The sequence below is a fragment of the Helianthus annuus genome, chromosome 17, assembly GCF_002127325.2.
Source record: "Helianthus annuus cultivar XRQ/B chromosome 17, HanXRQr2.0-SUNRISE, whole genome shotgun sequence".
NCBI lineage: Eukaryota > Viridiplantae > Streptophyta > Magnoliopsida > Asterales > Asteraceae > Helianthus > Helianthus annuus.
In genome coordinates, this window is record NC_035449.2 from 13432257 (window position 1) to 13504345 (window position 72089).

Consider the following 72089-nt stretch of genomic DNA (forward strand, 5'->3'; position numbering starts at 1 on the left):
GTCATCCGTGTTAATGCACATGTGCATAGTTATGCACATATGATATTTTGCCAGATTAGGTTAATAAGGTCAATCATGTTGATGCAAATGTGTATAATTATGCATATGTGCATAATTTGTCAGGATAGGTTAATAAGGTCATTCATGTTGATGCACGTGTGCATAGTTATGCCATGCACATGTGCATAGTTTGCGAGAATTTGTCAACTTGCACGTTTATATGTAAACATGACGCTTAATGGTCGATTCAGATCTTTTATATGTGAATATGAGGCTTAAATCTTAGTTTCATATATGCATTAGTGAAAATGGTGTGATGTATATAATTTTTTAGGGATTAGGGGCGACTGTTGTGATATCACGATCTGTAATGTGGTATTTATGTGTTTTTTGTATGTAGTTTTGTTATTGATTAATGTTAAATATGATTGGTGGTAATACGGAATTCAATTTGTTAAGGGTTAGGGTTTTTTATTGAATCAAACCTGTAGATAAGGTCAGTCATGTTAATGCACATGTGCATAGTTGTGCACATATGCATATTTTTCCATATTAGTTTAACAAGGTCAGACATATTGATGAAAATGCGTATAATTATGCACATGTGCATAATTTGATAGAATAGGTTAATAAGGTCAATTGCGCACAAAACTCGTTTCCCAGATATATTTAGAATGGAACAAGATAAATGATGCCTGGTGGCGGACCGGTACAATCAAGATAATAGAAACTTAATGGGGGTTTGGAATTGGTCGAGAAGCCCAAGCTCGGCCGAAGAATTACTGGAATGGCACGAGTTGATCGGGCTCCTCGATAATGTCACTTTTTCTGATGGCAAAGATGGTTGGGAATGGTTGGGAGGTAATGACTCTGGTTTTTCGGTCAAGACTGTCAAGAACTTCCTGTATAGCGACTCCGATTTCAGCAGCAGGCATGTTGTGAAATGGTCGAAATGGGTCCCAAAAAATGAAATATTTTTTGTTTGGAGGGCGGTTTTAGATCGTATTCCCACGCTGACTGCACTCCGGGATCGGAACTGTTGGGGTAGATATGTGAAATGTTGTCTGTGTGAAGATGGTGATGAAACAGCTGAACACCTTCTTTGTTCGTGCAGGGTAGCGTCGACTGTCTGTTATCACATCAGTCAGTGGTGCAAGGTGAGTCCTTGTATTCTGTTTTCGGCTAAAGATATCGTAATTGCCTCTGAGTTTTGCAATCTGGATAGAGAAGTGAAAGAAGATTTACATGGCATTATGTTCGTGACAAGTTGGTTTATATGGTTAGCCAGGAACAATAAAAGGTTCTCGGAGACTCAAGTTAAACCGGAGAGATTATCCGTAATATTAAGTCCGTCGGTTTATGGTATAAGAATCCGTCTAAAAATAGGTCTGTGAGTTGGGAAAAATGGTGTAGTTTCGATATAAGGTAGCTGCTAGTTTTCGGTCTTTAGGTTCTTGTGTTGAGTTGTTGTTTTTCGTTTTGCTATAGTGCTTGGTTCGGCTGCCTCTGTTTTGGAGGTTGGCTTCTGTGAATAACATTTACATTAAAAAAAAACTTATACACATGTGCATAGTTTGTCATAATAGTTTTGTTACTAATTAATGTTAAAGATGATTGGTAGTATTACGAAATTTGATTTGGTATGGGTTAAGTTTTTTTTATTGAAACAAACCTATTGATAAGGTCAGTCATGCTAATGCACATGTGCATATTTTGTCAGATTAAGTTAATATGAATGTATTACGACATATGCACACGTGCATTATTACCTTAAAACATAAACATTGTACATATTGTATGTAATATGTTTACTTCACATGTGTATACATGAAATAATTGATGTAATATATGTAATGTATGCAGGAAAAAATTATTCGAAACTGCTCATGGATTGACAACAAGGACGTATTTGATTAATAGGTTGACGGATGAAAAATACCAGGGAAAATGATGGACGAAGAGGCATTGAAACAGGAGGAGTGTTGGAAGATAGTTATGAAATGGAAAGAAGATCAGAAGGTGTGAGGTTGTGAAATATTGCGAATGTTATGTAGGTAGTTTGTGGATATGCAATTTATAAAGACAATTTCTTTTTTGTTTTCTTGATGTCTTTTGATTGTAATATGTGGGTAGTTTTTACGATAACAGTTGAAATAAGAAGTTTAACGTATATGATGTTTTATATGGTGGTTGATGGGTTAAAACTCTATTTGATTGTTCAGGTATATTGGTATGTTTGTTAATATTTGATGTATTATGTTGTTTGGTATAGAAAATGTTGGTATCGCACATGTGCAAAGTTTGATATAGCGTATCATATTACGTATGCGGTACCCTATTACGTATGGGGTACCACATTGCATATGATGATGTATATGTAAAGGAAAACGGATTACATGTAGTTAAGATTATGTATGCATAATGTATGCACATGTGCATTGGTCAAAACAATAACAATATGTAGTGAAACATTAAACATGTATGCACATGTGCATTGTTTGAAACAATTACCATGTGGGGTGAAACAGTAAACATGTATACACATGTTCATTTTTCAAAACAATAACTATGTTGGTAATATATGTTAGGTGGTCAATAATGAAATTACACACGCTTATGTATAATAAGTAATTGATATCAAAGTATCATGATCACAATCATAAACTATGAATACGTATACAGACAGTGCAAAATGATTATAAACAAAATGAATAATGCTTAGAAACTGTTTGTAATTATATATAGGATAATCAAGATTCGTTGACTGTTTTATGACGTCCGGATGAATGTCTACACGTCTAGATGAATGTCTACGAGGTTGCTCAGGTTCATATATATATGTAGGGTCTTTAGCATCATCATCAACATCTTCATCAGTATGATTGGAATCAACGTCATCCTAACTGTTAATTGTACTTTTAATAATAGGGATGTATTCAGCATCAACAACGGGTATCCAATATGGTGTGCCATTAGGTGTAGAAGTCGTAATTGTTCCTGTATAAATAAAAAGAAAAACATATAAGATTGTGATTAATATGGTATATGGTGTGATTAATATGGTATATGGTATATGGTGTGTATACGCACGATGTATAAATGTTTAACAGTTGTTTTTGGCGATGAGTATGGGGTGTTGGTAATGTGATGCACATGTGCATAATTATGTACTGATGGTTAACAGTTATTTGTGATGATTATGGATTGTTGGCACATGTGCATGTTCATGTTAATGATGGTTAACAGTTTACGGATGACGAGTATGGGTGTTATCAACATGATGCACATGTGCATGATCGTGACGAGTATGGGTGTTATCAACATAATGCACATGTGCATGATCGTTATATTGATCAAGCAGATAAACAAAAAAAAATGAACAATTTATATAAACAATGATACAGGAATATAGAGTAACCAAGCAAATGTTAAATAAACAATGATATAGTAACATAGAGTAGTAAAGCATGTAAAAACTAGAAAAGCAAACAATGAACAATGATAAATAAACACTGTTATAGGAACATAGAGTTATCAAGCATGTAAAAAGTATTTAGGTATACCACCTTTAGTCTCGTATCGTATAAATTGTAATTGTTGGTATAAATTGCAATTGTTGTTGGTCCTGATTTGTGGGTGATGTAGCAGTCGATGTTGAAGTATTGTCATCAGAAATTGAGTATTCAACGGAAATTGAGTATTCAGCGGAAATTGAGTGTTCGGATACAACGACATTTTTTGATGTGGACATTACAACGACATTTTCTAATGTAGACATAGATTCAATAGTATGGATATAATAAATAGGTCTTTTTATAAGCTGAAGTTGACCTAGCTTTGTTAATGTCATTATCAGATTGACGAGGAGGGTATATATGTGATGAATCGGAGGATGCCATCTGTATTACAAAGGGGTTACAAGTGAATTTATGTTTATTTGTATATGGATGAAAAAAACAATATAATCGGACAAAAAAAGGATGTAATTTGTTGTAATTACCAGATAAATGATGTATTCAACTGAGTAATCGTATAAGTCAAAACACGTAATGAGGATGTGTTCAACAGGTTCTTGCTCGTATCCGCAACCCGAGCACAAGGTGTTGCTGATCTGAATTCCCCTTTTTTTTCCAGATCCGTCTTTGTCGGTAACCTGCCTTCGACGCCTTTCCATGCTAACATATTGGCTTTAGGTGTAGCCCAGCCGTTCCAGGTCATTACAAAGCCACTCGACGGGTCCCTGCTTGTGACACACAAATACTCTCTAACGGTTTTAACATTGAAAGTCGGCTTATTTTTCCGAGTGCCAACCCCACCAATATTGACCCGTCTTCATTCTGGTGTCTCTCAGCAACACTAAAAGCTACATAAACTCCACCAATGCCTCCGTGGTTGTCGGGTTGTTCTTCCATTGCCAATCCCACACAGTCACCTCCCCTATTTTTTTTAGTTGTCCGCCACACAAGCCCCTTTGTTTACTGCCATCCTGTACATAATTGGATAGTCATCCATAAGGCACTTGTTCAGAATCCATACACCAACGACATAATCTAATTTTCAACATAATGCACATGTGCATATATTTTAATACAATATCATTTACAATCAACATAATGCACATGTGCATATAATTTAATACAACATCATTTACAGTAAATATAATGCACATGTGCATATCATTTAATATAATATCATTTACAAAGTATATACATCATTTACAATCAACATAATACCTTTGGTCACAAATCGAATGAACTGCAACTCTTGATGTTCTGTATTTGTAGATCTATTGTTACAGTTAACTGTATTATCAGCAGATGGACCAACAATGTCACCAACAATGTCAGCATCAGATGTATGAGGGATGTATGAGGAGGATTATCAGAGAATGTATGAGGAGGAACATCAGATGTGTGAGAATCGACACTTGATGAATCAGAGGATGCCATGTAGATATGAGGAGGATAATCAGAGAACGTATGAGGAGGAACATCATATGTGTGAAAATCGACACTTGATGAATCAGAGGATGCCATGTAGAGGGTGTAAATGGTGGGTTGTCGTTGTGAATGCCGCTGGAAACACTGTGACTGCATACCGCCGCCGTGAACTCCGGTGAGTTATGTGAATGCCGTCGGCCACCGTCGTCGATGTATACAAAGTTCTGATCTGATGAATGAAACCCTAACTGTGGATCTCATGAATGAAACGCTAACTGTGGATCAGAACAGAGTTGTGAAACAGAGGGGGCATGTTTTTATAATAAATATCACATAATTACAATTTTGCCATGTGTTCACACTGGTTCTCGCAATAAAGGGTGGTTCCTAACGGATCTTTCTCCTATATATATATATATATATATATATATATATATATATATTCATATAACTTAATTATGTATTACACTAGTTGATGCCTCACCCGCGTTGCGGGGCGATGGTCGAATAATTCTCAATCAATTAAAAAAAAACTACTATAATTTTGCTAGAAAAAAAAAACAAAAACGATGATAAGACCGTAATTTTGGGCTCAGGGGAAAACTGTAATTTTTCAGGACTAATGCGCCAGTGTTAGGCAACTCCTTGACACGAAAAAAAAATTAAATCGAGTAAAACAATTAAAACAAAAAACCTTTATAGTTTTGCTAAAGAAAACTCAAACGATGGGAAAAACGTAATTTTTAACTGAGGGCGAAATCAAAATTTTTAATTTGGGGATAAATCGTAGATTAAATGGACCAACGGGGGAGTGCCTGGAAGCTGCCGGCATGACTGTAATTTTACACTGGGGTTAAAATTGTAATTTCACCAGGAAAACAAACAAAAACAATGGGCAAAATGTAAATTTAAGTTGACAACAAAATCGTAACTTGGCTGTGAGAAAAAAAAACTAATGGCAAAATTATAAATTTATACGGGGCAAAATCGTAATTTTGAACTGAGGGCAAAATTGGAATTTTTAGCTAGGAGGAAAAGCGTAAATTTATTTTTAAGTGGGGGTAAAAACATAATTTTGAACCGATGGGAAACTTGTAATTTTAAGGGAAAAACTAATGGCAAAACCGAAAATTGAAACGGGGCAAAATCGTAATTTTTACTAGGGGTAAAATTGAAATATTTAGCTGGGAGCATAAGCGTAAATTTATTTTTAAGTGAGGGTAAAAACATAATTTTAAACTGATGGCAAAATCGTAATTTTAAAGCGGGATAAAATCGTAAATTTGTTAGGCCAATAGAGGAGTGTCAGGCAGCTGTCTGTCACTATTACTTTGCCGCCCATTTAGCCCAATAAAGGGCCTCACCTATTCCCGCCGACACGCCGACACTTATGTTTGTAGTTGTTGAAAATTATTAGGTAAGCAGATTCATCCTATTACCATTAAATATAGTATGAATTCGGGAAAAGAGGGAGAGATCAATATTATTTTCAAGAGAAGCATGTTCGCATACTCGGCTTTAAAGAGATTTGATTCCTTGTTCTTGACATGCGTTTAGCTTAACATCCCAAAAGAATTAGACTATTGTGGATACTTATATCAATTTTGGTTAAAGGTTTGATTTTTTTTCCAAAGGTCCATTGAGGATAAGGCTTGGAAGTTGGAAAGGCCCAAATTTGGTATATTACGATAAATTGGCACTTAACCTTTTAAAGAAGTAATAGCTCCCCACCCGTCGCCCTCATTCTCATTCCATACTTTCCATTGTATAGGTGTTTTAGAGGGAGAAAGAACTTTAGAGAGAAACTCTCATTTCGAGTTCTCACTCGCGAATCCTTCATAATTATTACAAAGGAAGCATCGAGGGGTGTGATTAACAAGTACGCGCATTGTTGAGCCTTGACTGAGCAAAAAGGGAGAGTTTGGAGTTGTTTTGCTTCAGTCTCAATTTAAACCGATCCAGGGTAAAGTTTTACTATAAAGTTTGGGATTTCTTGATCGGTTATGCATGGAAACATGTTAAACATGTATTTCGAACCCTTTAGGTGTATAACATTGGTAACTTAAATTGTTTTCAGACCTGCAACATCAAAGCCGCCAAAACAACTCCGATTAGGGTTTTCAACGAGGAAGAAGGTACATTTCACAACCTTGAGCCCTACGAAAAGTACAACATTTCGATGGCCCATTTCACACGTCACATCTCGTTGATACATTTTGTTCACAATTTATCATGAATAGTTAGATTTTGTTAGATACATTTCTCGAAGCCATGCCCACAAAATGTTGTTTCATGAATGGTATAGCGGAAAGTTTAGGTGGAGTGTAAACTCTGCTTGTGCGAAAAGAAACATTTCGTGTGACATAACCCTAGGAGAAAAGCGCTTGACAGTTGACTCATTTCGCATGTGAACATGGAACATTTAACTAGGGTGATCAGGCATTCCGTTAAGGGTGAAGATAAAAAAGATACTTGTAAACATAGTTCTTCTTTCTAGGTGAGTTTCTAGACCCCTCTTTAAATACTGTTTTGGAGAAGTGTGCATACTCATTAAAGTGTTTTAAAATATAAAATTTGATTTTTAAAGAGTGGTAGTTTGCTAAAGTAATCCGAAATAACATATGTTTTCTAAAGTAAGACATAGTTTATAAAAAAAGAAAATAGTTTTGACTTTTAGCCTTAAAGGTGTCCAGAATCATTTCAAGTGGCATGTCTAACATCTCTCTAAATGCGAGACGGACACGTGTAAAGTTTTCATCAAACTAAATTTTAAAGATAAATATGTAAAATGTAGAGTATGCTTGTATATATAGTTAGTGTTATATGAGACTTAACGCGTCTAAAGTTAACGCTAGTGTCTAAAGTTAACATCAAAGTCTCAGTTGCATCTAAAGTTAGTGCTAAATGCTTAAGCGCCTAAAGTTAACGCTTTAAGCAGGATAGGGGCAATGCCTTTGTGCCAGTGGTTGTACAATTGCATCGAGTTAGATAACGTATGCTATAGTTTGATATGTGATGTTGTGTATTATTTCTGATGTTTGTTAAAGTTTGTAGCTGCCTTATTAAACTAGAACTCACTGAGCGTCACAAACTTTTAATATATGTTATAGTTTGATATGTTATGATATGTGATGTGTACACTATGTGATGTCGTGCTATCTATATGCAATGTTGTGTATTATTTCTTATGTTTGTTAAAGTTTATAGTTACCTTATTAAACTAGAACTCACTCAGTGTCGTTGACTTTTAGTATGTACATCAGGCTAAAGCTAGATAGTTCAAAACCCTCTAGCTTTAGCTTTGATAAAGGCTCCTACTGGCATCCCATTTATAGCTATTTGTGCTTAGTTTTGTTTAAAGACAATTGTTTGTTGCGACTTTATGCTTGTTTTCAGATGGTTGGTTTAAGTTTTTCTGCCACACAGTTATGATATTTGTGGTTTAAGAACTATACACTAAAGAAGAGTAAATCCAACATATGAGACCTCTGGGTTTTAGGCATTTCAATGTGTATGGATATACATAGAGATTTTTTTATTAGTTTCTATTACAGAAAATCTCAAATATGAGTGCAAATTCACAGAAGTGTTATCTGTAAACTTCAAATGGGTGGTATCGTGGTAAGTCTTTGAGTCTCTTTAACAGGGTTGTCAAGTCTTAATACAATTTCCATTGATTTTTTACATTTACCCCTCTTGAAGGTCATTTGTCTAGCACAAGTCACGTTTTACTTTTTTCCCATTCGTTAGTAAAGTATTTGTTAGGTTCTATGTGTTTTTCGGTAACGGGTATTCACGATTGTCAATTCAACCAAAAAGAGATTATTTAAATATAAATATAATATATTAAAATACATGTTTCTTTAAACTATTAACTAACATACTCCTAAATACTTTTGTAACCGGTCGTGCAGTGCAGGATTTGGTACCTTTCATCTTTTGAATATTAGAAAGACACCTTACCACAACACCACGTCCCTTGTGAATGACACGTTAGACCCTGGGGTATGGTGGGGCGGGGGTTTGGGGCATGGGTTGACATGTGCTGGGGGGGGGGGGGGCTTCGCTGGGCTGACCCACATTAAAGACGGTATGGTGGGGCAGGGGTTTGGGGCGTGGCTAGCCCAAACGGCTATTTATATTTTTAAAACAAAAAAAAATTAAATTTTTTAATAATGTTTTTTAAATAAAGAAAATTACATAAAAAAATCCTAGTGCTTGTAATATTTTTTCTTTATCTCTTCTCTCGTCTCCAACATTAGTTCCAACTCTTCACCTGATAGATGATCGATGGGCTGGGCTAGAAATTTCATATCATCTCGTCTTTGTTTCAGGGCATCCCTAGCTTCTTTGTTCTTCCGAATTTCGGCCCTTTTTGTTGGAATAGGTTGAATGTATCTAACTTGCTTGCAATGTCTTCCAACTTATCGCTGTATACTCCCCTACGCGAGCCCGAACTCCCAACTGAAGGCGATGTCGTACTTGCTCTTGATTTTTGAGCGCGCCTTTTTGGGCATCTTTTCCGTATTCAGGCCGGTTTGGCGAATCATCCACAAAGTCCTCATACTCTTAATCTCGTGCATCCGATTGGGCTTGGGACGAGGATGTCCTTGACCTTTTGGAAGACGTGTTAGTTTCTCTACCACTAGGGATTTCGCCCACTTGGGATGGAACTTACAAATGTCCCAAAAATGCATGAAACGGAAGTCGCTCCCCACATTCGTTTTGTATGTAACCAATGCATTTGTCACAAAGTCGGCTTCGGTTTCACCACTTTTTGGGTTTTGTTTTGCCTTATGTAAAAAACCACTAAATTTGGTGAGTTGCCCGCTTCACCGAGGATAAGCTATCATTTTCACGATAAAACTCCCTTTCCATTTATTCATGGAATGCTTTACTAATCGCTTCCCACAAATAGTTTCTATGTTGAGAATTTCCTATTTTAATCAAAACAAAATTTAATATATTACAAAGTTATATAAAAAAACATAAATATTAAAATAAGGGTCACAAAATATTTAAAAATACCTAAAGTTGGATGTTGAGATTGTTGAAGCCAAGCCCTCGCCAATGCAACTTCTTCACTAAGCACCCATCTTTGTTGTTTTCGTTTGGCGCTTTCAAGTGCTTTTTCGGTCTCGTTTTTTTTCTTGTGACTTCTCTTCTTGATGGATTTGGACGCGGAAGGACCATCGATGGGGGGTTGAGTTTCGGGGACCATTTCAGTTTGGGAAAGGTTGATGGACGTTTGTGAAAGGTTGTTGGGCATTTGTGGAAACGGGCTAGGTATAGAATCGTCGGTGTGAGGGAAGTTAGTATCACACGATTCGAGAGAAACGATGCATAACCCGCCATATCGGGCATAATGGAGTGTATTACAAAGGGAGCAATTGGACGATTGGGTGGTGGGCTAGGATTTTCTTGTAATGCCCACGGGTTGTTCGGGTCAAAACCACGATTATGAGGATTCATTTTTTATATTGTGGTTGGATGAGTATTTTTTTAAAAAAAAAGATAGAGATGATTATAGAAGAGGTGGAGTTGTTGTGGTAAAAAAAAATTCAATTTTTTTTACACATAGCCGTAGGACAACGGCTAGCCCAAACGGCTAGTATCTTGGCTATTCACATCCCGCCATGTCACGTTGATAGCCCCGCCCAACGGCCGGTCTTAAACTCTCGCCCAGGGGGCCACGCCCAAACCCAAGCACACTCGGGGTGGTAGCTTAGGCGTTTTCAGCCAACCCACGCCCCAACCCCCGCCCCATTTTTTTTTGAACGACAAATTTGGACCACTGACGGACCACTGGGGTATCTCTTAGCCTATGATTTAGGATCGGTTATTATGTACATTCATTGTGAATATTTGTTACCTAGAATAGGAGATTGTACTCTAGTATATATTGTAATGTTTATACAGAGAATAGACAAGCGTTTACATTCAACCTCTTACATGGTATCAGGCCAACCCTAGGCCTGCCTCCACCCTAAAATCGCCGACCACTGCCCTCTTCCCTGCGATCTTCCCCTCTCTGTCTTCACTGTCCTCTTTCATCCCCTTCTTTAACCTTCTTCCCTGCAGTTCCCATGGACACCAAACTCTACCCAGCAGTTATTGTCACCAACATTAAATCATTCATCCCCATCACCCTTGAATCTGACTCCGCACAGTACTCAACATGGTCGGAGTTCTTCCACATCCACTGTCGAGCGTTTCTTGTTTCCGATCACCTTGAACCTCCTGCCACTACCACTTCTAATACCACCAAAACCACTGATACTGAGAAAACATCAGCCCCAAAAACTGCTCTTGATTCGTGGGAGAGGCTGGATGCCATAGTCCTTCAATGGATCTATGGCACCAACTCCCCGGACCTCGTTCAAACCATTATGAAGAAAGGCTCCACTGTCTATGCTGCGTGGGCTGCCCTCGAGGCCCTGTTCCAAGACAATAAAGCTGTTCGCGCCCTCTATCTGAAACAAAAGTTCAACTTTACCCGCCTTGGAAATTTTTCTAACATGGCCACGTATTGTCAGGAACTCAAAGTAATTGCTGACCAACTCAACAATGTTGAAGCCCCTGTTGTTGACCAATCTCTTGTGTTGCAAAAACTGGCCGGTCTTACCGATTCCTATGAAGTTGTGGCCACTGTTCTTGGCAACACAAAACCCCTGCCATCCTTCAACGAGGTCCGTTCACAACTTTTCATGAATGAAACCCGCAAAGGCAATCAAGCCATCACTTCTGTCAACTCAGCCGGCTCGGCTCTACACACCACCTCTCGACCTGCTGCCTCCAACCCTCCTCACCAAACAATACCACTCACCCTACCGAATATCGTGCCAAAACAGGAAACAACCATGTCCGCGGACGAGGTCGTGGCAGACCCTCTTGGAACCGCAATCGCAACCCAAATCAGGCTCAACAATTCTCGGCCCAATTCCCCTGGCCATACAGCCAACCAGCATGGCCCAATGCCCTTCCACAAAACTCACAGGGCCTACTTGAGCTTCGCCCCCTGCCCCTACCCGACTACCCAACAGCCCAACTCTAACACTTCGGGTCAGGGAATTTTAGGCCCACTCCCCAACACCGCCAATGCTGCCTACACCCCTACTGACATCGCACAGGCCATGTACACGTTGAGCTTAAACCCGCCAGATTGGAACTCTGTGATGGACACTGGCGCTACGGGCCATTATCTGCAACCGTCAGGTACATCTCAATCTCATTTAAATAAGAGTAAAAATCAATATATCATTGTCGGTGACGGAAATACCATCCCGGTCACAGGCCAAGGCAATCTTACCTTACCACCACCCTACCCACCTTTTAAACTAAATAATGTTCTTTATTCACCAAAACTTCTCAAAAACCTAATCTCCGTTCGTCGGCTATGCACTGACAACTCTCTTTCTATAGAATTTGACCCATTTGGTTTTCTTGTGAAGGATCTCAAGACCCGGATCCCTATCCTCCGGTGCAACAGCAGCGGGGACTTGTACCCACTTTTGCAGCCTCCTGCTTCGCAACGGACCACACCAAGCACCTTTGTTGCCCTCACCCAACGCCTATGGCACCAACGCCTAGGCCATCCAGGATCTAGTCTTTTAAGTTCTTTGAAAAATTCTAGTTTGATTTCTTTTGATAAACTAGCTAATAAAACAATTTGTCATTCATGTGTTTTGGGGAAAAGTGTTCGTTTACCTTTTACATCTTCTACATCTCATACTGTTGCACCATTTGATATTGTACACAGTGATCTCTGGACATCGCCAGTGTTAAGCACTAGCGGTCACAGATATTATATACTATTTTTGGATGATTATACTAATTTTTTATGGACCTACCCGATCTCAAATAAGTCCCAAGTATACTCTATTTTCTCAACCTTTGCCACCCAAATTACCACCCAATTTGAACGCCCAATTAAAACATTTCAGTGTGACAATGGTACCAAATATATTAACCACAATTTTAAACAATATTGTGCACAAAATGGAATGTTGTTTCGTCTCTCTTGTCCTCACACATCTTCCCAAAACGGTAAGGCGGAACGAAAAATCCGCTCTATCAACAACATCATCCGCACCTTACTTACTCACGCTCACCTCCCACCCTCCTTTTGGCATCATGCTCTTGACATGGCCACATACTTACATAATATCATCCCCGCTAAAACTCGCAACAACCTTACTCCCACTGAAATTTTATACCGTTCCATTCCCTCATACGAACATCTTCGGGTCTTCGGCTCTCTTTGCTACCCCCCTTATCCCATCCACCACCACTCACAAGCTTGAACCCCGGTCGCACCCCTGTGTATTTCTCGGATACCCCATACAACACCGGGGGTATAAATGTTACAATCTCCACACCAATCCAATAACTATATCTCGTCATGTTATATTTGACGAAACCATCTTTCCCTTTCGATACGTTTTCTCCACACCCCCCAAATATGATTTCCTCTCCGCTCCCTTCACCCAAATGTTTGGTCTCACATATCCACCACCCCCCTCCCAACCGAATACCCACCAAACAACATCGCCGCCCACATCCCCCTTCGAACCGCCAACCTCCCCAACTTCCACTGCCGGCCCACTTTCTCCAGGCCCAACTTCTTCACACCCCTCTCCTTTGACCCAACAAACCCCACCTTCACCTCCTCCCACACCTAGGATGCCTACCCAAATACCACTGTCCACTCCACCAGCCCCACCATCTCCACACCACAGCCAAACCCATGCCCCTCCAACACGCTCCATGCGCACTCGTGCCATGGATGGCATTCATAAACCCAAGCAACATTTTGACCTTCACACCACTACCATTGTACCCATTCCCAAAAACCCAACCTTTGCCTTGTCCTCACCAGAATGGTATAACGCCATGACAACTGAATATAAGGCTCTTATTCAAAATGAGACTTGGGAACTTGTTCCTAGACACCCGTAGATGAATGTAATCCGTAGTATGTGGTTATTTAAACACAAATTTAATTCTGATGGTTCTATGGAACGATACAAGGCTTGGTTAGTTTGTGATGGCAGGTTACAACAAGTAGGGATCGATTGTGGTGAAACTTTTAGCCCCGTGGTAAAGCCTGCTACAATTCGCACAGTACTCACTGTTGCTCTCACCAAGGCATGGCCAGTTCATCAACTTGATGTCACCAATGCCTTCCTACACGACACCCTCAATGAAACGGTTTACATGTATCAACCCATGGGATTTCACAACAAGCAATTTCCGAATCATGTTTGTGGCCTCAAGAAGTCCTTATACGGTTTAAAACAGGCACCTAGAGCATAGTACCAATGGTTTACAGACTATGTCCTACGCATGGGTTTTATTCAGAGCAAAAATGACAATTCTCTCTTCATTTTACACCATCAGCAACACACTGCCTACCTTCTTCTTTTTGTTGACGATATACTACTTGTTACGTCTTCGGTTCAACTTCGTCAACAACTTATGGCTAGTCTCTCTAGTGAATTCGCTGTGAAAGATCTCGGTCCTTTGAGCTACTTCTTGGGAATTACTGTTACCCGGCACAAAGATTCAATGTTTCTCTCTCAACAGGCATATGCTCATGATATTATCCACCGTGCAGGTATGCGCTCATGTAAACCAGTGGATACACCTGTTGACACCCAACCCAAATTATCGGCCACATCAGGTGACCCGTTTGACGATCCATCACTGTACCGTAGCTTGGCAGGTGCTCTTCAGTACCTCACTTTCACCAGACCTGATCTGAGCTACGCAGTCCAGCAGATTTGTATGCACATGCATGCGCCAATGAACTCCCACTGGCAGGCTCTCAAACGAATCATTCGATACTTACAGGGCACGACATCATATGGCCTCACACTTGAACCATCTTCTTCCGTGACTATGACTGCTTACACAGACGCTGATTGGGCTGGCTGCCCTGACACACGCCGCTCAACCTCCGGATACTGCGTTTATTTTGGACCCACTCTTCTCTCTTGGTCCTCTAAACGTCAACCTACGGTCTCTCGGTCAAGTGCTGAAGCTGGGGGGTTGCTAATGTCGTTTCAGAAATATGTTGGCTTCGCAACCTGCTTCTCGAGCTCCGTCACCCGCCTACGAAAGCCACCCTTATCTACTGTGACAATGTCAGTGCTGTTTATCTATTAGGCAATCCAGTTCAACATCAACGCACCAAGCACATCGAATTGGATATTCACTTTGTTCGTGAACAGGTTCAACGTGGTTTAGTTCGTGTGCATCATGTCTCATCTCGCCATTAGATAGCCGATATCTTCACCAAAGGCCTCCCTCGTAATCTATTTGAAGATTTCCGATCCAATCTCAGCATCCGTAAACCTCCTGCTTCGACTGCGGGGGTATCTTAGCCTATGATTTAGGACTAGTTATTATGTACATTCATTGTGTATAGTTGTTGCCTAGAATAGGATATTGTACTCTAGTATATATTGTAATGTTTATACAGAGAATAGACAAGCGATTACATTCAACCTCTTACAGTATCATCGTGCCACCAGCGGAACCACCCGATCATATCTATCTCCACTAGGCATAATGCCTATCAGTGGCGGAGCTTGTACAAAAATTTCGAGGGGGCGTAAAGTGATGGGACCCAAATTTTTTTTTCCTATTGTTATGTTTCGGGTCGGGTATTCGATTCAGGTCGGGTCAAATAATAATAGTTCCAAATAAAACTAAAAAAATTCATTCATTCAATGGACCTGTTTTTGCACATAGAAAAACTAAATATTGTATAACAAACAAAAGACACACACACACACACACACACACACATATATATATATATATAATGATTCGAGATAAATGGAACTTAGACGAAGAATTACAACTCAGCCCGACGACCTTTAAGATTTTTGAATTCATCAATTATGTCTCCAATCAAACTTATCAGTAATTTTTTTTTGTATGTAAATCATCAAGCTATTTGTGAGATATTAGGTTTATTGTGTGGTGGGTAATCTATGGTTAAACAAATAAAACAAGAGTTAAAATATATTTACCAAACTAACCACCATTTAGGAAAAATAATCGATGGGGCGATCCTATATAATTTTAAAAATTTCGGACAAAAAATCGTACCATGTACACTTCTAACCGAAAAATTGGGGTGGGCGGGTGCACCCCCGGGCCCCCATTATCCTTCGCCACTGATGCATATACACCAATTCAGGAGGAAACCCAATAAATATGGGAAAACCCCCTTGTGGGAATCGAACCCAGGACCTATTGGTCCCAAAGCCTTATCCTACCTCTAAGATGCCACTAGGCTATAAAGCCATGGACAACATCCCCGCCCCATACTCCATAGTCTTAGTATACATAGAGAAGCAAAAAAGTGATATTAGTCAAAATTTAATGATGATGACAGTTTGTTAAAAGCAATTAACTACAATTGTTAACATGTTAATCAGGATTCCAGTATCCGCATGGACGACAACCTTTTTTTAAACTTCCAACCACTAAAAGCATTAACACGACAAGATGACTATATAACCATGTACGACATCTAAAAACGTTACCTTTTAGAATATACTCAGAATATTTATTTAAATAAACAACGATTTGTTAAATACAAATATTGACGGTGTATTTTCATCCACTTTATGATTTGAAAATTATTAAGGAGATGCTTAACATTAGAAGGAAACTAGTTTTTGCCCCGCCCGCGTTGCGGGGCAAGAAGCCGAATATTTCTCTCTTATAATATGTATGTCTGTACAGAGGGCAAAATCGTAATTATATTTTGAACTGGAGGTGAAATCATGATTTTAAAGTGAGAGCAAAATCATAATTTTGAGCTAGGGGAAAACATAATTTTATTTTTAACTGTGGGAAAAAACGTAATTTGGAGCCTAGGGCAGAATCGTAATTTTGAACTAAAGGAAAAAACAACATTTTATTTTTAATTGGGGCAAAAACGTAATTTTAAGCGGAGTGCGAAACCGTAATTTTAAACTGGGAACAAAATTAAAAAGGAGTTTTTGAACCGAGGGCAAAAGCGTATTTTGAGCTAAGGCAAAAGTATAATTTTATTTTGAGCTGGGAGCAAAAACGTAATTTTAAACGAAGGACGAAAGCGTAATTTTAAATTGGGAAAAAAATTTAAAAAAAATGAGTTGGTCCAATAGGGAAGTGACAAGGAGCTAATAATTTTGAGCTAGGGGGAGAACATAATTTTATTTTGAACTGGAGGCAAAAACGTAATTTTGAGCTGAGGGCAGAATCGTAATTTTGAGGCAGAGGGAAAAACAAAATTTTATTTTGAACTGGGGGCAAAAGCGTAATTTTTAACGGAGGGCGAAACCGTAATTTTAAACTGGGAACAAAATAAAAATTGAGTTTTTGAATCGAGGGTAAAAGCGTAATTTTGAGCTAAGGGCAAAATTAAAATTTTATTTTGAGATGGGGGCGAAAACGTAATTTTACCTAGGGGCAAAATTATAATTTTATTTTTTTGGTGGGGCAAAACCGTAAATTTAAACGAAGGACGAAAGCGTAATTTTAAATTGAGAATAAAACTAAATTAAAAAGGGTTGGTCCAATAGGAAAGTGCCAGGCAAGCTGCCTGGCACTATTCCTTTTATCACTTCTAAATGTATATGTGGCGTAATTTTAAATTGAGAATAAAACTAAATTAAAAAGGGTTGGTCCAATAGGAAAGTGCCAGGCAAGCTGCCTGGCACTATTCCTTTTATCACTTCTAAATGTATATGTGGATAATTGGGAATAGAAGTTGAAGGGAGAGACGATTGATGATAAAAGACCATATACAAGAGATGATTATTGTACGAAGTGTAGGAGACAAACTTAACATTTATCTCCTTATATCAATGGCTCAAAACTAGACGGTGACATTTTTCGTAATTATGATGTTTAAACAATTGAAGAAACAAACAGAGGGTATGGGTATTCTGGTCCTACCTTACTTAAACTCCTTTCCCCCTTAATTTTCAAACGGCTATAACTTTTTCATATGTTAATATTTAAAAAAAAATACACCGTATTAACGAGCATTTAAGTCTCTTAATTCGAGCAACATATTGCTATTGTTTTCTTAAAAAAAACAAGGTTTTGAATACCCATTAAGTGATTACGTGATTTTGAATACCGATTACTAGGGGTGAGCAGAAAACCGAAATAACCGAACCGAAACAAAAACCGACGGTTTGGTTTTCGGGTTTTTTAATAACCGAAAATTTCGGTTCGGTTTTCGGATAACCATTTTCAATAATCGAAAAAACCGAACCGAACCGATAAGTTACAATACATATATTTTTATGTTTAAGTGTTTAACCCAATGCTAGTAGATATTATTAATTTTATTCTTGAATGTTAAGTCTTTATAATAAAAGCATTATATGTATATTTATAATTGAAATGATTTATTTATTATCTATAATAAATAACAAATATTAAAATAAAAATTAAATGATCTTCAAATTGTTATAAAAAAATGTCTTAATAAAAATTTTGGAGAAACATAAAAATAGATTAGAAGGTTAGATTTACGTAAGCAATATTAATTAAAGATGTAACTATTATTCCATATATAAATTAGTAACCTTTTGATGCATTAGCACTTGTAACTTGTGCTTGGGGAATTTTCCAAAAAAAAACTTAATTTTCCACTTTCAACCTAAAAGTTTTATCTTTTACATTTTAACCCCTTTTTTTTTTACTTTTAACTCTAAGTTTTCCATCTTTTATAATTTAACACAACACTTTGTTATTTACAACTTTGGTCCCCCATACTTTTTATCTTTTGCAAGTTTTTCGTTTTACGTTTCGTTCTAAATTTTGCGAGTTAACATGTCGTAGCGTGCATGTGAGGTTCAACGTTTTTGCTCTATTTTTTTCATATTTGACAGACCCGTCGCAACGCGTCCATTTTTCCCCTTTTGTAAAGTTCATCGCAACGGGCGGGTCGTAGATAAACTAAGTTATTATTTTCTACATTTTACGTTTCTACTTAATTTCTTCGCATTAAGACACTATAACGGGTGTGCATGGTTCAACGATTTTAGTCTACTTTTCGTTCTGTGTAATTTTTACCATTTTATCTATTTTATTTTTACGATCTTGAGAGTTGATGTCGTTGTGGCATTGGTACTACTTGGCACGGTTTTACGAACGTTTTTAACCTATTAATTTTTTTACTAATATTTTCTTTCGGTTTACCCCTATTCTTCCTTTACTTAAAAACTAATTTTTGTGTGCATATTTTATGTACCGGTATTTATTCTATATTCCGACGTAAACTTTTTTATAGACGAGTCAGGTCAAATATAATACGTTTTCGTTTAAAGAAACCATTTTTACGTGCATATTTATACGCACGTTTTGGTATAAATTCAAGTTGTTCTACGTTTTGAGGTAAACTTTTTTGGGAAATGATTTAGTTCAAATATAATATGTTTTCGTGTTTATTTTATGTATGTTTCGTAAAGTTTGTTTCGAACCGAGTGGAGTCAAATTATGGTTCGAAAGCTCTAATTAATCCCTTTCGATTACATGTGCATATTTTCCTTCATACATGTTACGTTTTTTGTGTATGAGTTGGGTCACATATAATACGTTATGATTGTTCGATATGAATTCCATTTACTTTACGTTTGATCCAATCACAATGCTTATACAGGTTACACTAAGTTCAACTGGATACGTCGAAATATGTGTTTTCATATGGTTAATGCATCATATAACGTTTGGCTAATCCATTCAATATTTACGATGTACCCGCGCCGCAACGCGGGCGGGTCTTAACCCTAGTTATATCTTAAATGTAAACATATAAAAACAATTCTTATATTTTAAATTATATTTTTTTTTGAATCATACATAATTTTATTCCAAAAAACCGAAATAACCGAAAAACCGAACCGAACCGACATAAAAACCAAAAAACGGAAACCGAAAAAACCGAAACCTAACGGTTTTAAAAAACCAAAAACCGACATTTCGGTTTCGGTTTTGCCCAAAAACCGAACCGAACCGTGCACACCCCTACCGGCCATTACGTGATAACGTGATTTCATTATAGTATGTGAATTCACACTACGTGATTACGTAACAATAGTTGATTTTGTATTATTATGTGACTACGTGATTTTGAATACCCATTTCGTGATTACGTGATTTCATTATAGTATATATTTGTTGTGAAAACACACTGAGTGATTACGTTATAAGCATAATTGTAATAACATTAATTATAATAAATTATATTGAATGTGTAATCAAGTAATAGATTTATATTGAATGTGTAATCACGTAATAGTTTATGTTGAATGTGTAATCACGTAATGGGTATTTAAAATCACATAGTCGTGTGTTGGGCATTCAAAATCACATTATGGACTAATGGGTATTCAAAATCATGTAATTTTTTAAGAAAACTATAGCAATAGGCTGCTCGAATTAAAGAGAATGAAATGCTCGTTAATACGATGTAATTTTTAAAAAAAATATTAAGGTATGAAAAAATTATAGCCTTTTGAAAATCAAGGGGATGCTGTTCACTTGGAAATGACAATAACACCCTTCCTACCAATGACCATTGTCCTACTCTAATTTATCACGTACACTTCGTATGAAATTGTAGTCTTGTACAAGATCCTACCTCTATAAAAGATTTGCAATTATAAAAAAAATCATATAATCTTTTTAAGGTAACATTATGTTCACTTCAGTAATATATCCCCAATCATGTTTACATGTTTTGTTGTTATAAAAAAAGCTAATGATTTAAGTAATATAACGCTATCACTGTTCTTATATCTCTACATCTTATTAGTACATCCTTTTTCACTATATCTCTCTCTATTTATCTGTGTATGCATAAAGAGGTATAGAAGATGGATGTGTGAATATTAACTACCTAATAAAAATGTCTTGTAAATAATGAAACAAATACAAAATTTTAATCTAACAAGTGAAATTTCAATATTAAATTCTATACCGTCATGAGATGTTGGTCTAGTGGTCAAAAGCCTTCCCTCTCTAGTGGAGACGTAGGTTCAATTCCTGCTTTGGCTATTTTCAAGGGACATCTGGGTGAAAGGACAAATTAGGGCTTTAATCCCGAGTTCGAACCTAACGGAGGGCGAGGGTTTACGGATTCCATCCGGATCCGGTTACCGCGCATCAGGGGCACGGTCTCATGGCGGTCGAGGAGTCGACCTTGGACATAGCCCCAAGCAGGATGAGTTTACAAGTTAAATTATTTACCGTTCAAAAAAAAAAAATCCTTATACCCAAACCCTACACAATATATTCTATACTATCTTAAAAGACAAAGTCGGTGGAAATCCCACCGGCTTTGCCTCCAGGGGCGGACCTAAGGCCAGCCCAAGGTGGGCGGGCGCATCCCAGGGGAAAAAAAATTTAGTGCTAAGTTCCGTCGAAAATCCCGTCCGCACCCCTTGGAATTTTTCGACCGCACCCTTGAAAATTTTCGTCTGCACCCCTTAGGTAAAAGTGTTATCAATTTATATTTTAATTTTTTTAGTAAACTCTTATTTAAAAAAATACTACCTAAATTATATATAACTTTTAAGGGTGTGGTTCTAGAGTGAACACTAGTGTATTTGCGAACTGAGTGAACAAATCCTGGCCATTGATCTACACACGTGTATGGCCAGGATCTCATCATCAAATCGTAAAATACACTAGTGTATTTCAACATCAAATCCTGGCCATTGATCTATACACGTGTATGGCCAGGATTAGTTCACTCAGTTCGCAAGTTACACTAGTGTTCACTCTTGAACCTAATCCTAACTTTTAATACATAACTAACTAAACCCATATACCCATACATTTACCCACTTATAATTCCTAACTACCTAGCCCACTAAGTCTTAGCCCATTAATCAAACCTAACAATATTGGAAACTATAATAAAATAATTAAACCAAAACCTTTAGAAATTCTCTCCCGCTCTCTCTCTTGCGTCCCTGCACTGCCAACGAAAAACATCACCCAACGACAACAGTCTAGCAGCCGGCGACCACCGTAATCAGCCACCATACCACCGTCGTTTGACACCAAATCTAACCAGAATCCGAACACGGGTAAGTTTCTTTGTTATTTTGATGATTTTAGTTGATATTATAGGATAAAAAAGGGTAATAAAGTTGTTAAATAGGTTTGAAATTTTGTATGTTTTGACGTTGTTTATGGTTGTTTAGATGATTTTTAGGGTGATTATGTTGTTTATATATTTTTAGGGTGATTATGTTGTTTATATATTTTTAGGGTGATTACAACTTACGTTATGATTTCTAGGGCTTGAATAGTTGAAAATTAAAATTAAAATTAAAATTTAAACATTATGTTATGGAGCGATTAACTTATGTTATATAGAGAAAGAATTGCTTAAGAAATTAGCTTTAGATGATGTTTTGGATAGATTTCAAAAAATGAAAACCCGTAGGGCGTCGACGTTTTAATTATGTTTGTAACAAGGTTTGACATGTTTTTGATGATTATATAAATTTAGTTTGATGTTCATTTGTTTTACATGACCCGACCCGATACGAACCTATTTTTTTTACTTATAAACCTAGGGGCCTAAAATTTTTAAAAATGTTCCGCACCCCCATGGAAAAATTTATGGGCCCGCCACTGTTTGCCTCCCTCCATACTTTCACAATGTTGCAGTTTTAGCCCATTGGCTTTGGTACCTTCAAAATTTCATAAAATGGCTAATTTAGTCCCTAAACTACTACTCCATTTTACAAATAGTTTGCTTTTGACACCCCAACTTTGTGGTAGTTTCCTTTTCAGCCCCAACTTTGTTATAGTTTCCTTGTTACCACAAAACTTTATCTTTACCTTTTCTTAGCCCTTAAGTTTAGGAAATGCAATTTTTAACCACTTAACTTTTTATGAACTTTGTAAATGCCATTTTGACCCCCTCGAGAGTTTTTGGCTTGGCGATATAAATTCGAGTTAGTCGGGTAGCGTATAATACGTTATGATTGTACGATATAAATTCGATTTACGTTACGTTTTGATCCAATCGCAATGCAACTGTAGGATACATTGAGTTCAATCGGATACGTCAAAACGTGTGTTTTCATATGGTTAACACATCACATAACGCTTGGACTAATCCGCTTGATATTTGCGAAGTACCCGCGTCGCAACACGCGCGGGTCTTATTACTAGTTCAATTCTTAAATCTAAACTCAGAGAACATTATATAAACGTGTAAAATATGAAAGTTTGTAGCATTCTTTTCTAGTTTTTACGTTTTATGACAACTAGTTATTTTCCGCCTGCGCGTTGCGGCGGGACCCAATGACTACAAAAGGCGTGTCAGCAACGGCAAACAGATACCGAATATCAAAACATAAATAAAATGACATGGTAAGGATAGTCACTCCGTCATAAAAAAAAACGATTTTAAATAACCTAATATATAATAATAGGACTCACACGCCCTACACCTTGGAAACTCGGTTGTTTTCAGCTCAGTTATTACGGTGCTAACACGTTAAAATATGGATGAGCTCGGTACCGGTAAAGGCAGTGAAAGTACCGATCCAGAAAATCATCGAAATTAGGTACCGGCATCGAAAATGCTCGGTACAATACGGTATGGTATTTGAAGGTAAAAATCAATAAATACAGGTATGGTGCTAGACCGGTGTCGAACCGAAAGTAACGATTCTGAAAACGCCAAAAGGTGGGTACCAAATTGGTACCGAAAATGATTTGGTATAGTAAATTTGGTACCGATATGATACCGGTTCGTTTACAGGATTTGATACGATTTGCTCATCAATATTCTAAATATCCAAGTTAATTTTACATGCTACAATTCATTCATTACAGAAAAAGACAAAAAAGAAAGCAAAATAAGTTGTTGTGTATATAAAACCTCATTCAAACGAAATACAGTTTACTTACTGTGTGTATGAAAAGTAATCTAAACGGTGCAATTACTTGCATTGCTGCGTTGCTACAGGATTTGATGAGCTCGTTACCAACCGGTACCGAAATCCCCAAAAGTGGGTACCGGTACCGAATATACCTAGTATGGCACGGTTCGGTACAGGTCGGTATTGGTACGACACCGGTATTTGAGGGTAAAAACAGGTGAATACCTGTGCGGAACCGGTACAAAAAATACACCGATTTGGTAAATTTGAGACCGGTACCTATACCCAATACCATTTGCTACTTGCATTGCTGCGTTGCTACAGGATTTGATGAGCTCGTTACCAACCGGTACCAAAAATACTGGTACCGAAATCCCCAAAAGTGGGTACCGGTACCGAATATACCTAGTATGGCAGGGTTCGGTACAGGTCGGTATTGGTACGACACCGGTATTTGAGGGTAAAAACCGGTGAATACCTGTGCGGAACCGGTACCAAAAATACACCGGTTTGGTAAATTTGAGACCGGTACCTGTACCCAATACCATTTGCTCATCTCTTAATCATATATGAATTTTAAATAATTCTAATCTAATTCTAATATTAATTTAATAATCTAATTGTAATATTAATTTAATAATAAATTCACTGTTCATTCTGTTTCTTTTTTATCATATATGAATTTGACTTGGTATAAAGGGGTGTGGTGGTGTGGTTGAAGACCATAGATGACGCCTAAATAAAAGTATAAGATGTATCATGGTTGCACTTTGAGTTGAGCACATAAATAAAAAATATAAAGGGTCTTTGGCTCTTTGCGATAACGGTATCAAAGTGTGTAAAACGATGTCTTTAAGGACGAGAGTTCGAATGATGTTATAATTTATAATGTCATGCATAATGGGGCATTATAGGAGCGTGAAGGGGTTTGATAACGCCCCCAACATCGTTCCGCTAGGTATATAATGACATGAAGGAGGACATTTCTAGTATAATGTCAAATGAAAAGAAAACAAAATGGGAAGTAACGATTGTAAGAGTATTAAGGGACGTTAACCGTGACACATTATTTAAAGACGTATTATGATGCTGATATAGCAAAAATTACCTTTTAAAAGACGCTAATCATTACGGATAGTGTAAATAATAATATAGAATTGTGACTTTATTAAATTTGTATTTAAAAGAAACGAAAGAAACCTTGGACAGTATTTAGTCTCTGAGAGTAATAAGTGGTGAACATAAAGGCAAACAAAAAAGGAAATGAGTGCGTGTATCGACAGTTAGACATTATTATTTACTAGTGGGTCCTCTGACTTTTCTTTTCTCCTTTTCCAGTCCTTATATTTTATTATTCATACATCCTTCTTGTTCCCACTCCAACCAGGCAACCAGTTATCACCTTTCCAACCATTTCAATTTTTAAATCTTTTATTATATTCCTATTCCATTTTTTTCAAACGAGCCCTTCTAAAAACAAAATTTATTAAATTTATGCACATTTATTAAACTTATATATGCTTTTATCCAATATTTATTAAATTTATGGATTCATTTATTAAACTTATGCGTTTATCCAATTTTTATGGTTACATTTTGTAACATTTATTTATTTTTGTCGTTATTAGTTCTACTACCACTACTACTATTATTATTTTTTTAATGGTAAACCTTACATACTTCTAAATTACATCAAAATAAATACTAATCTACTCCTTACTTGGGATTGAAACCAAGTAGGCTACTCCCACATTGGTTATTATTATTATTATTATTATTATTATTATTATTATTATTATTATTATTATTATTATTATTATTATTAAAAGTTCTAAAATGCAAAAAATAAATTTAACTATAAAATTATTGTAACGCATCACTGCCTATTAAAATTTTTATATATAGATAGCGCAATAACATCACAAGATATATGCTTAATTATAGAATGAATATCATATAGCTATAAATATACATAAAGTTTTATGGAGTGTTTAAAATATATAGTGTAAAAAAATAACAAGATATATCCTTAAGAGAATTTTTAGCTTCGTATATAGTTTTTTTTTGTAAATAGTTTCCTTCCATATGAACAAAAAATGGATTTTTTTTAATCTAATCTCAAATATATAAAATACATTTTATAATATTGGTTTAAAAAATAATGTCAACAAATCCGTTGTTTTTTAAGGGGCTGTTTGTTTACCTCTTAATGAGTCTCTTAATGGTTCAGACCTCTTACCGATTCAGCACTTAATGGTTCAGACTGTTTGTTTCGCGAGCAGATGTCTGAATGGTTCAGACATTTGCCTCTGAATGGTTAAGTTACGTACTGAGTCTGAATGGTTAAGACCTATAATCTGATTTGGTCAGACATTTGCCACTGAACGGTTAAACATTATACTGGCTCTTAATGTTCAGACCTCTTACTAGTTCCGCACTTAATGGTTCAGATCTCTTTTACTGATTCAGCATTTAACCATTCAGAAGTTGCCAAACAACCGCAAATTCACTTTGACAAAATCTTGATATTTTGTTATTTTTCTAACATAATAACAATTTTAATATGATTTATTTAAAGAGTATATGTGTTAAGATATTTTAATTTTAAAAATACAATCTTCAATTTATTTTTATGTATGCCAGAATCTTAATGAAACAGAGCCCTAAGATAGTTTATATATTCATATGCATCTTTTTCATTATGTTTTTATGAGTATTAAAATAATTCCACCCTAATATATGTTAAATATAATATGTGACGTATAACATAATTTTTAACTCCTTTTTTTTTTTTTTTTTCTATCACTATATATGTGATTACCTTCCATATGGTGTTTGTGGGTCCTTGTGTGTATGTATATAAATGTTTAAAAATGTTGATAAATTGAAATGAACTAGCATTTAGACCCTCGCGCGTTGCGCCGCGGGTACTGTAAATATTGTATGGATTAGTCCAAACGTTATGTGATGCATTAACCATATGAAAACACACCCTTCGACGTATCCAATTGAACTGAATGTAACATGTATAAGCATTGTGATTGGATCAAAACGTAAAGTAAATCAAATTCATAACGTATTATATGTGACCTAAATCATACATAGAAAACGTAACAGGTATGAAGGAAAAACTGACACGTGTAATCAAAAGGGATCAATTAGAGCTTTCGAAAAAAGGGAAAAAAATAAACCATAATTTGACTCCACTCGGTTCGAAAGTTTTTTTTACGAAACATACATAAATTAAGCACGCAATATTATTTTATTTGACCTGAATCAACATGCTTCAAATTGATAGTTTTGAAGCCAAACAAAACAAAACCCAAAGTTAATACCTAAAAAATATTACAAATTAAGCACATGATACAACTCAATACAACATAAACAAACTAATAAACATGTGATAAACACCACATATGCACTAATATAATTTATTTTACAATATTATACACACTAAAAAACTCACTAAGCAACATGTACAAACCCATTATGCACTATATTGCTTCAAATTGATAGTATATAATATTATTAAATATTTAAAAAATATTATACATTTTCTAGTGGTAGAAAACTAGAAATTAGTTAAATAAAAGTTAGAAAGACCAAATTTATAAAAGTTATTCTTGAGCAATATTGTTCAAACTTGCCCTCCTTTTTCTCTCTCCCTCCCTCCATATATGAATATTCACCTGCCTTTCTTCTTCATCCCCTGACTCCACTCACTCACTCTCTCTCTGTCTCTATCTCTCTCTCTAGACTGAAAATCAATCTATTTATCAATTGTGTTGTCAGGTGAAGTGCTTATATGATCAATATTGGTTACAATGTGGGCTGATCTCGGACTATTAACAGGAAAGATGAAGAATATCACACTAGCTAGCTCCGAATACGATTCGGTTGTTAATATGAACCTGTTTGTTGCTCTTCTATGTGGTTGTATTGTTATTGGTCATTATTTGGAGGAGAGCAGGTGGATGAATGAGTCCATCACTGCTCTTGTAATTGTAAGTATTTTTATAACATTAATATGCTAATAAATAGTGTTTCTTTTTTTTTTTTTTTTTTTTTTTTTTTTTTTTTTTTTTTGGGATTGAAAATTTGAAATGATTTTGATCAAAAGAGTAAAGAGAAAGTGAATTTTGATTATTATTTGAAAATGGCAGGGTCTATGCACAGGTTCTTTTATTTTATTAACTAGTGGAGGAACAAACTCACATTTGTTTGTGTTTAGTGAAGATCTTTTCTTCATTTATCTTCTTCCTCCAATCATCTTTAATGCTGGGTATGTTTTAGTCTTTGCAAATTTTATGAAATGATTATGATGTTTCCTTTTTGATTTACAGTTTATATATTCTGTTATTCGATAAGTTGGTCGCTTGTTGTGATGTCGACATGAGTACATAACAAGATTCTAAGATTGACAGAAGACTGTTTATTAACATGTCATGTCGACGACTTTGCATTGAAATTGAATATTAGCTAGAAACTTTTTAGTAACAAGAATCAATTTTTATGAGAAGTAGTTATGATTTTTATCACATGATGAAGATGTGATTCGACTTTAGTGTGGTATATTCCTTAGAAACACTTTGATTTGTCTGCTATGGTGGTGTCAAGTAGACTAAATGTTGTTCACTGGACCCATGACTACACTTGTGATAGGTCTAATCTTATGTTTTATTCGGTTTGCTTGGTGACTGATGATGTGAACTCATGATCAAAGAAGCTGAACCACAAAAATGTGACCTTTTCTTTTCTGAAACATGTACATGTTCAAAGTATACGCGCACTTGCTGCACATACATATAACATATGTATATCTTTTTGCTACTGTTTTTTTTTTTTTTTTTTTTTGTAGATTCTTATTATTTTTTGCATTGATGAATCAACAGGTTCCAGGTAAAAAAGAAACATTTTTTTCGCAATTTCATGACCATTGTGCTATTTGGTGCTGTAGGTACCGCGATATCCTTCACCATCATATCATTTGGTACACACTCAACTTCTTCACTTTAATATATATCCCTTTTATTTTTTTTATAATAACTGTATGTAGGTTTGTATAACTTTTAACTTTATTACAGGTGCTATACACATTTTCAAAAGAATGAATGTCGGTTCTCTTGACCTCGGAGATTTTCTTGGTATCGCTTACTTAACTCTTTTATGTCATCGCCTTTTGTGAATATTTATATATATGTTAATATTTTCATCCATTTTTCTTCTTCCAGCAATAGGAGCAATCTTTTCGGCAACAGATTCCGTTTGCACTTTGCAAGTGCTCAATCAAGACGAGACCCCTTTGTTATACAGTCTGGTGTTTGGGGAAGGTGTTGTGAATGATGCTACATCGGTTGTTATTTTCAACGCAGTCCAACATTTTGATTTATCTGGATTCACAACTAGTGATGCCTTTAATTTAGTTGGAAATTTCTTTTACTTATTCGTAACAAGCACGTTCCTAGGAGCTTGCGTAAGTCTACATTTTTACACATTTCTGTGTTTACCGAACATTCAAATACCATCTTGGAAAAAACTTGATCATGTGACGTCTTCTATTCTTGCAGGCTGGGCTGCTAAGTGCATATGTTATAAAAAGGCTTTACTTTGGAAGGTATATAGATTAAAAAAAACATTCATACTTCATGTGAAAAATACTCATGCATTATTTGGCTTGCTAAATTTATAGGCATTCAACGGATCGGGAAGTTGCTATCATGATTTTAATGGCTTACCTTTCATATATGTTGGCTGAAGTAAGATTTAACTTAACTTAACTTTGCAAGCTAGCGTTCGTCTGCATAGTTAGATAACCCGCAATTTATTATTTATTATTCTTTTTGCAGCTATTTTATTTGAGTGGCATTCTCACAGTGTTCTTCTGTGGGATCGTGATGTCGCATTACACCTGGCATAACGTCACAGAAAAATCAAGAGTCACTACCAAGTATGTCCGTTTCTCTAACTTGCCAATGTATCAATTTCTTAAATAGAAAGAATTTGCGAAACACTCAAAACAAGTGATTATTATAACATGACACTTTTAATACATTTTTTTTACTCAAAAACATATGATAACTTTCAAAACACCCCCTAAATGCTCTCTATATAGAATCAATAATCTCATATGTATTGACTCAATCAATTTTTCAGGCATGCTTTTGCGACATTATCATTTATTTCCGAGCTGTTTATCTTTCTATATGTCGGTATGGATGCTTTGGATATTGAAAAATGGAAATTTGTACAAGACAGGTGTTGTTTTATTTTTAAATTATCCATTTGTGTTTCTTAAACAACCATCATCACTGTCTTTATCTTTTTTATTGGTCAGCCCCGGAAAATCAATTGGCGTGAGCTCCATTTTATTAGCGTTGGTTATGGTTGGAAGAGGATGCTTTGTCTTCCCATTATCGTATTTATCCAACTTGACAAAGAAGAACCGAAACGAAAAAATCACCGGGGCACAACAAGTATGATCTTTCTTCACTTGTTCATCATGTTTCCACTTTTAGAAACCAATCGTCGGCAAATTTTAATGTTAATGTTTTTTTAAGGTTTTGATTTGGTGGGCTGGTCTTATGAGAGGTGCTGTTTCTATGGCCCTTGCCTATAACCAGGTTAGTTTTTGCATACTTTGATGGTTTTAATATTACATTTTAGTAACAAAATTACATTTTAATGATTTACGATATGATTTTATATTTGCTAAACAAATTTATTTTTCTTTATGTTGTAGTTCACAAGGTCAGGTCACACAAAACTACGCGGGAATGCAATCATGATAACAAGTACCATCACGGTTGTTCTGTTTAGTACAATGGTAATTATTTTTATTTTATTTTTAATTTTTGACATAAAATGTCAGGAACAATTCATATTAATTTATATAATTTTTTTATAACAATTTGTAGGTATTTGGATTGATGACAAAGCCTCTAGTGAGACTGTTATTACCTGCATCCAAAAACATGTCCAGAATGGATTCCTATGAGCCAACAAGTCCTAAATCCTTCATTGTTCCTCTTTTAGGAAATGAGCGGGACCCAGAAGCGGAATCAGGTCAAAACGGGTCAATGCTCCGCCCATCAACTCTACGTGTGCTTCTTTCAACACCTTCTCACACGGTTCATTATTACTGGAGGATGTTTGATGACGCTTTCATGCGTCCGGTTTTTGGTGGGCGTGGTTTTGTGCCATATATTCCAGGAACACCTACAGAACAAAGTGTTCATAATTTGATCCCCAAAGAAGATAACATTTAAAAAAAGGAGACGGTTTTATACCATGCCACTGAAAATTGACGTTTTTATAGACAAGACGGGGGGCAATCCGATACCATAGTGAGTGTTGCTTTTGGATTTTTGATTAAGTTTTTGGTTTTGATGTAAATTATTTGGTTGAATATTTGGATTTGCGGTTTGTTTTTTTGACCGTGAGAACCTGTTACCGGTAAACTCACTGGATCCCACCAATACCCTGCTAACCAATAGGGTCAGGTAAAACGTAGTTTTTGTCGGACGAGGAGCCTTTAAGGGGGTTAAAGGCAGAAAACCAGTGGAAACTGGTTACACGACTATTTTTTTTCTTTTAGATAAATGTAACAAAAATGGGGGCTTTCGATATTGTATATTTTGATTGCATACATATATGAAGATTAGAGGTTGTGCTCTATTGTTGTGTCGCACTTTTGTCCCGCATTACCGTGTCATGTAAAAGATAAATCTTTTGTGTTTATCTAAATGAAAATAACTGAAATAATTGTAACTACGAAAATAACTGAAATAACAGTAACCGCTAGTTTGACATTATGTTTTTAAACATCTACAACTACTTCCAAGCCTTTATCTATATCGATCGTTAAGAGTTAAAGAGACGCTTGAATTTCCTCCAAGCTTTTTCCTTTGGTTTCGGGCACTAATTTCGCTACAAAAATAATGTTAAGAACACCAAATCCCGCAAACAACCAAAATGTACCTACAAGCAAACAAAGCATATCTCTTTAGATTAAGAAAGGAAAACGAGGCTCGTTACTAAACTAGTGACATGCTATAGAAAATGTACCTGCAGGACTCCAGTTAATGAGGAAGTTAAAACTGTAAGAAACAACCCACGCACCCAACCAATTAACTATGCACACCAAGCTCCCTGCGGCACCTTTTATGTGCAACGGGAATATCTGTAAACCAAAACCAAACCGTTAACAGTTAATTGGATTCTTGTAGTGTTAAAATTAAAAGAGTATGCTTGAGTTTAACCATGGTTAGTTACGTACCTCAGACATGATCAACCATGGTATTGCTCCCATCCCGACCGAAAAAAATGCTATGAACAATAGAACGCCCGAGACAGCAAGAAACGGGACCCATTCCAGTAAAATGCCTTGACCCTTGTTTCATAATGACACGAAACTATAGTAAGTCTTGATGTTTTAGAGTTATAAATGAATGGATTAGAACAAATACAAAAGAAAGTAAATAAAATAAATTAAAAAAAAAACCTTGAAGAAGAATGCAGTTCCGGTGATAAAACAACCTAGACATGTCCCGAATGAAGATACCAAAAGCAAAACTCTTCTTCCCGATTTGTCCAATAAGACCATACCGACAATTGTTATAGGAATCTGGATTTAGTGATAATATAATTAAAAAAACTGTTACATAAAAAAACAAATGAAAACAGTCTGCAAAATACTCAAACCTGAATTAAGGCGTAGGCAATGGTTCCACTTTTGCCCGATTTAAGTCCTGCATTGAACCGTTTCCACGTCATCAACTGAAATTCGAAGAATTAATATACAACAAAAGAGAATATGCAAGTACCAGCAAATATAAAGGTTTCGCTTGCATAGAATCCTATTCCATTGATTCCTCCGGATTGTTGGCATATCATTAGTCCAACAGAGATCTAACACATAAACATAAACAGGTTCTAAAACAATAATTGTATTCGCATTCAAACAAATTGCATTGTTGCTTACAATGACTGGCTTTATGTATTGGGGTTCGAACAAATCCAATAATCTCGCTTTAGGAAGACTTTGAAGAGTAAGTATAGTCTCCTATAAAACATGCAAATATTCAGATCGTATATCGATCAAATCTATAAGAATATAACATCAGAGTTAGCATTAATTAGTATTGTACTTGTATCTCCTTGGCTTCCACAGTAATATTTGCTTTTTCTCCACGTAGCTTGCGTAAAGAATTTTCGAATTCCACTTTACGCCCCACCTTAGCCTAAAAAAATTATTAATATCGTTATCATATAACATAATCAAGATCTTAAACTATAAAAGCTCCATATAAGTTTAAAAGTGTTCGAAATGTACCAGCCAACGAGGGGACTCCGGAATAAAGAACAGGCCCGCGATCAAAAGAATACAAGGAGCAAGTCCTGCAAATTAATCACCGTACATCGTTATTATATTTTCTTATGGGGGCTAAAGATGGTTAATTATTTATACCTGTACTACGTACCAGTAGTTATAGCTAAAGTTCTCCATGAAACAACGGTTCCCAACAAGAATGATATCGATGAACCGGTAACAATCATAAACTGAATGAATAAACAGAAAATGAATCTTTGCAAGGTACCCAACTCAAATTCTGAAAAAAAGAAGCACAAAGTAATGGAAATATATGCGTCGAAGTTAACCTGATTGAGGGTGGTGAGACCTCCACGTAGCTCTTTTGGTGATATTTCCGCGATATATACTGGAACCTATTTAACAGTGTCTAGTGATCTTAACATTTATGCAGATTGTGAAGTTAATAAAATTTCACATGTGAATACATTTTTGCCAATTTACCACAAAAGTGAAGATCCCTATGCCATATCCAGTGAAAAACCGGCCCGTATCAAGTAAAACTGACCCCTAATTGTAAATCGTATCAATATAAAATAACTAATAATCACTGTAATCCAAAGCTATATATATAAAAAATTATATAAAAAGCTAGAGTTTGTTTGCTTTGAATTTACAAAATAACCTTACCATGGCCATAAAAATTGCAAGCCATCCTGCGATACAGATAACCGCCGATAATGCCATGGACTGTTGGTAACCGAAAACAGATAAAATTGTTTAGAAATTCTCAATTTACGTGCGATAACATCATAGAATTTGATCAAACAACCTCAAAAGGCAAAATTTAAGAACAGGTTAAAAAGCATCTATTCAAAATTTAAAGTTTCATACCCCTTTTCGACCAATTGTGTCTGCAATTCTTCCGCTCGTAACAGCTCCAATCATTGCACCAATTGTTATTATCGAACCAAAAAGAGAAAACTACAGAAAAATATAAACAAAACGTATTAAAAATCCGTCAATCTTTAACAACGTGCATGCAACGATAAACAATGTATAATCAAGTAATCAACCTCGGCAACCGATAAATTCAAATCTTGGCAAATAGCAAGTTGAGTAGGAGCCGAAAATCCCACCTGCAGTAAACAACTTAAATTCAACCTAATGAAATCAACTTCATAACCGAAAAAACAACTTTTTTTTTAACTTACACATGCTCCAAATTCGGTTGAACCACAAACCGCAACAGCAGTGCTTAGAAGGGCCATCTTGATCGTACCATTCTGATCGGTTTCTTGGGAACTATTTACATTTCTTGATGTATTAACAATGAATGGTTCCTTCAAATCTTCGGGGGATTTATTATCCCCGTTTTCGATGTCTGTAATCGCCATAGCTTGAGGAAAACAATGCAGGAATGAAGGTGCAAGATGTTTGTATGATTAGGTGATATGATTGGTGATAAATATAGATAATATTTAAGGTTTGCATGAGAGAAGGAAGAAGATGAAAACTTGATGCACACCATCAACATTGCCTCCACCATACAATGTATTTGCTCAAAGTAAAATAATATTAATGGGAGGCAAATTTAGTAAGAAATTTATTAAAATTTGTTGGTGTCAAATGTCAATTCAACCGTTACAAAAACAAATTTTCAAATTCTCTTTCTTTTGACAAATTTCACTAAAATCATTATTTTGTGTTTTTTGCTCTATTATCTTTTGTGTATTTTACCCATTTCTCTAATCTAAAATGTGTTTAAAACAATAAAGTTTTTTAATAAACAAGTTATATAAATAACACTATCACTTTGCAAGTTTGCAGACCGTCTCAAGTTTTTTGGGCCCAAAGCGTATAATAAAACAGGGGCCCTTTCGTTAAAGAAAATTGTCTTTAATCATAAGACTCCTATATGATCTATGTGTGTATGCATAATTATAGAGCATAAATCTCATGGCCAACAATCCCAAAGCCTAAATTACCTACGTGCGTATAGTTTATTTATTTTTTAGAATTTGGAGGCCCGCCTTTGCTTTATTTCACTTCCCCTTTAGCCATTCTATCAGTTTGTTGCAATGAATCTACCACAAATTCAACAACAAAAATCGTGAAAAGCATCGCAAAGTGTAAGAAAAAATGGCGACCAAATCATTACGGTTGCGACACTTTTACGACTCGATCCTAAGATTTTAAATTTCTTTTTTGTGACTATGAATTTAATCTATGTAAGTACAGATGCTTTTTTTTTTGTCAAACAGGTCTACTTATTATAAATCAAGCAAAATTGATTTTGTTATTCCACTGTAAACTAATAATCTTCTGGTCAAAATTCTCCCAAAATACACATTGACAAGGCATATCAAGGTCCAAGCCCAAAACCATGAGGCCCAATCTCAAGTGCTGGGCCAATAAACATGAAAAAATGCCTGTACTTACAAAAGGGGCCCAATCCACTGAAATATAAACGAATAATGAAGATATTATTAGCTAAGACAACATCTAAATACTATAATAACCATATATCACCCATTCCAACTTACATCTATAAATATCTACCTACTACTACTAACATAGTTACAACAAAATTGACCATAACTACTTGTTGATCAAGACTTGGATTTCTTCTAAGCTTTTTCCTTTCGTTTCGGGCACTACTTTTACTACAAAGATAATCGTGAGAAGGGAAAATCCGGAAAACAACCAAAATGTACCTATTTCAAAACAAAACAGATCGAACGAGTTATGTTAGATTAAAAGAACAAAATGAGACTAATTACGAAACCCAAAGGATGGTGAAAATGTACCAGCCGGGCTCCAGTTTATGAGGAAATTAAAACTGTACGAAACCGCCCACGCTCCAAACCAGTTCACTAACACGGCCATACTCCCTGCAGCACCTTTTATGTGCAATGGGAATATCTGTGAACCCAAAGAAAAATGTTAACCTTGTTCATTGTGACTCATAATGTTGAACCTTAGAAAAGGGTACACTGTAGTGTTTTCAGAACCGGACCAAATTTGCTGGTCAGAACCGGGTGCCAGACACATAACTGGTCTAGTTGTGTGTATATTTGAACCACTCTCATTTGAATCATTTATTATTATTATTATTATTATTATTATTATTATTATTATTATTATTATTATTATTATTATTATTATTATTATTATTATTATTATTATTATTATTTTGCTTTTTCCTTCTAAAATATTATGTAATGATTTAGTTACTATTTTAAACTTGGTAATTTGTTCATTTAAGGCATAATACTTTATTAATATTGCAAATCCACACAAAAAATTATACTTATTTTAAGTGTGTTATAAATTTATATGTTTAGTTTTGAATTATATATGATATCATCTGGCTTTTGAAACTGGTCCGACCAGTGAACTAGTAAGACGGCCGGTTCAACGACCAGTCTCGTTGTGAAAACATTGGTATGGTGTGAGTTAACCCGTGGTTACCTCAGACATGATCAGCCAAGGTACAGCTCCCATCCCGATTGAAAACGATGCTATAAACATCAGAACACCCGAAACCGCAAGAAGTGGGACCCAGTCAAGGTAAACTGCTTGGCTCTTGAAGAAAAATGAAGTCCCAGCAAGAAAACAACCAAGAAATGTCCCAAATGAAGATACCTGATAACAGGAGAGGAAAAACAGTTAATATTGTTGAAAAATGAATTCCATTTTGACTTTTTGAAAGTCAAAGAGAGTTACCATAAGGAGGGGCCTTCTTCCAGATTTGTCCATTAAGACCACACCAAGCATGGTTACAGGAATCTATATTTTACAAAAACCATATTAAGTATAAAATTAAGTATAAAATTATATAAAAAATAGAAAAAATGGTTTAGATTATTAATTAGTCAAACCTGAATCAAGGCATAAGCAATTGTTCCAGCTTTGCCTGATGAAAGTCCTGTGCATAACAATTTTCAGTTTATTAACTAAAGAGCGCAAATTCGTTTTCTAAAAAGGTTTAAAAGTAGCGGTGTGCATAAATGTACCAGCGGTTTGAAAGGTTTCGCTCGCATAGAACCCTATTCCGTTGATTCCTCCAGATTGTTGGCATACCATTAAACCGACAGCAATCTAAAACATAAGGGAAAAAGTCGTAAATGAATCGCGATCGCGCTTCAAGTTTTCTAAACTTTATATCTCAAAAGACATGAAAATCATTTGTTGCTTACAATAACTGCTTTTATGTATTTGGCATCAAATAAATCCAATAGTCTAGCTTTAGGAAGACTTTGAAGAGTGAGTATAGTCTCCTACAAAAGAACATGCAAAGCGTTAGTTATTTTAGTTATAAAAAACAAACTGAAACATACACAAGATCAGATTATGCGTGTACATGTATCTCATCGGCTTCAGCAAAAACGTTTGCTTTTGAACCACGAAGCTTGCGTAAAGAATATTCGAATTCTGCTTCACGCCCAACCTTAGCCTATGTTAAAAATATCCATATGACATTGTTAGATCTTATACTATAAAATCTTCATAAATCTTTTAGTGTTTTCAGAACATACCAGCCATCTAGGTGATTCTGGGATAAACAGTAGGCCAATCAGCAGAAGAAAGCAAGGGATGAGTCCTGAAAATCGATCAATTAATATTTATTTTTTTTGGATTTATTGTAAAAAATTAGTTAAAGAACTTAAAATTCTAATATTTGTACATACCGGTTAAAGCTAATGTTCTCCATGAAACAACTGTTCCCAACAAGAATGATATGGATGAACCGGTAACAATCATGAGCTGCGCGAATTAACATAAAAATAAAATCTTGTTAGTTACCCAAAAACAATTTAAGCATTCTAGCCATGATTGATGATTCTAACCTGATTGAGAGTCGTGAGCGCCCCGCGAAGATTTTTTGGTGCTATTTCCGCAATATATATTGGAACCTATACATAATTGCGCGGTATAAAAACTTATGCAAACTATCAAACAAACAAAAAGTTAATCAAATTTGATACAAAGTTTCGTCTTTTTACCACATAAGAGAAGATCCCTATGCCATATCCAGTGAAGAACCGGCCCGCATCAAGTAATAGGGTTCCCTAAATGGATCATTATATCAATAAGAATCAAGTATATAACAAAATAACATGAACAAAGTACACAACATAAAATTTTTGTAATTTAATTACCATGCTGCTAAAGATTGCCATCCATCCTGCCATACAGATAACTGCTGATAATGTCATGGCCTGTTTTTCAACAACAAAACATCAGATAATAGAAGCACATGTTTATGACAATCATATATATACACATATTTATGGCTCATATAAACTCATGGTTTATGACTCATATGCACATGCTTATATATTAAAAGCTCATTTCTGTCTATATTTTTTAAAAAATATATGTGTAACATTTCAATAGAAGTATGAGCTTGGTAACATACTAATCATGGACATATCCAAGAATTGGGAATTATTGTTTGAAACTAAAGGAAAAATAATTTTAAAATCTTGAAAAGCAAAATAAATGAATTATTCATAAATTAGCGCTTTAAATAGAGAAATTACGAAAATAGACAGTGTTGATCAAGACTTTTTTCAAAATAGATACGTCTTTTTTTTTTTACTTTTCCAAACTAGACTTTGGCAAACCTTGACGGCTAACCTGCTAACTTTGCTGGCTAAACAAAAAGTACCGGCTAAACATGAATTTATGTGCCAAAAAGTAACGGCGGGGACTTAAGTATCGCTTTCTGGTTGGTCTAAACACTTTAAAAAAGTTGAAAAAAGTGTCTTTTTTTTTTTGAAAAAATATTCTATTTTGTTAATTTTCTCCTTTAAAAACAGATAAAAACAAAATCAAATAAATAAATGATACAAAGCCTTGAATTTCAGACCACCCAAACACATGGGTCAACACTCAAAACCTTAGCCTTAACATTAATAAAGTTAAAGTGTAGCTGTGTAGGGACATCTAATCATGCCAACTTACATATTGAAACAATTATACTGCTCTTGTTTCATTTTTATCTATTCCAACCAAAACTGCTCTTAAAACTTTTGGAAACATAAAAATTATTTTGATAAGATTTCAATATAGATATAACTAAGATAATAATTAAACTTTGAATATGTTTTTTGGGTTCATTTATAATAGAATACTTGAAAAACATCTACATATATAACATAATCCCCAAATATTAGAAAACAAAATAGCTACCATACAACGTTATTTTATGTTTTTTCATGGTTTTGTTGGGTAGTACAATTCAAGAAAAACAACAAACCAAAGCAAATCCAAAAAAAATTTAAACTATACAAAATTAACAAATCTCATACCCCTTTTCGACCGATCATGTCTGCAATTCTACCACTCGTGATCGCACCAATCATCGCACCAATTGTTACTATTGATCCAAAGAGAGAATACTGCAAAATCGAATTTACGTTCAAATTCAACAATCGGCTTGATAGCAAAAGACTAATATTGTTGGATTAGTAGATGGTTTAATAATGAGACCGGTACTTCTATACAGTTCGCTGGTCAACGAAGCAAACCCATATTATGTTTTTTATGCTTTGCTGACTAGCGAACGCCTAAAAGTACAAGATATTAAAAAAAACTCGTGGAAGTACTAGTCTTGTTACTAAACCACCTAAAAATCCAAAAAAAAAATCTATAAAAACACAAAAACGACAACGAATAACAAGTAATCAACCTCTGCAACAGACAAGTTCAAATCAATGCTGATACCGGATTGAACAGGAGCTGAATATCCCACCTACAAAAACAACTTCAAAATGAGTACAACAAAAAAAAAACCATCATTCTTCTTCTCAACCAAACAAACTGCTTTCACTTACACACGAGCCGAACTCAAGCGAGCCACAAACAGCAACAGCAGTGCTCAAAACAACCATCGATATCGAACCATTCTGACCAGTTTCTTCAACATTCTTCAAACCCGCATCAAACAGCGGCTCCACTAGATCCTCCAGCCCCTTGTTATCTCCTTTCTCGATGTCCCGGTGCTCAGTAATCGCCATAAGGTGGGGACTGAGATATTTATTGGAGATTGTTAAGAGAGTTGATGATTAGGGTGGTGAGATAATATGACAATTTATAGGAGTGCATGTGTGAAGAAAGAAGATGAAGTATGTGAGAGATATAAGCTGTATCTGACGTGGTTTGACGTGTTTGTGCAATAAAACTGTTGTTACCACTTGATATGTAAATTCAAACTAACCTTGTTTTTTTGTTGTCATCATTTTACCAATCTCTATCGAGAATTCGAGATTTCTACACCACACTGGCTGATTGGATATTTTTTTTCTTTTTCTTTTTTTAATCAAATTGGACATCTTCAACAATGATTTTTTTTTTTCTTATTTTTGACAAAATAGTGGAATGAGTTTTAAAAATTTTCGATCAACCAGCTTTTGACAAGTGTTTTTAACGTAACATGTTCTAATTTTGGCTCAACATATTTTCATGTGTGCATGTAAAAGCTTCTAGTTGGTTGAAATAATTTCTTTAACTTAAAAACAATAAAAGTCAAATGATATTTTTGTAAGAAAAATGATTAGAAGTTATTTGGTCAAAATTTAAAATAGTTATTTTGGTAATTGTCTTCTTTTTAATATTATATATTATGTATTAAAAAGTTTTGCTTGTTTGAAATGATATATTATGTAAAAGTAGTAATGCGATGGTGTGATAAAATGCAATATATCTTGTTTGAATATGATCAAAGGAAAAGGAATGCATTTAATTTTGTGACTAAGTAAATTGATAATAATTAATGTTTAACATTTAGTTTAATAGTGTTTAAAATAAATGCTAACTTTAAAGGCAATATACTTAACACTTTTTGTAAACCGTTTTTTCAAATATTGTGTAATGGTTACGTTGTCTTTTTTACTTACTATTGTTTTTCTTTTTATTTGACATTATGGTACAAATGTCTCTTCTCTTTCATGTCCCTATAACGTCCATAAGAACAATGTTAAAGTGTTATCATACCCTTCACGTCTTATAATGCCCATTACGAATAACCTTATATGAATAGCGATTAATCTAATAGTGGTTATTCTGATCATTAAAAACTAGTGGTATGCCATGTGTTGTTTGAATATGTATTTTTTTTCCTAATATAAATATGCTAAAAAGTAGTGCGACAGTATTACTCAAATAAAAGTAATAACTTAGACAAAATCATAAATTATTCATATTTAAGTTAATTTGTTATGGCTCCCCTTATTCCCACACCCCCTAAATCTTATTTTCATATCCCTAGTGTATACGGGCCGTATACAAATATACGGCCCGTATAGAATGTTTTTGAATAGGAAAATGCGCAGAGAATGTTTTTTTTGATTTTATTATATACGACCCGTATATAGTTATACGAGCCGTATACAAATGTATACGATTTATAAAAAGTATACGGCTCAATTGATTTATTTCTGAGGCTTTTGATGTTTACCAAATGTATACGGGCCGTATAAATGTATACGGGCCGTATAGATTGATGTTTTTCAATTATCACGTTTTTTCCCGTAAAAACACCATCAATCAAGGGTTTCTAAACTCTTCATCACCTTTAAACAACGTTGATCGGAACACGCCGCTTAAATCGGAGGACAAGTAGAGTAACGTTACCGATCAGTCCGTTGATCAAGTAACTAGCACCTTTAAACAACGTTGCTAGGAACACGCCGCTTAAATCGGAGGACAAGTAGAGTAACGTTACCGATCAGTCCGTTGATCAAGTAACTAGCAGAAGAACCCGACGCAAACAAGTTCTCCACAGTTTGTTATTCAGATCTCTATTCGGTCATCTTTCCAAACTACAACACACGATAACTTTAAACTTTATAGTGTGTGATTTGACCAGGAGGTGATTTGCTACTTTTAATAAGCTGTCATAGTTGTCAAATTCGATTTCAACAAATCTTTTCCTTTTCCTTCAATTTCTAGAACATTCTCCGTAACATGAAGACGTGTCGGGTTCTTCTACTAGTGGTATTTTAATGAAGTATTGAAGATTGAATGTGCAAACCCAACCGTTTTTTACTACGGAAACGGTGGCTATGCGAAATACAAACCCCAATTTAAGCGGGCCGTATACAAACCCAACCATTTTTTACTACGGAAACGGTGGCTATGCGAAATACAAACCCCAACAGTTTTTTACTACGGAAACGGTGGCTATGCGAAATACAAACCGCAACCGTTTTTTACTACGGAAACGGTGGCTATGCGAAATACAAACCGCAATCTTCTGTGACTATGGGAAACACAAGTTTTCTTTTTGAGCTTGATGGATGTCCGTTATCTCAGTTGAGGCGGGCATTGTTTAAATCTCAATATAAGTAGATGTTACGTGTAACTTCATTAAACCAAGAACAAAGCCTATTTCGAAACACATATGTTCGTATCAGCGTTGTTTATCACCCTGTGTGAGCATTGGAAACCCGACAAACAGTCTTGACAACTGTGACAGCTTATCTATCAAAAGAATGCATACACAAATAGTTCTAGTGGACGAAGCAAAGAGACCGTTGTGTATATGAATCACGTTTTTTTTTCTAATTAGCGTTGTTAACTACCTAGAAATTGATATGGTGAGTTGGTAATCAAAATCAAGATGTCAGACAACGTGCCTTTCGAGATCCAAGAGGAAATAATCAAATGGCTTCCAGTAAAATCACTAATTCGATTCCGATCAGTCTCCAAATCATGGAAAGCCGTTGTTGTTATTGTGCCTATCTCGGTTGTTCAGTACTTTCGTGATAATAAAACAAGCAGACATTGATTTTGCCAATATTGAAGGAAAGAATCTGGCCATAAGCGTTGTGGATTCTCAGCGTTATTCGAATGTAAGTGATGGTTGATGGTTCTTTGTTGAGGAAACCGGTGATGAACTTGTGCTGTAGAAATCGGTGATGAATTTGTATATATAAATCAGGTTCTCTGCCTTAGATCGGTCATTCCTTGTGATACATGAACGTTGTATTCTTGTCTTTCAGAAATTCCATTGTTTAAATCAGAATCAGGTTCTCAAAACAAGGATCGTTCTAATAGATTAAAGTGAATAAACTAATTTTTACTATTTTTTACCCATAGTATACGGGCCGTATAACAATATACGCCCCGTACACATCGCTTGTATACATGGTATACGACCGGTAAAAAATTTATTTTACCGAGAGTATACGGCCGTGTAAAACGTATACGGCCCGTATACATAGGGTAAAAATCTCTGTAATCTTTATATAGTGTGTGATTTAACCGGTTGTATTAAGTTATCTCCGTAACATGAAGAGAAATCAATTGTATTTTTTTAGTTGCTTCTCTTGTTAAGTTTCTGAACCAACCGAAATCCACAAATTCCAACAGTTTCTTCGTTTTTACACAACTGAAGGTTCAGTGCACGAAAAGTTTCTTACGAACGATATGTATCAGGAAGCTCAGTATCAACAACTTGTGAGTGGGAATATGGCTATGAATACGTGTCGGGTTCTGGTAGTTATTCGGAATGTTTCGAATCATCACAGAAGACGTGTCGGGTTCTGCTAGTTATTCGGAATGTCTCGAATCATAACAGAAGACGGATGCGGTTTGCATATTCAATCTTCGTTGCTTCATTAAAATTACACCCTGTGTGAGCATTGGAAACCCGACAAACAGTCTTGACAATTGTGACAGCTTATCGTTGTTAACTACCAAAAGAATGCATACACAAATAGTTCTAGTGGACGAAGCAAAGAGACCGTTGTGTATCTGAATCAGGTTCTCAAACAACTCTCCTATATCAACATACTCTTCTCCAGATGATAATGGGTGATAACCGGAAGAGAAATCAATTGTATTTTTTTAGTTGCTTCTCTTGTTAAGTTTCTGATCCAACCGAAATCCACAAATTCCAATAGTTTCTTCGTAGATTCCGTACGGTTTCCAAACTCTTTCACTCATAGTTAACATTCACTGTGGTGGATGCAAGCATAAAGTTAGAAAAATACTCAATAAGATTGGTGTTTTGGTAGGTTGAAAGAGGTGAATGGTCCTTGTTTTTCCATGTATGTGACAAAACAAGGATCGTTCTAATCATCACAGAAGACGTGTCGGGTTCTTCTGCTAGTAGTATGAGTCTGAGTCCATTGTGGTTCGTGAACGTATTGTTGAAATCGTCCATCAGATATTTCTGTTGATCCACAAATTCCATTGTTTAAATCAGAATCAGGTTCTCAAGACAAGGATCGTTCTAATAGATTAAAGAGAATAAACCAATTTTACCATTTTTTACCCATAGTATACGGGCCGTATAACAATATACGGCCCGTATACAATCATCGTATACATAGTATACGATCGGTAAAAAGATTTTTTACCAATCGTATACGGCCGTATAAACGGTATACGACCGTATACGCATGGTAAAAAATGGTAAAAACCTCTTTAATCTATTAGAACGATCCAATAAACGAAGAACAAAACCTATTTTCAAAACACATAAACATCTGTTTCCTGAATCTGAATCTGAATGTTAACTCTTTCCTTTTCATGAGGTAAAACCGGTTTCAACATCAAGGGTTGTATCGGAATCAGGCGTTGGAAGGATTGTAGTAGTAGGACATTGGTACCACTGTATTTTTTTAGTTGATTCTCTTGTTAAGTTTTTCTGACCCAACTGTTCAAGTCAAGGATCGTTCTAATAGATTAATGAGAATAAACCCTCGTTTCTTCATCTTCATCTTCATCTTCAAGAACAATGATGAACAGATGATGTTGGGAATTAAACGCATGTACGTGACAAAACAAGGATCGTTCTAATAGATTAAAGAGAATAAAGCAAGGATGTTGTGAATTCGCATAAACATATATTCGTTTCATAACCTCCTGCTATAAATCAACCACAACTGACAAAGAGCCTGTATTAGAAACCATCCTATGTCTTTTACCAACCGAAGAGGCAGCAAGGACAGATAATACTTCATTTGTCGAGAAACCATACTGTCAAGAAACTAACATCTTTTACTCATAAACCCTTGAATCCCAACGCTTCTCTAAAAGAGCCTGTATTAGAAACCATCCTATGTCTTTTACCAACCGAAGAGGCAGCAAGGACAGATAATACTTCATTTGTCGAGAAACCATATTGTCAAGAAACTAACAACTTTTAATACTTCATTTGTAACCGTAAGGATGATGCAAATTTGTACGCAAAGATCTCTACACAAACTCTTCTACATCTTTTAACCAATTGTCCATCACTTAAGACCTTGAAAGATTTGTTGAAATCGAAGAAAAGAGTAACTAGCAGAAGACGTGTAAGGTTCTTCCAACAAACTGTGTATGTGCTTGTGCTGTAGAAACCAGTGATGAATTTGTGTATCTAAATCAGGTTCTCTGCCTTAGATCGGTCATTCCTTGTGATACATGAACGTTGTATTCTTGTCTTTCAGAAGAGTTGGTATTGAACCAAGAATACTTCAACCATTCTAAACCCTACTTGGAAACAAACCAACAAAATCTTCTACATCTTTTAACCAATTGTCCATCACTTAAGACCTTCAAACATTCACGAACCATAATGGACTCAGACTCATACTACTCACCCTCCACTGAGGAAAAGTTTTCCCGACGACTCAAGACAAAGCAGTTGGTTTGGGTTCATATCACCCTGTGTAATCATTGCATTACATCCCCGTTGAAAACAAGTGATTAAAACTCTTCTCCTTACAACTCTCATCAAATGCCTCACCCTTCCTTTTATTACAGTCATACGACACATTTTTTTTTGTTTTTCAGTCTTTGTTACTTGGGTAAAATCTAATTTCTTTTCATACGGGCCGTATACAGTTATACGACCCGTATACATTATTCGTTTCATTGTATACGACCAGGCAAATTATTTACACATGGTGTATACGGGCCGTATACAGTTATACGGCCGTATGGAATGAAAAAAAAACTGACAAAGTCTGAAGGCACAGACTTTGTTAGTTTTATTTTATTATATACGGGCCGTATAACTGTATACGGCCCGTATACACCATGTGTAAATAAGTTTTTGCCATGTATTAATATTAGGACCCTTTGTTATATGTTTTATTGTTAGAACACTTCGATCAAAAACAACAAGCGAACACTCGATTTTCTGAGAAACGTACCCACGACCCATATATTTTTTACAAATCAAACAAGCACAAAGTAACAAAGCATTAAACCCTGTTCACACTAGACACAACTTTGAGTGTTGCTTAATTGAAGCAACGATTGGTAAATACTTCAACAAAAACTTTTGGCCACGAACATCTTCAACATAAACTTTCGGCTTCACTCGTTCCTCATAAGCTAACTTTCAAATGACCCACCACCTCTTCAGAGTGTTGCTCAATTAAAGCAACGATTAGTAAATACTTATCCGATCATAGAATTTAGGAACTTTCTCACAAGTACCTGACCTTCCAGTGATGATCCTAGACTCTTATACTTTGAATACATCCCATTTAACTTGCCTGCAAATTCATCTATCGATTCCGTCTCTTTCATCTGAATCATCGTTAAGAAAGTAGATCTTTTAAACTTAAACAAGCTAGACGAGTGTTATTTAAATGTTGTTAGTGAAGCCATTTGTTATAGCCAGTTGACTAACTTAGTTGAATGAAACTATTAGATGGTTAACATTCCAACCTTGTTATATTATAGCATCAAGTATCGAGAACTAATTAAGGCCAAAGCCAACGTTGATGACATTCACTTAGGGCTGTACAAACTGCTCGACGATCGTTTGAAAAATACTCGTTCGATTCCCACTCAGTTTGTAAATGAGTAGCTCAGATCGGTTCGATTCAAATTCAATCCAAGAATGTGCAAAGGTCCGCTCGCTCGTCGATCGCTCGATTTTGCTCGAATTATTTTTATTAATAAAATATATATATATATATATATATATATATATAGGATTAGGTTCAAACGTGAATATATATATATATATATATATATATTATAGGTAGAGGATCATGTAAGAAGTGCTCAAAGTGTGAGAAGTGTATTATAACACTATATATAATACTATATAACACCATATAAACACCGTATAACAATATGTAACACCATATAATTCCATATAACACTATGTAACACTATATATCATTATATAACAAATATAACACTATAGTTTGTCTGATAGCATGTCTATAATAGATGTATAATGTTATATTTGTTATATAATGTTATATCGTGTTACATAGTGTTATATGATATTATATGATGTTACATATTGTTATACGGTGTTTATATTGTGTTATATAGTATTATATATAGTGTTATAATACACTTCTCACATTTTAGGCCCTTTTTATACTATCCTTACCCTATATATATATATATATATATATATATATATATATATATATATATATATTATAGATTTTAAAGATTAAAAGCCCAAAAAATATACTAGCCCAAAAAAATTAAAAGCACAAAATATATACTAGCCCAACTTAATAGTTAATATCAAAATCTAACCCGAGATCCCTAATTCCTAAAACAATACTCATAAACTGATTGTTCGAATTCGAAGATCTGCATATCTATTGCTGCTGCTAGTTGCCTTTGCCACACACCAAAATCTAACCCTAATAAATGCATTGCTTTTGTTAGTAAAGTGTTGGACATGTTTTAATTAAGTTAGGATTTGTTTTTGTTGAACGCAACCTTATAATTCAATCGGGTGAAACCGAATGAAAACGATCCGCTCGATTTTAGTTAGGATTTGATAAAAACCGAGCAAAAACGATCCGATCGATTCAAATTAATTCGAGCATGAGCATCACTTTTATGCTTGGTTTTGCAAATTCAATATCCGATCAGATCGGATCAGTTGTAATTCAATCCGAGCATGAGCGGACCCTCGATCGGATCGGCTCATGAACACCCCTACATTCACTTAACATCTACATTAAGTTTGTTTGCCTTTTCTTAAGTGTTGATGACTAATTACAATCAACTCAACATGCTTTTCACGTTGAAAAATAAATGTACATTCAACACTTTTATTGTAATTTAAATATACACGTGTTCATATTATTAAAATATAAGTATGCACTGGATTGGATTGATTAATCAAAAGTTTCTACAAAGTAGTAGCTAATTAACACACGTCAAGTAATCAAAGAAAATTATAGAAAGAAAGTGACCAAATATATAGTTATTTTGGATTAGATAGTTAGTCAAAAAGGATATATTTTTTTGTTTTTTCACTATGTTTCATTTCTTTCACTAGTGAATGTATCTCGCGCACGGTTGCGAGCATGTAGATACGGCAAAAAATATGTAAGACTCATTTCGACTACTTGTACATAAGTACATTAGTATGCATGCCGTGTAAAGGAATAGCGTTGAAATGAAAACAAGAAAAGCAAGTTGCACGGTTAATAAAATAAAAAAGAAGATTAAAAAGAAATACAAAAGATAATTAAACGTATTGAAAAAAAATTAATTAAAGTATGAGAAGTGTAAGTAACTTTATTATTAAAGCTCATAGGCTAGGCTATAGTATATGCACTAGATACACACTAGAAGAAAAAAAATAACTTTACTAAAGTTGAGGTACAATATATTAAATATATAGTAAAGTATGTCTTTGTGGTTTACACTTAATCACAGGTTTAGTTCTCAATTAAAAAAAATTAACAGTCTGGTCTCTATGGTTGTCGATTGCTCGCAATCAAGTCTTCTAACACTAACAAACCGTTTGTAATTTAGTGAAAAAACTAAAATACCCCCATAACTTTAGTTACCATATGAGTCCCTGAACGTATAATTCATATTTTCCCTCCATATTCCAAACTTTTTTCTAATCTAGTAACTAACCACCAATTATCCTTAATTACTCAGCAATATGATGTTATTAACATCAACATCAATTTGTATTAAGACTTATAAATAGAATTGAACTTTGTTTGAAATGGGTTGGAGTGTTGGACCTTTACAACTTGAAATGGGTTTGACTTTTAGAACCTGAATTGGGATTGACTATTAGAACTTCAATTAGGATAGAACTTCGCAATTGCAATTGAGTTTTAGTTGCAGAACATGAACTGCCTTCATTATCACAGGTTTGACCAATAATTCTGGTCAAACAGGTCAAGCAATGCCAACTAAAGTGTACGACCCTTCTTCAGATTATAAGGTTTAGAACTTGAATGGTGACTGACCTTCACAACTTCAAGTGACTTTTACTTTCAGAAGTTGAACTGCCTTCAGTTACACAGGTTTGATCGTTTATTCTGGTCAAACAGGTAAAGAAATGCCTGCCAAAGTTATAAGCCATGCTTACCAGACTTGAACTTTAAGTCTAATTCCTATTGTGCAAAGCAAACTGTATCATCCCTGTTCTATTTATAACTAAGTAACACTATGCAGTTGAACTTACCCTAAATCCTATTGTACCATGATCAAGTTGTTCAAATGCTACAACTGATCTTAAACACACTCAAGTGGCAGAATCCTTGTTCAAATGCTACAATTGATCCTAAACACACTCAGGTACTAGTCAAAGTCATTTGATCCTAAACACAGCCAAGTACTTAGATCCCAAACACAGTTAATAACTTCAAATCTAAAACAGTTTAATAAGCATCATTCCGACTTATATATCACCACCAAATCAAAGACAATTTGTAACACCTCGAAATTTTGTGTCCAATAATGTATTAACCCGTGTCATGAGTTTACACGTGGCATTAAATATTTAAATAAAGGACTAAAGTTGACAAACCTTGAAAGTATGTAAATTCGAGGGAAATGTCAACGAAGGGTAAATATACTGTATAGTAACCCTAATTGATGCTCGTACCTTCAAACGAATAAATCATGGATCGTACGGAGCGAAACGCGGGAGAAAGTGAGAGATTACAAGCTGCAGGGGTTAATTGTGTCAACATGTTTAATTTATACCTCTGAGTGACCCTTTGACGAACCCAAGGCTTTGTAACAGTAAAATACGCTCACTAGAATATACGATATAAATTTCGCGAAGTCCCGTTTTAAAACGAGAAAGTTATGATCAAATTCGTATGAGAGGGGTTAAAAGCGTCAACAATAAAAGTTAAGGCTTTTCGGATAGTAATTAAACTAACCGGGGACTTAACGGTGCGGGTAAAAGGCACGAGGCCCTTAACTGTAATTAACCGAGGGCCAAATCGCAAAGTTACCCCTTCGAAACCGAAAGGTCAGGTTAATAATTACAAAAGATTTGGTTAATGATTACAAAAGATTTAAAAATCTTGAAAATCAAGTCTAATGCGGGCCGCGTTAAGGTTATACATGATTTAATGCGGGCCGCGCGCCAGATGAAGATCTGTTTTCTGACATTAGGATCCATGTGGCCCGCGTGTGAGTTGCTTGATCCTAATGCGGGCCGCGTACAAGTCCCAGATGCAGAAACTTTGGACAGATTCAATGATTTAGCTTGTGAACGAACTTGTGAGCATTAATTGAAGCATGGGCGCCCTCTACTTGCTCCCTAGCATCCAGGGCCACCTGCTGATCATCCATGACTCAATGTAGGGTGAGTTGTGATGATCCTAAGCTCAACATTTCACTATAAAAGCCAATGCATTGTGCATAAGTGAAACACACCTCAAACCTGCATTCTAAACCATCTCTGGAGCTCTCAAGCACTCTTCTAACATTCTAAGTCGTGCACCAAGCTTCTGTAAGTATGCCAACCCTTTTTATGGCTTTGTTTTTGCTTAGTTTAGCTTAAAAGTCAATCCGTCGTAATTAACGATTGACTTTGCGATAAATCACGAATGGTCCAGTTGTTTGTCGAATCAAAGATAGTTATATGATGGTAATCATGTGGGCATTAAACCCCTAAAAGGGCACCCTCTGATTCCCACTCTAACTAGTCCAAATGTCGAGTCAAACGTGCTTAGAAAAAGTCAACAGAAATGTCATTTTGCGATTTCTTGCATAATCTGTAATGTAGATGATATGTAAACTGTTTGAACACTCATAAAACATGATAATAAGTATATAAACTAGTCTAAGCTTGTTTGAGCCGACCATTTTCTGTTTAGACCCGGTTCGGAGCCGAAAGTCGCAAAAGTTTGACTTTTGCATTGACTTCAGTTCTGACCCGTTAAAGTTTGATTTAGATATGACTTAGGACTCTCTTAGGACCAGGTTACATGACGGTATAACCCTCTGTGACCGGTTCGTTGTTTGTCCGAGTCTTTTACACCTTTCCGTTAAATGCTTAAAACTTGACCGTAACGCCCTTTTTAAATTAAAACGAGTATTTAGGACACGTGAACAGATCATAACCTTGGTTACTGATTTCTAAGCATGTCCCTAAAATTTCACGGCAATCCGCGGTCCAGAATAAGAGTTATGCTAAATAGCGCAAATTACGAAACTTTAGTAATTTAATAGCGCAATTAGCATAACGCTTATCTAAACCCGGATTTCGACACCAAACCTTTTACTCACTGATGTAAAATAATATTTTGGGATTTTTAAAGATTTTTAATTATTTTTAACCTGCTCATAACCTGCGGTTATGGCAACGGTTCGGTAAATACCGAATATACCCTTTTCGGCCATAACTTGAGTTCTACAATGTCTTTTGACCCGATTCCAATTGCTACTGATTTTAAATAATAAATGAAGTATTTTAGACTTTATAAACTGTTCGGGAAACTCAGATTTCCTGTAGAACTCCGAAACCTCTTTTATAATCTTTAAAAAGACCGAAATACCCCTACGGGGCGTAATATAAACTTAAACTCGTTACGGGCATTATGGAAGGTATCCTACTGATACCACAACCTCTTTAAAGCATGTTGACTTAGGAAAACAGTGTAGGACTCTTACGGTTACCCGTTGCGCCTTTTGCGCGCACGGTTCGGCTTATGTAACTAGTTACATAAATTAGCCGATACGGGTCAAACCATATTGTTTTGACCCCAAAATACAGAGTGTGATTATTATACCCCTATAAAACAAGTCTTCAAACTTTTTGGGTCAAAATCACATTCCATTCCTGGTTTTCGCCTTTCACGCGATTAAACCGTATCTATCCTTTGAAACTGACCGGTCTAGGCTACTGCCAATATAAAGACCCGTTAGGATTCTAATAGGTTATTTTAAAACCTTCGTTCCAGAATAGGACACCAGTAAAAGCTATCTGTGATTTATTCAATTAAGGATTATACTTGCAAAGGTAAATACTTTTAACTTATTTTCCGTTATACGGGCTTGGGTTACGGTATTTAAAATACCGCTTGGTCGGGCAATTGACCCCAACTCATTAGTAGTTGGGTATTATCAATGTGACCCGTTTAAAAACTTGTTTTGTTGGCTTTAAGCCTTTGGGAGCTTAATGACCATGTCCCGGATATCCTTGGCATCATTTTACGAAATGGCCACGACCTCGACATCCGGGTGTAGGCGTACACCCGGCATTGTGTCTATATTTAATTAAAGGTATAACCGTTGGTTACCCGCCACGGCTTTATGCTTAGTGGCGTGTCTATTAACCTTTAACCCGACATGACCCGGGCGACCGAACGCATAGCAGACATGTAATTCTTTACAAGATTTAATTATAAATTATCCCAAGTTATAAAGAGTTTGTGCCTTGTGCATTTAAACCAATTTTATTAAACATTTTACAAAAGTGTCAGTTGAATGTATTTACCAGTGTAAACTGACGTATTTTCCCAAAAAGACTAAATGCAGGTACTATGCGTAATTGGCTGGGATTTCTCCTTTGCATCATTAGAAGTCTCGCAAGCTTAAGATGCCTGAAGTCTGTTGAACAATATTTTGTTATTATATTTGATCCCCTGTGGATTTTATTTCAACGATGGGGATACTTTGATATTACACTTAAAGTTGAAATATACTATCTTTATTGCTTCCGCTGTGCATTCATATAATTGTGTGGTTTGACTATATTGTTGCCAACTACGTCACGGTAATCCCCCACCGGCCCCACCGGTGAGACACGTGGAAATCGGGGTGTGACAGGTTGCACATACTTGAGTCTAGACACGAACATAGGACAAATTCGAATTGTTATTCCAGTTTGTCTTTTTATTGTTTATTGTTATTTAAAGTTTTGAAAGCAGGAAATATGCCACCTGCAATCAGACGAGGAAGAGGAGGAAGAGGCAAGGGACAGATCATTACTCACAATGATCACGAGGCTGGACCTTCGAACATGCGAGCTCCTTCCAGTACAAGGAGTGAAGAATCACAGAGACGAAGAAGAAATCTCTTTGAACCTGCGAGACATTCTACCTCGCATAGCTCAACACCCTCATACCGTCATTCGTTTGGACCAGATTCAGAAAACAATCCCAATAACCCTCAACCATCCTTTATACCTCTACAGCGATCTGCTTCGCACCGATCTTATGGCGATCCTTCACCTTTCTTCATAGGACAGTTTAACCCGGCGGATTACGTCCAAGAGCCTATAGGGTATAACCCTTTAGGACCAGAGGATCACTTTTCTTAAGACAATGCAGTGGATATGGACGAGGATACGGACCCCGTCGAGCCTGCAAGGGGTACTCCCAATCATCCAATCGAGATATCGGACGGGTCATCCTTTCATGGGACACCCTATCAAGGTCCCGACAGCTACCAGGCGAGGTTTGACCAATATAATTGGTACTTTACACCTTCACATCATTACTCGCCTCATGATCAACAGCAACAACAGGATCCTTCTGAGGATTTGCGGTTTGTGGAAGTTACGCCACCACCACCGCCACCGGTTCAACCAGTAATTCCAGATCCGCCTAGGCGTAGAAGATCAGGCGCACGGATGTCTACCCGAGGAGGGGAATTTCATTTCAGCACCCCTCGCCACTCGAGTGCTAGTCACTTCCCGTCAGTGCCTGAAGAAGAACCACAACTAGGGGAACCTTCTGGTCACCCTGCAGAGGTGAATTCTGCACCAGTTGCACCACCTCCGCCACCTTTCGGATATGACAATCCGATACCAGCGTACGGCGCTTCCACGGCTTACAATGCGTTTGAGCAGCCGACTCACACGCACTACAACTATAACTATGATGCCGATCCATATGTGGTAGAGGCTAATTATAATGCCCTCCATGGAACCTCTTGGAGACCGGATTACTCAGCTCATGGGTATCCTATACCTCCTAGACCTCCGGTTCAGCAACCGGCGCAGCAGCCACGTTTTTCTCCACCGGAGCAAGAAGAAATACTCCACCGTTTAAACCGTGTGGAACGAGACTTCGAACAAGAACGCAAGAGTAATCGCGGATTTCTCAAGGGCCTAGCCAACCTACTAAAAGGGAGGAAGAAACGAGACCATTAGTCTCCTTATGTAATGATGTATTTGCAATTTAGTCCCTGCGTGGACATTTATCGTATTTCAGTCCCTACGTGGACTTATCTTTTTAGTCCCTGTGTGGACACCTATCTATGTATTTGGTCCCTGCGTGGACTTGTTTTGTTATAAACCTCTGCGTAGGTACTTATTTAAAAAGTCCCGTTTAGGGCAGCGTCTAATCATATTTGAAGTTTATGGAATGTATGTTATAAATTTCATTTTCGTTATTATTATATATGAAATAAATCAAAATACATTTCCTTTTAAATTAGTCTGCCTAAATAAAGAATCTTAAAAGTGAAACCTAGCTAGGTGTCTTTTCAGACCGGCCAAGATGGTAAGACCTGATTAAAAGATTCAGATTTCCAGTTAACCTCTGTAATCATGTTAACGTTCATGGCAGATGTGATTCGTTAAAATCGCACGCGTCATTCTTGTATAAAAATCCTTCTAAGGATTTCAAAGCCCAATTTAATGAATTGTAAATCATGGGTTAAATCGTCAATAAAAGACGATCATTTCTTAAACATCCATTAGTGATGTAATGCCTACGGGCCAAATTATAAAACATCCGTTAGTGATGTAGTGCCTACGGGCCAAATTATTGTCATATAAAGACAAAAGGCAGTGGTGGTCTATGACTCCCTGTCAGAGAAGGTAAAAGGACTATGGTTCAAACCTTCATGCCTTGATTCTCTGTAATCCCGGCTAATATTATAAAACGTCCTCGTGACTAGGCTTTTATGCCACTAACACTATTGTTTGTAATTAGGATAAGTATGTTCAAATCCTAAATAAAAGTGAGTAACAAATTAACCAGATATGGTCTCTGTTTACCATGGTTAATGAATTTCCATAAAAGACAATTCCATAATAAACTCCTAAATAAAATTTTTCGTTATCTTCTGTAGCAGATTCAAGTTACCATGGCTGATCCTAGTGGGGAGAATAGTCATACGAATGAAGACGAATACGATAACGCCCAGGTTCATCTGACGGGCGCTCAATTAAAAGCTCTTGTCGACAATGCTGTTAAGGCAGCCCTAGATCGACAATACGAGGAATATACTGAATCCCGGAGCAGAACCATATCCAAACCACTCTCAAAGCCGAAAACCCACTCGAAATCCCACAGCAAACCACTGTCCAAGCCTAAAAAGGACGATGATAATCACTCGTCCAGTGAAAACAGTGTCCGTAAAGAAAGGGTGTATACTGATGCATCTCGTGCCAGGGGCTGCACCTACAAGTATTTTTTATCTTGTAAACCCCGGGACTTCACTGGGGAGAAAGGCGCAGTTGATTGCATGACATGGCTAGATGAGATGGACACCGTGGTGGACATCAGTGGATGTACAGAGAGGGACGTGGTAAATTTTGTTTCACAATCGTTTAAGGGCGAGGCCCTGGCTTGGTGGAGGGCTATGGTTCAGGCCTCGGGAAAGGCTGTGCTATACAGCATGACATGGGAGGAATTCATTTCTCTCATCAAGGAGAATTATTGCCCTCAACATGAGGTTGAAAAGATAGAGACTGACTTCCTATCGTTAGTGATGACGAACCTTGACTGTCAGGCTTACTTAACGAGCTTCAACACGATGTCCCGGTTGGTTCCGTATCTGGTAACCCCGGAGCCAAAAAGGATCGCTCGTTTTATCGGTGGGTTAGCCCCTGAAATAAAGGCAAGCGTGAAGGCCTCTCGGCCAGCGACCTTTCGATCTGTAGCCGACATAGCTTTGTCCCTTACTCTGGATGCGGTCCGACAAAGATCGCTAAGGAACAAAGCAGTTGAAAAGAGAAAGCGTGAAGATGATACTTCACGGAGGTCGGGCAAGAAGCACCGTGGAAACGGTGATAACAAGAGAGGGTCGGAGTCAAGGAAGGATGGGCAACAGTCTGGTGAGAAGCCCAAGTGCAAGAATTGCAAGAGACATCACTTTGGAAAGTGTAGGCTCGAATCGAACTCGCAGACTCAGTCGAAGTCGTATGCTTGCGGGTTGTGCAAGTCCAAGGACCACAAGACCGTGGATTGCAAGAAAATAAAAGATGCAACTTGCTACAACTGCAACGAGAAGGGGCACATTAAAAGCAACTGCCCTAAATATGCCAAGAAGCCTGAAGAAGCCAAGAAGAACAATGAAAGAGTCTTCAGGATGGAGGCGAAGGAAGCAGTGCTGGATGATAACGTGATCACAGGTACTTTTCTCGTAAATGATATCTTTGCAAGAGTACTTTTTGATTCGGGCGCTGATAAGTCCTTCGTAGATCATAGATTTTGCAAATTGCTGAATATGCCTATCAAAACCTTAAATGTGAATTACGAGGTAGAGCTAGCAGATGGCACCATAGAAACCGTCTCCACTGTGTTAGATGGATGTGTGATATCCATTAAGAACCACTCTTTTCCTCTATCTCTACTTCCCTTTAATTTGGCTGGTTTTGACATAGTTCTGGGTATGGACTGGTTATCTCACAACCAGGCCCAAATCGTCAGAAACAGAAAGCAAGTGGTGATAAAGACTCCGTCTGGTGAATCGCTTACCATTCGAGGAGATACCCAGCACGGATTGCCTGAGCAAGTGACTATGCTCAAGGCTTCAAAATGTCTAAAGAAGGGTTGTGTCATTTACATGGCACAGGTGATTTTTGAAGAGCCTAAACCGAAGATAGAAGACATTCCCGTCATTTCGGAATATCCAGAAGTTTTCCCTGAAGATCTACCTGGTTTGCCACCAGATAGGCAAGTGGAATTCAGGATCGATATCATCCCTGGAGCAGCACCTATTGCTAGAGCACCTTACAGGCTAGCACCAACCGATGAACTACTGGCTAAAGGTTTCATCAAACCTAGTTCGTCTCCCTGGGGAGCACCTGTCCTGTTTGTTAAGAAGAAGGACAGATCGATGCGTCTGTGCATCGATTATCGCGAGCTTAATAAAGTCACGATAAAGAATAGATATCCCTTGCCAAGGATCGACGATTTGTTCGATCAGTTACAAGGGGCAAGTTATTTTTCGAAGATTGACTTGAGGTCAGGCTACCATCAACTAAAAGTCAGAGATGAAGACGTACATAAAACCGCATTTAGGACTCGATACGGTCACTATGAGTTCCTAGTGATGCCTTTCGGGCTCACTAATGCACCGGCTGCGTTCATGGATCTCATGAATCGCGTCTGCAAGCCGTACTTAGACAAATTCGTCATCGTTTTCATCGACGATATTCTTATCTACTCAAAGAACAAAGCTGACCATGAGAAACACCTTCGTTCTATTCTCAAACTGCTGCATCGTGAGAAACTCTATGCCAAATTCTCTAAATGCGAATTCTGGCTTCGAGAAGTCCAATTTCTAGGACACGTTGTCAGCGAGCGTGGTATCCAGGTGGATCCCGCTAAAGTAGAGGCTGTCATGAATTGGCAAGAGCCAAAGACGCCTACAGAGATTCGTAGTTTCCTGGGGTTAGCAGGATACTACAGGCGATTCATTGAAAATTTTTCGAGGATTGCTGCGCCCTTAACTTCCCTGACCAAGAAGAAGATAAAGTTCGTTTGGGGCCCTAAGCAGCAAGAGTCCTTTGATATTCTAAAGCAAAAGCTGAGCAACGCTCCTGTGCTAACACTACCGGAAGGTACCGAGGAGTTCGTAGTTTTCTGCGACGCATCACACACTGGCATGGGATGTGTGCTCATGCAGAAAGGCAAGGTTATTGCCTATGATTCGAGACAGTTAAAGGTGCACGAGAAGAATTACACCACCCATGACTAGGAGCTGGGTGCCGTTGTGTTCGCACTGAAACTGTGGAGGCATTAACTGTATGGTATCAAGTTTGTAATCTACTCGGACCATAAGAGCCTTCAACATCTGTTTAATCAGAAGGAGCTAAACATGAGGCAACGCCGTTGGATGGAGACTTTAAATGATTATGATTGTGAAATCAGATATCATCCCGGCAAGGCGAAAGTAGTCGCCGATGCCCTGAGTAGAAAGGAAAGGGTGAAACCTATCCGAATCAATGCCAAAAGCATTGAAGTGAAGAATAATTTAATTGAAAGGGTGTTAGCTGCACAGAGAGAAGCTGTGTTGAAAGCTAACTATCCTAAAGAAAAGTTAGGAGTAACTGAGGAGCAGTTGACTCTTAGCAAGGACGGAATTTTACGATTAAATGGACGGATATGGGTTCCAATTTATGGAGGACTACGAGATGTCATCCTCCAGGAAGCCCATAGTTCCAAATATTATGTTCATCATGGAGCAGATAAAATATATCAGGATCTAAAGGCAAATTATTGGTGGATAGGCTTGAAAAAGTCTGTAGCCGCTTATGTAGCCAAATGCTTGACTTGTGCGCAAGTCAAAGCTGAGCATCAGAAGCCGTCTGGCTTGCTACAACAGCCTGAACTTCCAGAATGGAAGTGGGAATGTGTAACTATGGATTTTATTACCAAGTTACCCAAAACAAGGAAAGGAAATGACACAATATGGGTTATAGTCGATAGACTGACAAAGTCAGCTCATTTCTTACCCATCAAGGAGACTTATAGCTCCGACACGTTAGCCCAGTTATACGTTGATAAGATTGTAGCCTTGCATGACATACCTGTGTCTATTATCTCCGATAGGGATACTAGATACACGTCACATTTCTGGAAAAGCTTCCAGCAATCTTTGGGTACACGTTTGAATTTTAGTACGGCTTACCATCCTCAGACAGACGGTCAGAGTGGGCGTACTATTCAAACGTTGGAAGACATGCTGCGTGCATGTGCTATCGATTTGGGTGGTAGTTGGGATAAGAACCTACCACTAATCGAATTCTCCTACAACAATAGCTACCATACCAGCATAAAGGCTACGCCTTTCGAGGCATTATACGGTAGAAAGTGTAGATCGCCTGTTTGTTGGGCGGAAGTTGGAGACGTCCAATTATCAGGACAAGAGATAATCTTCGAAACGACGGACAAGATTGTCCAGATTCGAGACCGTCTCAAGGCTGCCCGAGATAGGTTAGAAGTGTTACGCGGATCTGAAGCGTAAAGATTTTCACTTCGAAGTAGGTGAAAAATTGTTACTTAAAGTGTCACACTGGAAGGGGGTGATGCGTTTCAGTAAGAAAGGTAAACTAAGCCCGAGATACATAGGACCTTTCGAGGTTATCGAATGGGTCGGGTCCGTTGCCTATAAGTTAAACTTACCAGAAGAGCTCAATGGAATTCACAATGTGTTCCACATCTGCAATCTAAAGAAGTGCTTCGCTGATGAATCATTGGTGATACCTCATACAGATGTGCATATAGATGAGAGCTTGAAATTTGTGGAAAAACCTTTGTCGATTGAAGATCGACAGGTAAAGAAGCTTCGAAGGAAGCATGTACCTATTGTTAAGGTCAAATGAGATGCCCGAAGAGGTCCCGAATTCACGTGGGAGGTTGAAGCCATGATGAAAGAGAAATACTCTTATTTATTTCAGTAAATCTCGGGTCGAGATTTATTTTAAGGGGGTAAGGATGTAACACCTCGAAATTTTGTGTCCAATGTAGGTCCCCTTGATGTATGGATCTTTGACAGAATTGTCAATCCAATCAAGAGTGCGGAATCCTCTTGATCAGAATAAGCAGAAACGTGTAGAAACAGAAATCAGCAATCACTTTCAAACCAGATCTTTATTGATTAACTATCAAACTGATTACAATCAATCAAGATCCTCACACACTCAAATTCGTCCAAGCCTAGCTCTCACGAATTTCAATGTCTCTCAAACTCTGTTTTGGCTGATTAACCTAAACCCTAAAGCCTAACATTGTTTATATAACACAAGGTTTACTATTTGGGCTAGGGTTTGCAACATGGGCAAGCCCAATTCGTTCCCCTTGACCCAAATGGGTTTAGTTTAGCCCAAACTCTATAATCTCACTATTACAAAGCTAAACCCCAAAGCCTAACCTTGTTTATATAACACAAGGTTTATTATTTGGGCTAGGGTTTGCAACATGGGCAAGCCCAATTCGTTCCCCTTGACCCAAATGGGTTTAGTTTAGCCCAAACTCTATAATCTCACTATTACAAAGCTAAACCCGCTAACTGTTTATCGTTTAACTAATTACAAGATATCCAAAGACCAAATCTAAGCTGTTGTCACAGAATATGCACCAACATCCAATAATGTGTTAACCTGTGTCATGAGTTTACACGTGGCATTAAATATTTAAATAAAGGACTAAAGTTGACAAACCTTGAAAGTATGTAAATTTGAGGGTTATAAATGTCAACGAAGGGTAAATATACTGTATAGTAACCCTAATTAATGCTCGTACCTTCAAACGAATAAATCATGGACCGTACGGAGCGAAACGCGGGAGAAAGTGAGAGATTACAAGCTGCAGGGGTTAATTTTGTCAACATGTTTAATTTATACCTCTGAGTGACCCTTTGACGAACCCAAGGCTTTGTAACAGTAAAATACGCTCACTAGAATATACGATATAAATTTCGCGAAGTCCCGTTTTAAAACGAGAAAGTTATGATCAAATTCATATGAGAGGGGTTAAAAGCGTCAACAATAAAAGTTAAGGATTTTCGGATAGTAATTAAACTAACCGGGGACTTAACGGTGCGGGTAAAAGGCACGAGGCCCTTAACTGTAATTAACCGAGGGCCAAATCGCAAAGTTACCCCTTCGAAACCGAAAGGTCAGGTTAATAATTACAAAAGATTTGGTTAATGATTACAAAAGATTTAAAAATCTTGAAAATCAAGTCTAATGCGGGCCGCGTTAAGGTTATACATGATTTAATGCGGGCCGCGCGCCAGATGAAGATCTGTTTTCTGACATTAGGATCCATGCGGCCCGCGTGTGAGATGCTTGATCCTAATGCGGGCCGCGTACAAGTCCCAGATGCAGAAACTTTGGACAGATTCAATGATTTAGCTTGTGAACGAACTTGTGAGCATTAATTGAAGCATGGGCGCCCTCTACTTGCCCCCTAGCATCCAGGGCCACCTGCTGATCATCCATGACTCAATGTAGGGTGAGTTGTGATGATCCTAAGCTCAACATTTCACTATAAAAGCCAATGCATTGTGCATAAGTGAAACACACCTCAAACCTGCATTCTAAACCATCTCTGGAGCTCTCAAGCACTCTTCTAACATTCTAAGTCGTGCACCAAGCTTCTGTAAGTATGCCAACCCTTTTTATGGCTTTGTTTTTGCTTAGTTTAGCTTAAAAGTCAATCCGTCGTAATTAACGATTGACTTTGCGATAAATCACGAATGGTCCAGTTGTTTGTCGAATCAAAGATAGTTATATGATGGTAATCATGTGGGCATTAAACCCCTAAAAGGGCACCCTCTGATTCCCACTCTAACTAGTCCAAATGTCGAGTCAAACGTGCTTAGAAAAAGTCAACAGAAATGTCATTTTGCGATTTCTTGCATAATCTGTAATGTAGATGATATGTAAACTGTTTGAACACTCATAAAACATGATAATAAGTATATAAACTAGTCTAAGCTTGTTTGAGCCGACCATTTTCTGTTTAGACCCGGTTCGGAGCCGAAAGTCGCAAAAGTTTGACTTTTGCATTGACTTCAGTTCTGACCCGTTAAAGTTTGATTTAGATATGCCTTAGGACTCTCTTAGGACCAGGTTACATGACGGTATAACCCTCTGTGACCGGTTCGTTGTTTGTCCGAGTCTTTTACACCTTTCCGTTAAATGCTTAAAAGTTGACCGTAACACCCTTTTAAATTAAAACGAGTATTTAGGACACGTGAACGGATCATAACCTTGGTTACTGATTTCTAAGCATGTCCCTAAAATTTCACGGCAATCCGCGATCCAGAATAAGAGTTATGCTAAATAGCGCAAATTACGAAACTTTAGTAATTTAATAGCGCAATTAGCATAACGCTTATCTAAACCCGGATTTCGACACCAAACCTTTTACTCACTGATGTAAAATAATATTTTGGGATTTTTAAAGATTTTTAATTATTTTTAACCTGCTCATAACCTGCGGTTATGGCAACGGTTCGGTAAATACCGAATATACCCTTTTCGGCCATAACTTGAGTTCTACAAGGTCTTTTGACCCGATTCCAATTGCTACTGATTTTAAATAATAAATGAAGTATTTTAGACTTTATAAACTGTTCGGGAAACTCAGATTTCCTGTAGAACTCCGAAACCTCTTTTATAATCTTTAAAAAGACCGAAATACCCCTACGGGGCGTAATATAAACTTAAACTCGTTACGGGCATTATGGAAGGTATCCTACTGATACCACAACCTCTTTAAAGCATGTTGACTTAGGAAAACAGTGTAGGACTCTTACGGTTACCCGTTGCGCCTTTTGCGCGCACGGTTCGGCTTATGTAACTAGTTACATAAATTAGCCGATACGGGTCAAACCATATTGTTTTGACCCCAAAATACAGAGTGTGATTATTATACCCCTATAAAACAAGTCTTCAAACTTGTTGGGTCAAAATCACATTCCATTCCCGGTTTTCGTCTTTCACGCGATTAAACCGTATCTATCCTTTGAAACTGACCGGTCTAGGCTACTGCCAATATAAAGACCCGTTAGGATTCTAATAGGTTATTTTAAAACCATCGTTCCAGAATAGGAGACCAGTAAAAGCTATCTGTGATTTATTCAATTAAGGATTATACTTGCAAAGGTAAATTCTTTTAACTTATTTTCCGTTATACGGGCTTGGGTTACGGTATTTAAAATACCGCTTGGTCGGGCAATTGACCCCAACTCATTAGTAGTTGGGTATTATCAATGTGACCCGTTTAAAAACTTGTTTTGTTGGCTTTAAACCTTTGGGAGCTTAATGACCATGTCCCGGATATCCTTGGCATCATTTTACGAAATGGCCACGACCTCGACATCCGGGTGTAGGCGTACACCCGGCATTGTGTCTATATTTAATTAAAGGTATAACCGTTGGTTACCCACCACGGCTTTATGCTTAGTGGCGTGTCTATTAACCTTTAACCCGGCACGACCCGGGCGACCGAACGTATAGCAGACATGTAATTCTTTACAAGATTTAAGTATAAATTATCCTAAGTTATAAAGAGTTTGTGCCTTGTGCATTTAAACAATTTTATTAAACATTTTACAAAAGTGTCAGTTGAATGTATTTACCAGTGTAAACTGACGTATTTTCCCAAAAAGACTAAATGCAGGTACTATGCGTAATTGGCCGGGATTTCTCCTTCGCATCATTAGAAGTCTCGCAAGCTTAAGATGCCTGAAGTCTGTTGAACAATATTTTGTTATTATATTTGATCCCCTGTGGATTTTATTTCAACCATGGGGATACTTTGATATTACACTTAAAGTTGAAATATACTATCTTTATTGCTTCCGCTGTGCATTCATATAATTGTGTGGTTTGACTATATTATTGCCAACTACGTCACGGTAATCCCCCACCGGGCCCACCGGTGAGACACGTGGAAATCGGGGTGTGACAGGTTGGTATCAGAGCCAACGTTGAGTGAATTAAACACTATCCTAATGTGTTTAATCTCAATGACACAATTGCACATACTTGAGTCTAGACACGAACATAGGACAAATTCGAATTGTTATTCTAGTTTGTCTTTTTATTGTTTATTGTTATTTAAAGTTTTGAAAGCAGGAAATATGCCACCTGCAATCAGACGAGGAAGAGGAGGAAGAGGCAAGGGACAGATCATTACTCACAATGATCACGAGGCTGGACCTTCGAACATGCGAGCTCCTTCCAGTACAAGGAGTGAAGAACCACAGAGATGAAGAAGAAATCTCTTTGAACCTGCGAGACATTCTACCTCGCATAGCTCAACACCCTCATACCGTCATTCGTTTGGACCAGATTCAGAAAACAATCCCATTAACCCTCAACCATCCTTTATACCTCTACAGCGATCTGCTTCCCACCAATCTAATGGCGATCCTTCACCTCTCTTCATAGGACAGTTTAACCCGGCGGATTACGTCCAAGAGCCTATAGGGTATAACCCTTTAGGACCATAGGATCACTTTTCTGAAGACAATGCAGTGGATATGGACGAGGATACGGACCCCGTCGAGCCTACAAGGGGTACTCCCAATCATCCAATCGAGATCTCGGACGGGTCATCCTTTCATGGGACACCCTATCAAGGTCCCGACAGCTACCAGGCGAGGTTTGACCAATGTAATTGGTACTTTACACCTTCACATCATTACTCGCCTCATGATCAACAGCAACAACAGGATCCTTCTGAGGATTCGCGGTTTGTGGCAGTTACGCCACCACCACCGCCACTGGTTCAACCAGTAATTCCAGATCCGCCTAGGCGTAGAAGATCAGGCGCACGGATGTCTACCCGAGGAGGGGAATCTCATTTCAGCACCCCTCGCCACTCGAGTGCTAGTCACTTCCCGTCAGTGCCTGAAGAAGAACCACAACTAGGGGAACCTTCTGGTCACCCTGCAGAGGTGAATTCTGCACCAGTTGCACCACCTCCGCCACCTTTCGGATATGACAATCCGATACCAGCGTACGGCGCTTCCACGGCTTACAATCCGTTTGAGCAGCCGACTCACACGCACTACAACTATAACTATGATGCCGATCCATATGTGGTAGCGGCTAATTATAATGCCCTCCATGGAACCTCTTGGAGACCGGATTACTCAGCTCATGGGTATCCTATACCTCCTAGACCTCCGGTTCAGCAACCGGCGCAGCAACCACGTTTTTCTCCACCGGAGCAAGAAGAAATACTCCACCGTTTAAACCGTGTGGAACGAGACTTCGAACAAGAACGCAAGAGTAATCGCGGATTTCTCAAGGGCCTAGCCAACCTACTAAAAGGGAGGAAGAAACGAGACCATTAGTCTCCTTATGTAATGATGTATTTGCAATTTAGTCCCTGCATGGACATTTATCGTATTTCAGTCCCTACGTGGACTTATCTTTTTAGTCCCTGTGTGGACACCTATCTATGTATTTGGTCCCTGCGAGGACTTGTTTTGTTATAAACCTCTGCGTAGGTACTTACTTATTTAAAAAGTCCCGTTTAGGGCAGCGTCTAATCATATTTGAAGTTTATGGAATGTATGTTATAAATTTCATTTTCGTTATTATTATACATGAAATAAATCAAAATACATTTCCTTTTAAATTAATCTGCCTAAATAAAGAATCTTAAGAGTGAAACCTAGCCAGGTGTCTTTTCAGACCCGGCCAAGATGGTAAGACCTGATTAAAAGATTCAGATTTCCAGTTAACCTCTGTAATCATGTTAACGTTCATGGCAGATGTGATTCGTTAAAATCGCACGCGTCATTCTTGTATAAAAATCCTTCTAAGGATTTCAAAGCCCAATTTAATGAATTGTAAATCATGGGTTAAATCGTCAATAAAAGACGATCATTTGTTAAACATCCATTAGTGATGTAATGCCTACGGGCCAAATTATAAAACATCCGTTAGTGATGTAGTGCCTACGGGCCAAATTATTGTCATATAAAGACAAAAGGCAGTGGTGGTCTATGACTCCCTGTCAGAGAAGGTAAAAGGACTATGGTTCAAACCTTCATGCCTTGATTCTCTGTAATCCCGGCTAATATTATAAAACGTCCTCGTGACTAGGCTTTTATGCCACTAACACTATTGTTTGTAATTAGGATAAGTATGTTCAAATCCTAAATAAAAGTGAGTAACAAATTAACCAGATATGGTCTCTGTTTACCATGGTTAATGAATTGCCATAAAAGACAATTCCATAATAAACTCCTAAATAAATTTTTTCGTTATCTTCTGTAGCAGATTCAAGTTACCATGGCTGATCCTAGTGGGGAGAATAGTCATACGAATGAAGACGAATACGATAACGCACAGGTTCATCTGACGGGCGCTCAATTAAAAGCTCTTGTGGACAATGCTGTTAAGGCAGCCCTAGATCGACAATACGAGGAATATACTGAATCCCGGAGCAGAACCATATCCAAACCACTCTCAAAGCCGAAAACCCACTCGAAATCCCACAGCAAACCACTGTCCAAGCCTAAAAAGGACGATGATAATCACTCGTCCAATGAAAACAGTGTCCGTAAAGAAAGGGTGTATACTGATGCATCTCGTGCCAGGGGCTGCACCTACAAGTATTTTTAATCTTGTAAACCTCGGGACTTCACTGGGGAGAAAGGCGCAGTTGATTGCATGATATGGCTAGATGAGATGGACACCGTGGTGGACATCAGTGGATGTGCAGAGAGGGACGTGGTAAAGTTTGTTTCACAATCGTTTAAGGGCGAGGCCCTGGCTTGGTGGAGGGCTTTGGTTCAGGCCTCGTGAAAGGCTGTGCTATACAGCATGACATGGGAGGAATTCATTTCTCTCATCAAGGAGAATTACTGCCCTCAACATGAGGTTGAAAAGATAGAGACTGACTTCCTGTCGTTAGTGATGACGAACCTTGACTGTCAGGCTTACTTAACGAGCTTCAACACGATGTCCCGGTTGGTTCCGTATCTGGTAACCCCGGAGCCAAAAAGAATCGCTCGTTTTATCGGTGGGTTAGCCCCCGAAATAAAGGCAAGCGTGAAGGCCTCTTGGCCAGCGACCTTTCGATCTGTAGCCGACATATCTTTGTCCCTTACTCTGGATGCGGTCCGACAAAGATCGCTAAGGAACAAAGCAGCTGAAAAGAGAAAGCGTGAAGATGATACTTCACGGAGGTCGGGCAAGAAGCACCGTGGAAACGGTGATAACAAGAGAGGGTCGGAGTCAAGGAAGGATGGGCAACAGTCTGGTGAGAAGCCCAAGTGCAAGAATTGCAAGAGACATCACTTTGGAAAGTGTAGGCTCGAATCGAACTCGCAGACTTAGTCGAAGTCGTATGCTTGCGGGTTGTGCAAGTCCAAGGACCACAAGACCGTGGATTGCAAGAAAATAAAAGATGCAACTTGCTACAACTGCAACGAGAAGGGGCACATTAAAAGCAACTGCCCTAAATATGCCAAGAAGCCTGAAGAAGCCAAGAAGAACAATGCAAGAGTCTTCAGGATGGAGGCGAAGGAAGCAGTGCTGGATGATAACGTGATCACAGGTACTTTTCTCGTAAATGATATCTTTGCAAGAGTGCTTTTTGATTCGGGCGCTGATAAGTCCTTCGTAGATCATAAATTTTGCAAATTGCTGAATATGCCTATCAAAACCTTAAATGTGAATTACGAGGTAGAGCTAGCAGATGGCACCATAGAAACCGTCTCCACTGTGTTAGATGGATGTGTGATATCCATTAAGAACCACTCTTTTCCTCTATCTCTACTTCCCTTTAATTTGGCTGGTTTTGACATAGTTCTGGGTATGGACTGGTTATCTCACCACCAGGCCCAAATCGTCTGCAACAGAAAGCAAGTGGTGATAAAGACTCCGTCTGGTGAATCGCTTACCATTCGAGGAGATACCCAGCACGGATTTCCTGAGCAAGTGACCATGCTCAAGGCTTCAAAATGTCTAAAGAAGGGTTGTGTCATTTACATGGCACAGGTGATTTTTGAAGAGCCTAAACCGAAGATATAAGACATTCCCATCATTTCGGAATATCCAGAAGTTTTCCCTGAAGATCTACCTGGTTTGCCACCAGATAGGCAAGTGGAATTCAGGATCGATATCATCCCTGGAGCAGCACCTATTGCTAGAGCACCTTACAGGCTAGCACCAACCGAAATGAAGGAGTTAAGGACCCAGCTGGATGAACTACTGGCTAAAGGTTTCATCAAACCTAGTTCGTCTCCCTGGGGAGCACCTGTCCTGTTTGTTAAGAAGAAGGACAGATCGATGCGTCTGTGCATCGATTATCGCGAGCTTAATAAAGTCACGATAAAGAATAGATATCCCTTGCCAAGGATCGACGATTTGTTCGATCAGTTACAAGGGGCAAGTTATTTTTCGAAGATTGACTTGAGGTCAGGCTATCATCAACTAAAAGTCAGAGATGAAGACGTACATAAAACCGCATTTAGGACTCGATACGGTCACTATGAGTTCCTAGTGATGCCTTTCGGGCTCACTAATGCACCGGCTGCGTTCATGGATCTCATGAATCGCGTCTGCAAGCCGTACTTAGACAAATTTGTCATCGTTTTCATCGACGATATTCTTATCTACTCAAAGAACAAAGCTGACCATGAGAAACACATTCGTTGTATTCTCAAACTGCTGCATCGTGAGAAACTCTATGCCAAATTCTCTAAATGCGAATTCTGGCTTCGAGAAGTCCAATTTCTAGGACACATTGTCAGCGAGCGTGGTATCTAGGTGGATCCCGCTAAAGTAGAGGCTTTCATGAATTGGCAAGAGCCAAAGACGCCTACAGAGATTCGTAGTTTCCTGGGGTTAGCAGGATACTACAGGCGATTCATTGAAAATTTTTCGAGGATTGCTGCGCCCTTAGCTTCTCTGACCAAGAAGAAGATAAAGTTCGTTTGGGGCCCTAAGCAGCAAGAGTCCTTTGATATTCTAAAGCAAAAGCTGAGCAACGCTCCTGTAACGCTCCGTATTTTCGTACCTTTCTTATTTTAGCAAGTCGTGTTGTACCTTCCATATTTAGACACTTGTACTCTCTTTGTAACCTACTTTCGTTTCGTTTGTAATTCGAGACTATTGATCATAATGAAAACGAAGCTATTTTATTCATGTTTGTGTTAGACTTATGTGCAATGTTCACGTTTGAACGATATATTATCATAGACTCCCGATTCGTTATTACGCTTAATGCTCGTTAAACAAGTTGAAACCCGTAAAATAGTGAAACTCGAAAGTTTCGCGAAATGAATAATCATTTAAAGATTTTTATTCGTTATAAATAAGGTCATTTAAACTAATTAAATTAACTAATTTTGTTATTTAAAAGTTTATTTTTATTAATAAACTGGTTAACCTCGTTAGATATTAAAGTTAGTAAACTAACTTAGTTAGTTTAAACTAAAACGTTAGTTTTCTTTTAATATAACTTGGTTATTTAATAATTCAGGGGTGGGTTATGCAATTTTTTGAAAGTATAGAACTTGCAGGGACTGGTTGTGTAATATTTGAAAGTTTAATAAAACAAAAAAAAAGAATAAAAAAAGAATAAAAAAAGAACGCTGGCCACGGGACTCGAACCCGGGTCAGTGGTTCCACAGACCCACGCATTAACCAGCTGAGCTGGGACTCCTCATTGAACAATATCAGCCCAGTAAAATATATATCAACTCGTTAAAACGGCCTGATTCACAGCCCAGCGCGGACAGACTCGTTTTGGGCGGGTTTTTGGTGAGTTTTTGAGTTTTAAATCATGTTTTAACATTAATTACTCAACCACAACCTAACCTAAACCCTCTCCTATAAATACACACCCCTTCCAAGCTCAAAACACTTTACAAACACTCTCTAATCTCTCCAAAATCACTCTCAAAACTCTTGCAACTCAGAATTCGGGCAGATTCATACCCTTGCACTAAAGTGAGTATAACTTGCTCATTTCTTAACGAAATTACTTGATTTTTCTTCCTACTTGCTTGGATAATCATAGAGTTTGATTCCTTGACTTCTCCTTGGAGAAATCAGACCTGGAATTGCTCTGAAATGGTCCAAGAACTTTCTGTTTTGTTTCATACTCTTTCAAACTTGTTTAAACTTCATCCAACTTGTGTCTAACACATCTCAAGCCTATGTCCTAATGCTTACAACCTCTCTTATGGTTGGTTAAGCTTAAAAACAAGGTTGAGACACTATAAATCAGAGGTTAAAACCTCAAATACTTTCTGTTTTTATTAGGGTATTTCACCCACAAGTCATGTTCAAGCTTGGTTCTTGATGAGAAGTGATTATGGAACAACTTGGGTTGTTCCAACATAAAATCCTCACATGATTTGATGATTTCTCTTTAGTTAGGTTGTTTGTATTATTGTACTAATCCTAGTTCGTGACCCTCCTTGGTTGTTTTTACATCAAGTGAAGTGGTGAACATTCAAGGGGTTCCTAAATGGAAGCATGTTCTTCCTACCCCATACATGACATCCATGATAACTCGAGGTGCCTAAACGAAGATTCTAATCTTCTACCTCCTACTTGAACTATTGAACTAAATAATATGTAATACTTAACCTAAATATGTACATACACTCATTCGAACCTTTAACATTAAACTTGTGTTTATATGTTAAATTAGTAGGATAACATCTAAGACCTAAAACTCTAAAGTATGATTCTAATGGGTGTACTACCCATGAAAACATTCTAACCCTAGCGGTTACATAGTGTCATACAAGGGTTTTAAAGATGATTATTTTTCGTATCGTACTTTATTCTACTTTATGTTATATTAAACTCCGAATTTATAATCTTCCGTTGAACGCCAAACTCACACACCTATGTTTCCTCGTGTAGAAGGACTAGGTGCTCCAAGTTAATCCATCACCTAACTTACTCTCGGATCTCCAAGTCAAGACTTGTAAACCGTGAGTATACTCGATCCCTTTTTCCCCTCTACACTTTGGGATGCAACATGTATAATTATGCAAACATCTTTAAACTAAACTAAACATACTCAATCCTTGTACAAACATGAAACTAATGTGCTTTACTTATGATTCTTGTATGCTCTATTTGAACGATTTGGAACGTATATGCTCATTAACTTTGCTAGCCCACCTTAACAATTATAGCGCTATAGGATTTACGCACCGCCCGTTAAACTTGGGGTATTGTTAAGTTAAACATTTACCATCCCGCTATCAATTGGGATTAGGTTATTTTATGCGTTGGATTCTTGGGTTTGATCATAGTGTATGCCAAAATTGCATACTAGTAATTCACATATTATGAATCATGTTGGATTTGAGCCTTTTATTCTATTATGCTATGTAAACAAACTTGTATACTCGCTCATTGCCTTTGCATTGAAACTCTATTTTAATACATGTTGCAGGTTGACTAATGAAGTATGGATGATTGATGAAACAAGTTTAGGGTGGACTAGATACACACCTTTAATCTATTTATCTTTTAATGTTATGTTACTTGTTGAAACAATGTTGTATTTTGTTTTGAATATTGTATGACAATTTAGCACTTGCAATGAAATTTGAATTTAATTAAATATTGTCACATAGTGTTATGAAGTCTCTAGCAATCTATACACACTTCGTCTCATCCCGATGTTTCCGCCATCGGTTGGGGTGTGACAGCTCCTGTGCTAACACTACCGGAAGGTACCGAGGAGTTCGTAGTTTTCTGCGACACATCACACACTGGCATGGGATGTGTGCTCATGCAGAAAGGCAAGGTTATTGCCTATGCTTCGAGACAGTTAAAGGTGCACGAGAAGAATTACACCACCCATGACTTGGAGCTGGGTGCCGTTGTGTTCGCACTGAAACTGTGGAGGCATTATCTGTATGGTATCAAGTTTGTAATCTACTCGGACCATAAGAGCCTTCAACATCTGTTTAATCAGAAGGAGCTAAACATGAGGCAACGCCGTTGGATGGAGACTTTAAATG

General features: G+C 37.2%; 5 protein-coding genes across 5 annotated transcripts; 3 read left to right on the top strand and 2 right to left on the bottom strand.

Moving 5' to 3' along the window:
• Positions 1 to 734: 734 nt before the first annotated feature.
• LOC110923737 lies at positions 735 to 1917 on the top strand. The gene is made up of 3 exons (XM_022167800.1): positions 735 to 1386; positions 1489 to 1517; positions 1864 to 1917. Exons 1-3 carry the CDS (start codon positions 735 to 737, stop codon positions 1915 to 1917), a joined length of 735 nt encoding a protein of 244 aa, XP_022023492.1.
• A 12368-nt stretch (positions 1918 to 14285) lies between these two features.
• On the top strand, positions 14286 to 15107 carry LOC110923738 (uncharacterized mitochondrial protein AtMg00810-like). The gene has a single exon (XM_022167801.1). It carries the CDS (start codon positions 14286 to 14288, stop codon positions 15105 to 15107), a length of 822 nt encoding a protein of 273 aa, XP_022023493.1.
• Positions 15108 to 27577: 12470 nt separating this feature from the next.
• On the top strand, positions 27578 to 31540 carry LOC110926500 (sodium/hydrogen exchanger 2). The gene is made up of 13 exons (XM_022170269.2): positions 27578 to 27870; positions 28030 to 28148; positions 28759 to 28856; positions 28951 to 29010; positions 29098 to 29339; positions 29434 to 29480; positions 29556 to 29622; positions 29713 to 29813; positions 30020 to 30121; positions 30201 to 30339; positions 30424 to 30486; positions 30606 to 30689; positions 30781 to 31540. Exons 1-13 carry the CDS (start codon positions 27691 to 27693, stop codon positions 31129 to 31131), a joined length of 1653 nt encoding a protein of 550 aa, XP_022025961.1. The 5' UTR covers positions 27578 to 27690; the 3' UTR covers positions 31132 to 31540.
• A 165-nt stretch (positions 31541 to 31705) lies between these two features.
• LOC110926502 (sugar transporter ERD6-like 16) lies at positions 31706 to 34570 on the bottom strand. The gene is made up of 16 exons (XM_022170272.2): positions 34388 to 34570; positions 34250 to 34312; positions 34068 to 34157; positions 33864 to 33923; positions 33678 to 33743; positions 33524 to 33589; positions 33346 to 33424; positions 33198 to 33262; positions 33013 to 33105; positions 32847 to 32927; positions 32689 to 32773; positions 32567 to 32613; positions 32367 to 32489; positions 32142 to 32255; positions 31931 to 32045; positions 31706 to 31843 (listed from the first exon to the last, which is right to left on the bottom strand). The coding sequence occupies exons 1-16, from the start codon at positions 34568 to 34570 to the stop codon at positions 31734 to 31736; spliced, it is 1440 nt and encodes a 479-aa protein (XP_022025964.1). The 3' UTR covers positions 31706 to 31733.
• Positions 34571 to 35621: 1051 nt separating this feature from the next.
• On the bottom strand, positions 35622 to 40310 carry LOC110926501 (sugar transporter ERD6-like 16). The gene is made up of 16 exons (XM_022170270.2): positions 40019 to 40310; positions 39874 to 39936; positions 39494 to 39583; positions 38339 to 38398; positions 38183 to 38248; positions 38027 to 38092; positions 37868 to 37943; positions 37715 to 37779; positions 37540 to 37632; positions 37376 to 37456; positions 37193 to 37277; positions 37058 to 37104; positions 36903 to 36965; positions 36648 to 36821; positions 35984 to 36098; positions 35622 to 35890 (listed from the first exon to the last, which is right to left on the bottom strand). Exons 1-16 carry the CDS (start codon positions 40199 to 40201, stop codon positions 35775 to 35777), a joined length of 1443 nt encoding a protein of 480 aa, XP_022025962.1. The 5' UTR covers positions 40202 to 40310; the 3' UTR covers positions 35622 to 35774.
• Positions 40311 to 72089: the final 31779 nt, after the last annotated feature.

Excerpts from the sequence above, each read along its gene's own strand:
- LOC110923737 (XM_022167800.1), top strand. The coding sequence starts at position 735 with ATGGGGGTTTGGAATTGGTCGAGAAGCCCAAGCTCGGCCGAAGAATTA. Across the intron at positions 1,387-1,488 it reads AAGAATCCGTCTAAAAATAG|TGCTTGGTTCGGCTGCCTCT; the intron begins GTCTGTGAGTTG and ends GTTTTGCTATAG. Across the intron at positions 1,518-1,863 it reads CGGCTGCCTCTGTTTTGGAG|GAAAAAATTATTCGAAACTG; the intron begins GTTGGCTTCTGT and ends TAATGTATGCAG.
- LOC110923738 (XM_022167801.1), top strand. The coding sequence starts at position 14,286 with ATGGGTTTTATTCAGAGCAAAAATGACAATTCTCTCTTCATTTTACAC.
- LOC110926500 (XM_022170269.2), top strand. The coding sequence starts at position 27,691 with ATGTGGGCTGATCTCGGACTATTAACAGGAAAGATGAAGAATATCACA. Across the intron at positions 27,871-28,029 it reads CCATCACTGCTCTTGTAATT|GGTCTATGCACAGGTTCTTT; the intron begins GTAAGTATTTTT and ends TGAAAATGGCAG. Across the intron at positions 29,340-29,433 it reads GCACGTTCCTAGGAGCTTGC|GCTGGGCTGCTAAGTGCATA; the intron begins GTAAGTCTACAT and ends CTATTCTTGCAG.
- LOC110926502 (XM_022170272.2), bottom strand. The coding sequence starts at position 34,570 with ATGGCGATTACAGACATCGAAAACGGGGATAATAAATCCCCCGAAGAT. Across the intron at positions 33,590-33,677 it reads TAGGGATCTTCACTTTTGTG|GTTCCAGTATATATCGCGGA; the intron begins GTAAATTGGCAA and ends ACTGTTAAATAG. Across the intron at positions 32,256-32,366 it reads GAACTGCATTCTTCTTCAAG|GGTCAAGGCATTTTACTGGA; the intron begins GTTTTTTTTTTA and ends TTATGAAACAAG.
- LOC110926501 (XM_022170270.2), bottom strand. The coding sequence starts at position 40,201 with ATGGCGATTACTGAGCACCGGGACATCGAGAAAGGAGATAACAAGGGG. Across the intron at positions 37,780-37,867 it reads GAGAACATTAGCTTTAACCG|GACTCATCCCTTGCTTTCTT; the intron begins GTATGTACAAAT and ends ATCGATTTTCAG. Across the intron at positions 37,457-37,539 it reads CTGAAGCCGATGAGATACAT|GAGACTATACTCACTCTTCA; the intron begins GTACACGCATAA and ends GTTCTTTTGTAG.